This window comes from Phymastichus coffea, unplaced genomic scaffold, assembly GCF_024137745.1.
Source record: "Phymastichus coffea isolate CEN01 unplaced genomic scaffold, Cenicafe_Pcof_1.1 PCOF00115, whole genome shotgun sequence".
In the NCBI taxonomy this organism is placed as follows: Eukaryota; Metazoa; Arthropoda; class Insecta; order Hymenoptera; family Eulophidae; genus Phymastichus; species Phymastichus coffea.
In genome coordinates, this window is record NW_026706926.1 from 280,001 (window position 1) to 340,484 (window position 60,484).

At 52.8% G+C, this 60,484-nt stretch overlaps 3 protein-coding genes across 5 annotated transcripts in view; 1 reads left to right on the forward strand and 2 right to left on the reverse strand.

The window, feature by feature from the left end:
• Nucleotides 1-3,976, reverse strand: part of LOC131670780 (protein Wnt-10a) — a 9,460-nt gene extending 5,484 nt beyond the window's left edge. For all 3 annotated transcript variants that reach the window (XM_058946687.1, XM_058946686.1, XM_058946688.1), the window contains exons 1-2: nt 3,613-3,976; nt 1-140 (exon numbers count right to left, since the gene is read on the reverse strand). The exon at nt 1-140 is cut by the window's left edge and continues 114 nt beyond it. In XM_058946687.1, the coding sequence (XP_058802670.1) occupies nt 1-140; nt 3,613-3,749 (277 nt within the window). In that variant the 5' untranslated portion in view covers nt 3,750-3,976. The remainder of the gene's footprint in view (nt 141-3,612) is intronic.
• A 14,235-nt stretch (nt 3,977-18,211) lies between these two features.
• Nucleotides 18,212-32,782, forward strand: LOC131670763 (protein Wnt-6-like). Its single transcript, XM_058946658.1, has 5 exons — nt 18,212-18,569; nt 22,819-23,039; nt 30,473-30,592; nt 31,130-31,329; nt 31,403-32,782. The coding sequence occupies exons 1-5, from the start codon at nt 18,508-18,510 to the stop codon at nt 31,862-31,864; spliced, it is 1,065 nt and encodes a 354-aa protein (XP_058802641.1). The 5' UTR covers nt 18,212-18,507; the 3' UTR covers nt 31,865-32,782.
• A 10,367-nt stretch (nt 32,783-43,149) lies between these two features.
• On the reverse strand, nt 43,150-47,707 carry LOC131670781 (protein Wnt-1). The gene is made up of 4 exons (XM_058946689.1): nt 47,344-47,707; nt 46,525-46,790; nt 44,050-44,324; nt 43,150-43,964 (listed from the first exon to the last, which is right to left on the reverse strand). Exons 1-4 carry the CDS (start codon nt 47,469-47,471, stop codon nt 43,410-43,412), a joined length of 1,224 nt encoding a protein of 407 aa, XP_058802672.1. The 5' UTR covers nt 47,472-47,707; the 3' UTR covers nt 43,150-43,409.
• Between the last annotated feature and the right edge of the window lie 12,777 nt (nt 47,708-60,484).

The following is a 60,484-nucleotide window of genomic DNA, read 5'->3' on the forward strand; positions in this document are numbered from 1 at the left end:
CCTTGATCGCGGCGACCGTGACGTCGGGGCTGCGGTGGCACAGCTCCCTCTGCTCCTTCGTCAGACCGGGAATGCCGTTGCAGACGACCGCCGAGCCGCTCACCCAGTCCTCCACCGAGTTGCTCATCAGGCAGCTCACCCTGCGCAACACACTCGCGCAACCTTATCTCCGCCGTCCGATCTTCAATTTGGAAATGCCCGCGCCGATGCCCGACTTGAGCCTGATAAGGCGCTCTCGCTAGCAGCTCTCGACTGCTTGCCGAGCCGTTCAATTTTAGAAGACGCGCCGAGCGAGAGCGGGCTCGTAAAGCCGAGCGCGATAAGGCGCCGCTACGCTTCGCACCTTTTGACCTCGAGCGTATGTATATACGTCTTTTGAAGGAAAGCAGACGCTGCCAGTGTTTTGATAAGAGTGTGACTCTCTCCCCCTCTCTCTCTCTCTCTTACTCAGCTGTAAATGTTGATTGAAGGCGAGGCTCTAATTTTATTGGCGCTTTCGGGAAGAGCCGGCTGCGACTGCCTTTCTTGCCGCCTTCTTCCCCCTTTCGTTCCGCCTGCGCGCCTGGCCAGCTCGCGTGGAAAATCATGCCGCTGATTTATTCGTTTTCATTAGCGCCACGCGCGCGCGCGCGGCTTCCTCCGTTGTCGATAAATCAAACATTTCAGCGGCATTAATTATCCGGCCTCCTCGCGTACGCGCGTTCGCGTTCAATTATCTAAGTGTTCATAAATAACGGCGATAAGCGGACGGCCATTTGTTTCGACGATGCAACGATTTAATTTTGAAATTCCGCTGCTTATGCCGTACGCGCGCGCTCGCGCGATTGAGCAAGCGGCGCTCGCTGGAAAAACGCCGCGGGAATATGGTCGAGGCGCGCGCTATCCGCGGGAAACGCAGCCGCGGATTCCGAGCGCTCGCGGCTCTCGGCTCGCGGCAGCCGCGGGATTCCGCGCGGAATACCGTGCCGATTGGGAAAGCTCGCGGAGCGGCTTATCGGAGTTGTCCGGAAACGTGCGCGGGAGCGGGACGCGAGCGCGCAGCGAAAGGGCGAGGAGGTGGCGGCGGCGGCAGGGAGGGGGGGGGGGCGGCGGCGCGCGGACAGAAGAGGTAGCGAGTGCGAAAACGAAAACGAGAAAGGGCGACTCGTTCGCACGGGCGGCGCGGCAGCTCGTGAATCCTCTAGCTCGGCGGAGTTATCTGCGGTACAAATTAGCCGCGGAGTCGCCCTCTAAAGTAAAAGTTATGTCGCTCGCAGCCGTTCCTCGCTGCTTACGTGCCCGCGCGCCTTGTGGGAAACGGAGAGTTTGAGTCGGTTATTGAGAGCTCCCATTACCGCAACAAGCTGGGCTATCTTTCGCGCGATGTTGATGAGGTGCATCGTGCGCACGCACGCACACACACGCGCGCGCGCGCGCGCTGACATAGGAATGCCGCCAAGGATAAATCGCAACGCCGAGCCGATGACATCACCTGCCGCTGCTCCTGCTGCCGATCGTGCAATTGCGATTATCGCGGGCGCGTGTCGCGCATTTTTCGAGTGCTGAAATTCTTCGGTTAATGGGCAAAAGGCACCAACGGAGCGGCGGGCAGATAAGGGAAACGAGGGGACGCCCGATACGCATCGCGCGAGCATCGGCGCAAACTGCTCTCTGCCCGCGAGCTTTTAATTGAGCTGACTTTCCACGCAGACAAATCGCTCGGCTAACGTACGATGACGAGTGTTCGAATTAACGGGGCCCCGATTCGGAATATCCCCGAGCGAGAAGGCGCCCGCCGAAACGGCACCGAGCGCGCTGACGAGCCGCTTCCTTCGATCGGATTAGCTGAAAGCTCCGGTCCTCGATTTTTTTCTCTCCTCTTTGCGCGCAGTGCCAATTCCTTTCCCGCTTTTTCTTGCCCGAGCTAGAGCGTGCGGCTTTTTCGTTAAGTAGGCAAATTACCATTGTTAAATCATCGATAATCAGTTTCTTTTTCTCCACTGGGAAGATGATTAACGAGATTCGAGATGCGTCGTCGTATTTAACGAGAGTAATTTCGTATGCAAAGCAATAAAGCCATTCGTAGAAATCAAAGTCTCGTGGCTTTGGAATTATTCTAGGCAAACAATTTCAACTGATAGCGAGATAAATTCATTAAGCTTGCAAAGATCAGATAAAAAAGCAGTGCTCGTAATTAACGAGTCTCGAAAAAAGGCAGTCTGGAAATAAACGTTTCCTGCAGCAGCAGCTAAAGAGCGATAGGTATCATCGAGTCGATCGTCAAAAACGAGATTATTCATGTTTACAGTGGCGTGCCGTGGGCGAAACGAAAGAAGAGGAGGAAGAAAAAAAATAAGGAGAAGGATGCCGAAAGGCAATCACGAGGGTCGTCACGTTGAAAGTCGCGCGAAAATCGCAGGCATTAATTTTTTACGATGCCCTCGGAGCTACCTCGCCCAGGCAGGGGGGGGGGGAGAGAGAGGAGAGCGCGATTGCCGGCCAGCAGAAGCCCGACAGCTATACACATACAGCGTCTGGCGCAGTCAAAGGTGAAAAAAGGTCTATTTGGCCGCATCTCGTCTCCGGTGTGTTTTTCTTGGGCTGACGCGCGCGACCACCGCCGCGCGCGGCTCATTGATGGATTTCGACGGCGGAGGAGGAGGCGAAGAAGGCGCATGGGAAAGGAAGGAGCGGCGAGCCCGTAAATTTTTCCTCGCGCAAATTAGACACGGAGCGCGAGCGAGAGAACCATGCTCCTACTGACGTTTTGACATCTGTATTATGCACCTTTCGACGAATGAGCGGCCGGCGGGCGCGCTTTCAAGTGACTTTTCGTACATGTTTATGTCGGCGGCGGCGGGGTCGTTCCTCATTTTTAATTCAATTTGATGGGCCACCGCCAGCGCAAGTTAATATCCTCCCGAGCGCGCGTATTCGTTCAAGCGGCTCACGCTAATTGAATGGCGCCTGCTGATAATATTAATATTCATCGACGAGCGAGCGCTTCGATTTCGCGCAGCGTCCGACTCGTTTTCGCCCGCAGTTGGCGTTCGACGGTTCTGGGCGAGCGCTTGGCGCGTAGCGCCCTAGTCGAGTCCGCTGGCGAGAGCGTCGTTCGCGCCATAATTCTGCTTACGCCGATCGAGGCTGACGCGACGTTGCATCGATCGGAACGCGATATCCTGCCTTTCGCCGCCTCGGAAGAGGGAAGGCCGGGCCGGCGACGGAACTTTATTGCGCGCGCGTCAATATTTGAGCGCGCGCAAAGGCAATCGGGCGCAGAGATAAGACACTTCCTTTTTACCGAGAACGAGGTAGCATCGTCGTCGACAGGTTCACGAGCGTTAACCACACAGCCGTCAGTCAGTTCGTGAAAGTGCAGGCCAGACGAGAGGAGATGTTGCCCCGTGAAATCGCATAACAATAACACGATCGAAGGGAGTTTGCGTGCGTGGCGGATGGTATGGTGGGGGTTGGGAGGTGGGGGGCATGGAAATCGGATCTGGCACGGAAACTCGAGAGCGCGCATCGATTAATAATCTAGGCGACAAATGCGCTGTCGCATCGGGCGAGCGTTGGCGTGGTACGGCCGATTGGCTCACCGGCGGCGCGATCCATCGATCAAGTCCTTACCGTCGCTGATCGAGGAGGAGCGGCGCAAGCAGAAGAGCGAGCAGCAGCTGAGCGCCGAAGCTTCTGGTCAGTCCGGCGCTGGTGGCTGTCGGTGCAGGCGCGATGGCTCGTCGAGTTGTCGGCCTAGGCGACTGCATCCTTTCATCGCCTCTCGCCGACTTGCCAATCTGCCAGCGCTGCTAGCGGTCACTATCAGCGGCGCACCAAAAGCACAACAAGTGAGCGAACGTCCGCCTCCGCTCGTTCAAACACATGGTCGACGAGGTTCGCTGGAGAAAGCTCTCCGGGGCTCAGGCTTGCAAGCTCGCAGTGCCGGCGATGGAGGAACGGCGGCAGCGGCAGCAGCAGCGCCGCTTCCGCGGCGTCATCGTCCTGAGCGTTAACTGAGCCCGCGCTCGAGTAGTCAGCAGCAGCCGCCGTCGACGTCGTGCCCGCCTCCGCTGTTGCGGCTCTCTCTCTCTCTCTCTCTCTCACACACAGCTAGAGAGCAGGGTAGAGAGCAGAGCAGAGCACGGCGCGTAGCCACGTAGCGTAGGTGAAAGAGACAGACAGTGAGAGAGAATCCAGGCGCCAACTACCCCCACTATTTCGAGCTAACCAACGCCACGAAGAAACAGACAGAGAGGGGACATTCTCTCTCCCATGCCGGTATGCCGCCGCCGGGCCACGATTAATTAGGGGAGAGAGCTACCCTCGACCGAGAAAGAGAGAGAGAGAGAAAGAGTGAGAGAGTCTGAGGAGAAGAGGGCGTTGCCTGTGGGAGGAGCGTACCTTTCCCTCCCCGTGTGTATACCTACACGGACACTCACTCACTCACACACCCATCTAATTGAGCTTTATCATGCTCCTTTGCCCCTACTTTCTTTAAGGTTCTCCCCCTTCCCCTCCGACTCCTTCCTTCCTGCTGTTGCTGCTGCTGCTGCTGCCGCTGCTGCTGCCGCTGCTGCTGCCGCTGCTGCTGCTGCTGCTGCTGCTGCCTCTACTGCAGCTGCCTCGTCGACAACGCAGCTCGATCCTAGCGATAGATGTGCGACGACGTTACGGACGTGAGATCGATTCTAGATCCTTTGTCCCCTCGCCTCGTGGACTTTTACTCCGCGAGCTTTGCTCTCTCGCCGCGTGGAATTTGATGGGTTCGTGATAGCGACTCGAGACGCGACGACTGAAAGCGAGATCCACGCGATTTCGGCGAATCGCACAAAAAAATAACTGTGACCGTCGTTGGGAAAACGTAAAGTTTGATTTGATACACACTGGACTTGTCGTGACTTTGGCCTAAGCCAGATAGTACGCTAGCTCGTCCTCTTCGCAATTGGAAAATCGACGATTACGGAAAATAAGTAGTACGAGTCAACGGTATGATAAACGCGTCGTGTTTTGGCAGTCGCACGCTTTTGACACTGAGCAACGCGAAGAGCGACAACACATCTATTTGATGATAATCTCGACTTTGTCGAATGGAAATACAGACTCGACTCGGAGTGTCGACCGTTTGCGCGATCGATAATTCTGATGGAAAGCGAAAATTTTTTGTTAACTTGACTCGACAGATTGCGAGCAAAGTGCATCGACATATTTGGTGACAGTCGCGCAAGTTACCGAGCGATCGACGTATCTGCAGCCATCTATCCGTTAATTACACGATCGCTGCCAAATTGGCTTTCGGCGCGCGTAATAAGGCAGCGAACGTCGGAAATAAACAAAGGGCTTCTCGCTCATTGTAATAATAGCAGAGTCGTTCGATAACAATCGGGCGCGCACGATAGCGTATCGTGGGTAACGGGGTGTTCCATACGTGCGCGGCACAAGGGAGTAAAAGTTTCCAGTCGACAGAGCCGACGAGAGAGACTCGCGCGTCGCAATTAGCCCCTCGGCACCGGCTCACGCTCCAGCGGCAGCGACAGCGGCGGGCCACACGTGAAGAGCCACGCGCGGAGATCAAACGATTCGTACAAAGCCCACTTGCTCCTGAATATACATCATGCGCGCGACTCTGATAATCGAGAGCCTCTTCGCCTCTTAACCCCTCACATTTTTGCCTATGCTCGCGTGCTGGCTCCGTCTGTACCGTTGCAGCACTCGGCGTACCGACTTCTCTTATTCTTTCTTGCTTTCTTTTTTTTCTTGTTTTTCAACTACTTCATTTCTGCAGGTTTTCCATATTTACTCTTAACGAAAATACGTACGTATATTACACGCGAAAAATATTTGCAGCCGCCCGTTGCTGTTGACCGAAGAGGAAGGGTTTCATTAAATGTAATACTGCACCTTTAAGCAGCCTATGTGCGTTACATGCTAAGAAGGAAATGGTGAATGTAAACATGATCATCGAAGACTGCTGAAAAGGTTTTCAATCAATCTTAAAACTCGGCTCGCATAGTTAGTGCGATTAGCGATTATCCAATGATCATCGCAAATTAGAAATCTCACGAGGTATCGAAAATCACAGGCCTCGCATGAAATTAAACGCGAGACGAAGTTCAAAGCCACGGCCGAGCGAGTCTTACACATCCGTGTCTCTCCCCCGTGGAGAGCCGCTGTCGCTCGTATGGTCGTCGAGCGACATCAAAACCCGTTAGCCTGCCAGTATGCGCACACGCTCTCTGTCTCTCTCTCTCTCTCTCTCAAATTGCAGTCATATCATATTTATACATCTGATAGCGATTAAAGGAGAGGAAGAGAGCAAATCGGTCGGAATTCATATTCGTAAAGTAAACGTCTATTTCGGGGGGCTTCTGGCTGCTCTATGTGCACGAGCGTGTCCGTCTGTCATCGAGCGCGGCACGCGTCTCGCAGATAGCATCGCGCCCACTCGATCATCCTATCTGTTTAATTGCCCTCGAGAGCAGCAACCTTCTCTCCCTCTCACGTGCGCACGCGCCACTTTTATCAATTGTTTTAGGCATGCGACTCGCGATTGAATTATACCTCGGTCACGACGTCGTTTTCTCGTCGCTTTTTTTCCCTCCTTCGTCGTTGTTTTTGTTCTTTCGCTATCGTTTGCCGAGAGACAACCAAGCCACGCTATACCCTGCATACGTGTACCCTTGTCAAAGTAAATCGAGCTCGTGACAGATTCTTCTCTCTTTTTTTTCACTTTGCTTTTCCATTTCGATTGAACGATATCATTTTGTTGCGGCTAATCAAATTTATTCGTTTTGCCTTGCCGACGGCGCGGTCAGTTGCCACGAGAGTCTGCGCAAGTGATGAAGCTGAAATGCAATTTCGAAGGTGGAATAAGACCGAAAGCCAGCGAGCTAAAATATTGTAATTACACGCGGAGTTATTACGTTGCGAGCGCCGTTCCACTGAACATGGCTCGACGCCGCGGTAAGTACGTATAAACGTACTTGGCGGCGGCGGCGGCGGCGGCGGCGGCAGCGGCGGCAGCGGCGGCGGTGGTGGTGAGGTCAGCTCGAAAGAGATCGTGGGAGGCTGTGCAACTTTCGCGGGGCATACGAGCATCGTGGTACACGCTTGCTCTCGGAAGTTTACATTTTCTCAGAGACGTCGATGATTGCCCGAGTGTGTTTAGACGGACGTGCGCGAGCGCGCTTTCAATCTAATCCCAAGTCGCTGTTAAATATTTATCGGACTGACTATTCAGAGGTGCCAGACAAGTGTCGCTCAGGCGACAGCCTCGTCATCGATTTCGATGCTTACGAGAACGATGCCGGTCGATGATGTTTTTTCGAAAATTGATAAGCGGATTTTTGAAAAACGCGCGAGGAATGATTTGGCCAAGTCTGGCTTTCCGGGGAATCGCGCGTTGACAAGTGCACGCGAACGTATACGCGACGAAAGTAAAATCTCAGCGTGACCTCCGGTGTCGAGGATTAAGAGTCAAGAGGAACGAAAGAGCGGAATATCAGAGTATAAATTTCAATAATCGCCGGACGAAATATGGATTACTAATTGATCGACGAATTTAGGAGGACTGGGTCATTAAGAGAACCTGAAATTGGAAATATTTATGCTCAAACCCGTCGTTACATTACCGGCCGGCTATAAATATCCATAAACTAGTTGGCTTTTAAACGGCTGGCTCGCGGACAGAATTTTCCTTTTCCAGACGACGGTGCCGCTCGGCGGCGGCGGCGTATACGCGCGAGAGGTCCGCGAATCACGGCGCAATGCGAAACGTCGAGGGGATGCAATGCCGACGCGGGCGCGCAACGAGAGCCGAAAATTTCAATCAGGCGGCCGCAGCGCTGGCGCGGTCAGGTATATAACGGTGAATCTCGTTCATTCATCAGGAATGCATTTATTAAAACATTCCGCGCGTAGCCCGGACTCCCCGCGGGTACGGCCCACCGGCGATATCCTGTTTCTCTCTTCCCCGCGGAGAGAGAGAGAGAGAGAGAGAGAGAGAGAGAGAGAGAGAGAGAGAGAGAGCATCGCTGAGATTCTTAGGGAGCTTTCGACACGCGCACGCACACAGACGGCGAGCTTGCGCACGAAACTTCAATAAAGCTCGCCGTCGCTCTCCCAAATCCGAGTGTTGCGGAGTGCCCACCCACGACGCGAGGCTGCTGCGAAAACCAGTCTCCGCGTCCGAAAATTCCTAGTATAAACAGCCGAGGCGAGCGAGGCGCTCACACCGCAGGCGTTCGACGCTAAAAAGAAATAACGAGAAGGCAACGTGAAAAAAGTGGTCAGCGCAGTAATTTGCATGGGATGCCACCGCCGCCACCGCCGCTTCTTCTTCTTCTTCGTGGGAGGGGCGATCGTATGACCAATCGATTCGCGCGCGCCGACGCGAGAATGTGTTATTTGTCAGTCGCGCGAGATTTCGGGAGAGAGAGGCTATTCGCGAGATGACAGAGGTGCTCGCGCGCGATGACGCAAGCCCAGCGACATCTCGCCTCGCGCTTCGTTAGGCGTGTTTACCGTTCGCGCAAGAGAGACGTTACATCGCCGATCTATTAATAGCCACGTCCGATTATTTCTTGTTCGAGTAATTGGAAGACTCGGCGCGTCCTCGTCGCTCGTGCCATCTATTTGGTAGCGTTGACGTTACCTCGGAATCGCGAGAAACGCATGAACGACGACGGCGGTAGGTGACTTTCGAACAAAGATGCGGAATAATGCCGCGCGATGCGAGCTATTGGGGTACAAAAGAATCGACACAATGTGGACTAAGACCGAAAGAGCGGGACGAGCCTCGGTAGCGGCGCTTCGGCATCTCGCGCGAAAGCACAAAAAGAAAAACAAATAAGTTAGAGTAAAAGGGCCGTTGGTCCGCTATATGGGCGAATGAAAAACGAGCATACACAAGGAAACGGGGATTTCCGTAACGGTCAGCAGGTAGCTCGTCGTGTCGAGGAGGAGTAATGAGAGCAGGACGTGAGAGACGCCTAATCACCACGCCCCGCGCGCTCCGCTACGAGCTACGCGATGCACTAACCCTATCATTAGCCATTATGCAGCCGAAAACACAGACGTCACGGGAACGCCTTCCGCTCCTTTTCATGCGACCTGCTTCAACGTGTACGTCTCTCCGCCGAGGAAACCGCTCGCTCGTCTCACCAGCGAGGAAGTTTATTCAATTATCCGATTGATCGAGACTTGTTTTGTCTTCCTCTTCAGACGCTGCTCTCGGCGAGCACAATGATGACTTTGCTCGGAGCCGAGCACGCTGCCGCGCCGCTGTCCGCGATACGTCTTCCTTTGCACTGCGCTCTTTGTGAAAATACGCTCTATTCTTCGTGTCCAACCACCGCGCTGCACGCTACGCTCGTTGCTCCATTCTGCTCGCTGTTGCGCAAGGCTGCAAGGCATATTTCGAATACTCAACGGCAACGTTAGCAAGCTTCGCTGCAGAGGCGCCCGACCGCCGCTCCGTCCGGATTAATAGAGATGTGACGACACGATCGTTGATCTCGCGCGATAAAATTCACATCGACCGAAGTCAGTTCAAATCTACCGTCATTTTTACGATCGACGCCTTGTCGCTTTGTAAACACTTCGTGACAGATCCACGTGCCAATATAACGCAAATGTTTTAATAAAGCAGCACGCGAAACGAAAGACGTGGAGCAATACGCGTCGAGCCAAATGAACCGAAAGGTAAGCGAGTGCGTTGAAAATGCCGATTACTCGGAATCGCTATGTGCTGGAACATGATAAATCGATCACAAGCATCTATAGCCAAGCCAACAAAATCTCGTATTACAAGCGTGTAATTTCACGTCTTTCGCGTCGTATCTATTTGTCAAATCCACTTTGTTGAATGGCCGTAGAAGATCGGATGGTTGATCCGCTGAGAAAAGACTGGAGAACTCGGCGCGCGTATCCGTATCATCATCACAATTATAAGCGATCAGAGTCGATACGATTCAGCGTCAAAACAGATGAAAAAGCAACGTCGCCGGAGCACGTCGCGATGAGAAAAGGGCATCGCGCGAGCCGAGATTATGCTTGCGCCTCAAAAGGAAAACTGCTACTGCTGCTGCTGCTGCTGCTGCTGCTGCTGCGAAGGAAGCAGGCAAAAGATCAGAAGAGAAAAAGATCTCGGTTGCACAATAGGTGCCATATCGTTAAACGGCTGTCGATCGACGTAACGGATACGCCCGTCGGAGTGCGTCCGAGCGGCTAATCTGCTTTCGGGGATCTTGCGCCAGGGCGCGCATAAGAGGATCTACGACGGATCTTTTCGACCGACCGTGATTTCCCCAATTACGCGGAGCACGCGCAACCCTCTCCGCGGCTCTCTCGCTGGGCCGTCGATTCAGGGGAAATCGCGTGGGTGGGTGTGTCGATATCGAGGGCGGAGCTCCTCATTGCCACCTCTCTGCCTGTCTGTCTGTCTGTCTCTCTCTCTTCCTCGCTCCTACGTTGTCGCGACGCGTAGGTAAATTTTTGCGCAAGATCCAGCGGAGAGAACCTCTGTGGGAACCAATTTCCGCTCTCAAAGGATTTCGTGAATGAAAGTTTCTTTTTTTCCTCTCTCTCTCTCTTCCTTTCTTCCGCCAGAACAGAAGACGCCCCCTTCCGCTTTCGCACTCGAAAGGGTCGAGCTATCGCACTTCACCGATTGAGCACTCTATTATTTGCTGCTGCTACGCCTGCTTACTTATACACTTCTTTCTCCTTTTCCCGCGCCGCCGAGAAGGAGAGCGAGCGAGAGAGAAATCGATATGTTTGCTCGGAGAGCTGCTCGAACGAGACAGAGTGAGAGTTTGCCAACGCTCGATCTTATCTCGCGAGCTCATAGAGATAGTTTTTTTCTCCTCGATTCTTCCGCGTGGAATAACTTGCACTCTCTCTCTCTCTCTCTCTCTCTCTCTCTCTCTCTCTCTGTGGACACGCTCCGCGCGCTGTTTTCTTTACGATCTTCTATCTTCTCGGCCATGTTAATGGCCTACCTGCTGGACAAACAAATCTCGCGGCATTTTTAGTATCCAACGGAAATCGAATGTGGACAATGGGCGTGTACAGGCTTAAGTGGTCACAATTGATAGTGCAAATGGACATGCAACGGCGGCAGTATGTCGAGTGCTCAGCCGATAGCTACAATACTCGCTCGTTGTTTTGAAATTGAGCAGCAAACGTCACGAGATATTTCCTTTGGATTTCGTAATGCCATTAATCGAAAAATTCGAAACCCGACGAGCGCGCGCACGGGATACGCATGCTTCCTCGACAATGCTCATTAGGCGTCGTATTAGCGGTAACCGCAAGCACTCGCATTAGCAAAAAAAAAGAAAACAAAATAACTCGCCTACCAAAAGAAAAGAGGGGAATGGAAGAGAGAGAGAGAGAGAGAAAAAGTCCAATTGTTCTAAATGCAGCGCGGCAACAGGGCGAAAATTCTCGGAAGCCCAACAGCTATTTCTGCGGTCTGCACATCGATGGTTTTACGAGTGGCCTATCTTTACGGCCCTCGCTCCGTAGCGAAGAAAGTGTGCGCGCGCGCTCGGACACAGGTGGAGATAAGCGCGCAAACAGCGACGATTGCCTGTTTGTCGAGGGATTAACCGCGCTGCGCTCGCGTGCGAGCGAGAGAGCAGCAGCCCGCTGCTGCAGCACAAAGATGAATTATTATTTGAGAAAATTTGCCGTTTCGACAAAAACAACCAGAGAGAGGGGGGGGGGGGGGGAAGGAGGCGCATTGTTGTTGAGGTTACCGTGTGGGAAAAATCCTGCCGAGGAAGACGTAAAATTTGTTTGATGGCCTGTGATAAAGGTGAAGGATCGAGGATAAATATGTACAGGTGTCGTAAATTATCATTGGAGATTTTTTTTTCTTTCTTTCAAGATTTCGAATGGGTCTGGTTGCGAAGGAATGTATTTATGTATTTTGTATCGTTATTCAAATTATAACTAACTGCGCGATTCTACGTTAAAATTTATCACGTAATTGAAAGCTGTTTCGTGCGTCAACCAAAGACACATTTGAGACAGTTCGAGTTGAAATCTTAATAACAGACAGCGTGTGCATACCACGACAAAAGGGCCGAGTAAATATCCAACGTCAATAAAAGGTAATAAAGAGTAAAATGAGGTCGTCGAGAGGACGTGTCTAACTCGGGCGAGTATAAACACGTCGGACAGGCGGACGGAAAGATATCTATCGAGATTCATATAAAGGTTAGTAGGTGTCGGAGGCACGCGCGCGGGCGTAAATAAAAAGTGAAAAGCAGTCAAATCATTGGGCTCGTAAAGCGCGCTGCAGCCTCCGCCTCCTCTGGCCGCGCCGGCGTCCAATGGAGAAGGTAGCAGGGCAACGACGACGACGACGACGGCGCACGAGAACGGCGCGTCCGAAAATTTGGGGAAGCTGCGAGGCGCGTAGGACGAGACCACCACCGGGCCGCCGCGCGTTGTAATTAACAATCCATTTTGTACATCGGGGCCGTTCTGTCTCTCTCTCTCTCTCTCTCTCTCTCTCTCTCTTTCTCTCTCTTTGGTTGTCGACGTGTGCGGTCGTGACGTCATAATTCGGGGCTCTGGCGCGCGAGTTGTGCCCGCCCCCTTAATACGGGCCCCGACACCTCGCACGCGAGATTATAACGCGAGGTGAGAGAGACTCGACTCGGCTCTGCGCCCGGAGAGCTGGTGTGTATACCTCGCAGGCAGGTGAACATAATGGAGCGCGCGAGCGAGCTTGGACTTCACACGATGCCGCGAGAGAGGGAGAGAGAGAGGAGCGAGCGAGGGAGACCTCCGAGCGAGCTTAAGCAGCGATTTTTATTGCGAGGCCTGATTATCCCGCATTAATTTGTTGGCGAAAAAATGAAAATCCAGCGCTGTCTCGCGAGCCGCGCGCACAATGGCCCTATCCGAGGTCCGCTCTCGCAGCTACATTTCAAAGCCGTGCCGAATCGGACAGCCGACGATCGCTCTAATAATCCTCCCGAAGCCCTTTCGCTACGGATTAGCTCAAAGCCGCATTCCCGTTTATTTTGAAACAATTGATCAAACCACTGTCAAGAGCTTCGGCCACACGCTCCTCCGTCGCCCCTCTTCCTTTAATTGTGATGGATTCCCGCCATCAATTTCATGCTGCTCTTTTATTTATTCATCGGCCGTTCACGCTCCCCCTTTGTTCGATCGCGCACTGGCCTCGATTGGCCGCCGCCGCCGCCGCCGCCGCCGCGCGGCGCAGCATCAATCTGGAGTGCGTCTTGCGCGGAGCCGTGCACGCACAATTAGAATCGGAACTTTATGGCCGTGGCTATTTCACATCACTTTGGGAATTGAACGAATTTACATGGCCATTGTCCCCCGGCGATTCATTCCCAAAGCCGCGGGCCGAAGCTCGCGTCGGCTCGCTCGAGCGGACTTGCGACTAGGAAGGAAGGAAGGAAGGAAGGAAGGAAGGATCGATTTAAAGAAATTAGACGTCGTCGCCAAGCGGCCAACGCCAGGCCCCATCAATCGGCTAATCTAACGCGCGAGCGTTACCGGCACGTCTTTTGTAGTCGTATAATTAACTAATTAAATCTATAATTTAGTGTTGGCGTATCGTTTGGCTGCACTCAGACAAATAAATTAGCCGCGCGCGCGAGTCGCCGCCCACGCCGTGAAAACCACACAATGCGCGCGGCCGGAGCCCGATTCTCCTCGGTCGGCCGTGGAAAATTTCACAACGGCTCTCCCCCGAGTGTGTGCGCCCGTGTATTTTTCTGCGCGCGCCAGAGTGGCAGAGAGAGAGAGAGAGAGAGAGAGAGAGAGAGAGAGAGAGAGAGAGAGAGAGAGAGAGAGAGAGAGAGAGAGAGAGAGAGAGAGAGAGAGAGAGAGAGAGAGAGAATAAAACTGGCCGGAAAAGCCGGCCTGCAGCGCGGCAATAAATAAACAGAGAGCCGATCGGTCGTTCCGCGGGCGAAGCTCGGGATCGGGCGCGCGTTGCGCAATGCCGGTCGCGCGTGATTAGCGTTTAGCTCGCGTGCTGTCGGCGGATGGCGGCGCGGCGCGCGGCCGTAATAACAGGCTCGCGCCGAGGCCGATGACTTCATTGAACTCGCGCCTTCCTGGCGGAGAGCTCCAGGTAGGACCTCCCTGAAACCGCCTCAAATTATGATCGAGCCCCCGAGGCACACCGGCAACGTAGACGCGCGCGCAGCGCCGAGAGAGCGAGAGAGAAACCGGCCGGGATTACCAGCAAGCGCGCCGAGCCTGAAAGGGTGTGAGAAGAGCGCGCTCTCCTTCGCGCTCTCCTCCATACCCGCTTAACAACATTGTTTCGTATCGATTCGAGATTATCAACTTTTGCCCCGGCTAATTTAATTAAGTTTTTTTTCTCTCTCTTCTTGTTGCCCTTGCAAGTTGCGGTGTGCAAGGCTTCAAACTAAATAGAATGAGAGTTTAATGGTTGTTCGGGGGGCGCAGTCGAGAGGAGGTCTCTTATAAATTTGATAAGCATCGCAGCGAGGATTTTCAATTTTTTAGCCCTCTCAATGGTTATTCGCAGAAGGGGCTTACGTTGCCACGTCGCGCTCGCCGAACAATCCGACGAGATTCGCCCGACAAAGTGCATTTACAGCTGGCCGCGCGTCTATGGCGATTGTACGCTAATGGAGCAATAATCGCGCGGCCAATTTCGCAGCGCCACCGAGGATCACCTCGATCCTCTTAAAGGCAGGATTATCCTCGAGCTGCTCTTACTTTTGCGCGGCTCGTGAAAATTCCTCCGTCCTGCGGTCGAAAACGCGGCGCTCTCGCTCGCACAATGAGAGTCGAGCGCGCATTCACGAAGGTTGCGCCTGACCAAGCAGAAGTACCATTTCAATCATTTCGAAAATTTAAATAGCAAGAGCAAGATGCTCGCGTGCTCGCGCTCTCACGGCTCATCGCGTACATACTCCCCTTTACACGCGTACATATTCCTGTCTTCCTCTCTTTGGGCAAAAAAAGAGAAAAGAAAAAAGCCAGAGCGCGCGAGCGCAATCCCGCGCGTTTAGAGGCTCTCGTGATCGTGTACGGAGCAGAAGAAGGAGAGGATAAAAAAATCAAAGAGACGAGAGAAGGAAAGAAACTCGCGACAGACTGCTCGCGCGTATATAAATATAAATCGTGATTCTCCGACTTTGTGAGTGTATGTTCCTCTCTCTCTCTCTCTCTCTTTCTCTCTTTGTCGAGGGTCATGCGTGTAATATCCTCGCGAGGCTCGTGCTCGTAATCTCTCTATTGGGCCTCTCTGTCTACACTCGCGTTTGCGCGCGCGCGCGGCTCGCCGATCCAGAACTGAATAACCGCAGTTACGCGTTTTGCCATCTGCGGCTGATGGCCGCGGAGAGCAATTCGCGCACGTGCTGCATACGTACGCCGAAAAATTTACGATCACCTAGGCTAATTATACCATTGTGAGCGCACAGGCGCGCGCGCACTCGCAGGCCGATATGGTCAATAAGTGGCGCGTAATTGCCTGGCGTTACGGCATCGATTTACCTACTTTGGCTTTGGTTGCGCGCAAGCAGATTCTTGCCAGAGCTCTCTCTCTCTCTCTCTCTCTCTCTGCGTTGAATTATTGCTCGCGTAGATTTAGGACGTGAGTAAGTGGATATATCGAGGCGAGTTATGTCGGCAGATAAGCCGAGAGAGCTCTTTCACGAATGTGTAATTGCCAGCGCACGACGTATGTATATGTTTGTTAATTTTATGCGCGCTGCCAGCCCCGTCGACGTTGCACAATCTCGCCTATCGTATCGCCGCGCGTAATTCCAATTTAAATACCGATATGATTTTCGATAGGCAAGATACATTAATGATTATTGTCAATCGCGTCTCTAATCGATACGCGACTGTCTGTTAATGCCGCGATTAGTTTGTTTATTAGAACGAGCGCGCCATTAACGATAAACATGATTTACTGCCAATACTAATTGCTCGTCAATTAGTTCATTATCCTACTCGCTACTTTATACATTATCTAATGCGGTATCAATTGCAGGAACACGCAATAACATTATGTTTATGGTCAATTTATTGCGCGCTCGTTTCGGTAAGTGATCTGATAGAGGAAGACGAGCCCGTGTACGGCATGGCTAAACTACACGAGAAGGCCAAAAAAAATTCAGGTTGGAACAAGTCCGCAACAAAGTAGCGGCCGAACGGAGAAAAAACGCCTCTCGCTCTGATTTTTTTTCCCGTTCCATCGAAATCTCGCCGCGATAGCCTTGACCCTGTCTCCTAGGCGGCTCGCTCGCGTCCATCGTCCGCCACTTTTTGCCTGTCGCTCGGGAGGAGAGCAGTCGCGGCAGACGCACGAAAAACATACGAGTTCCCCTCTTCTTCTTCTTCAGCTCCCCGACGATCGAGAGAGAGAGAGAGAGAGAGAGAGAGAGAGAGACAGAGCGAGAGAGACAAAGAAAGAGGAGGTAGCTGCGAGCGATCGGTCGCATTGTTTTTGCGCGTTGCATTGGCGTTGGGTCGCCCGAATAACGAGGCAGCGACGGGCGCCCACCGAAAAATACCAGTTTTTCGCTGCGCTGACGCGAGGAGAGAGAGAGAAAGCGTTTGAGTGCAACACGGAGATCCGCGACAAAAAACCATCGTCGTCCACTTATTAGAGATCCGCGAGTTTATACCCAAAAACGTCGTCGAGTCATTCGCGAGAATGACAATAAACTTGCGAATCGAGAGAGATTTTAATGAATTGCTGGCTTTTGTGTGCTGTTTTAATCTGCCGTGCTGCTGTCTTTCGGCGGCGCTGACAAAAACTCCCGTACCCCATACGAGCGAATGACAAAGTTGTATCGTTTTGGTCCATAATCTTAAACATTGTGTACACGGGAATCGACTGAATTCCAGATTGACGAGCTTTGTTAGAGACGAAGAGAATCTCCCGCGAGCGCAACGTGTTTTATTTGATTATCGAGCTCGGCAATAAAACAAAAGTGGGCAGAGGGGAAGAGGCCGTGCGCGCGTGTTTTCCAGAGCGTAGGCGCCCCGAAAGTTTCCGTCTAACAAGATTACGAGGCACTCGAGGCGGGATGAATAGCGCGAAGAGTGGCGGAGCAGCGGCAAGAGGAGAGAGAGAGAGAGAGACAGGAGCGCATTTTCACACCTCGGCGATCCCCCGGCAGGATAGTGTCGTCGCTCGCTCACGCAAAGGCGCGTCAGGTGAAAACTGTCCAATAAAAGGCTGCCTCGGCTTCTGCGCTCGAGGCGGCCGCGCGCGCACGCAGAAGCAAGTTCTCAGGAATTCACAATCGACTGCGCGCGTGTCCCGAGGATACGTCGCCTCCTCGACCGAGCGGCAGCAGTCCCGAAGCGAGTGGCGAGGTATAATGGCATTCGAGAAAGGGAGCGAGCGAGAGAGGCGGCGGCCCTCGAAATTGAAGGTTAGCCTAATGTCGAAATGACCGTTGACGCATTGTTTCTATAGCGCCTCGTGGGAACACAAATCTCGAATGCGTAATTACCCCGCTGGCGCACGCATCACGCGAAGCGCACGCCGAACACACCTGTTGCTCGCGCGCGCAAGCGTCAGCTTACACCTGCGCTCCTCCGGCTTTTCAAAGCTTTTCACCTGGCTCGCTGACCCGCCGACGCCCGCGAGATCTGCCCGGCGATAGTGCGCCGCCGCGCCTCGCCAAAAATAAAAGGCTCGCTCGAATTAGGCAGCGGATTAATGACTGGCGAGCGCATCGGAGAAGCAGAGAGAGGGAGAGAGTATAAATTCCAGCGGTAATTAGCCGCTCGCACGTGTGCGTGCATGCAGCGCCGAGGGAAGATAGCCAGCTTTATGGCATTAATCTCGTCTATTTTTGTCGCGCGCATCGCCGCGCGCAAGATTACACACCGTCGGCCAAAGTGCCCCGCGCTGGAAATAAGACGGATGCCGTCGTCGGCCGCCTCCGCGCCGCTCGGCTTCGCTGCGGCCGATCGACTCCGCGGGAGTTTTCCGCGGGCCGACGAGAAATTCGGGGGGGCGCGCAACGCGCGATGGGTGCCGCGAGCGGCAGGGCTCCGGCGAGCGAGCGGCCGTGCGTGTGCGAGCGTGTGCGCGCGCGCGTGTGTGCGAGCGGCGGCGGCGTTTGCGGCCGCGGCGGCAGTGCCTTGATGCGTGAGAGTGGGAGAGTAGTCGGTCGGGTGGCTCTGACGGTCGCGGTGGCGGGTGGGGGTAGAGCTCGGCTCAAAGCGCGCGGCGACTTTGCGCCGGTAGGAAGGAAAGGCTTGCACTGTCTCTGTCTTTCTCTCGGCTTTTTTCTGACTGTCGCCGCTGGAGTTTCTCGTGCCCGACAGCAAGAGAGCGCGCGAGCGAGAGAGAGAGAGAGAGAGAGAGAGAGAGTGCGCGAGAGGGCGAGAGAGAGAAAAGAGTTAAGAGCGTGCAACGAGATGAGGCGACGAGTACTAGAGCACCACCACCTTGGAAGCAGTAGCCGCCGCGAGTGGTGGCGGCCGTGCTGCCAACGTTGCTGCTAGCGGGCAAGGTGGGGACGACAAGATATGCGGCCCGTGCTACTCGCCCTCTGCCTCATACTCGTCACCCCCGTCACCTCCTCGTTCTGGTAAGTCGCATCTCAACCACACACTGCTCGCGCGCACAGCGTCTCGCACCGCCTCGCTTTCCGTCGCACGCTCGCGGCCGCTGATAACAGCTAATTGAACGTGTCGCTCGAGTCCGCTTATCTTGAGAAGCTGTAAATTAGTCAGTAGCGCCCGCGAAAACACTGGCTGCTGTTGCGACTGCATGCCACGCTGCTTAGCATGTCACTGTTTGCCGCGCGCCGCCAGCAAAGAGTCCCTGATACGGTCCTTATCGCCGCGCGCTCTCTCGCGCCATTCGCTCCTCACTAGGCCACTATGCTCTACTATCTCTCTCCCTCTTTCTCCTACGTCTATACTCCGTACGTATCTTCTGCGCTGATACTCCGGTAAATAGGAGAGTCGATGAACAAAATTGTTCACCGGTGATGTGCGACGTAACGAAGCGCTGCTCCCAGTGTATTCAACGTGTGTCGACCGAACTCCAATCCCCATTGCTCGCCCGAGCTAATGAAACTTTCCTATGGGCAGGGCGCTTGTCGGAAATTCGAATTGCGCGTGCGCTCGCGCGGATGTTTGTTCGAGAAAGATTAGACGCCAAGGCCCATTTGCGTGCCGGTCGATTTTCTCTGTCCTTTAAATACCTGCCGGCGGAGCCGCTTTCCTCTCCACACCGGCATATGGACGAGATGGTATGTATTCATGAATGGGCTTCGAGCGCGTCTACAAACACACACACATACGCACGTACGCGCACACACGACGCGCGAGAGGCTGCTGCGTGTATCCGTATAAAAATGGTGTTTTCACAAGTGACAGCCGGCGAAAGGCGGAGAGGAAGAGATGACACGCTCTCGGCAACAATCGTACTCTCTCTCTCTCTCTCTCTCTCTGTCTGTCTCTCTCTCTCTCTCTCTCTCTCTCTCTCTCTCTCTCGTTCCTCGCGCAAATGTTTGCCCAACCGATTTAAAAAGGACTGCGCACACATCTTGACCGACGAGAGGAGCGCGCGCCGCGACGACCGCGAGCACTCTCGCCGGACTGCGCTGTTTGATAAACATATTAGTGGCAGCCGCGGGGTGGGGGCTACGGGGGGCAACGGGAGGAGGGAGGGGGGCGCAGGGAACATCCGCCTTTGTTTGGCATGATAAACGCTCACTTATCGCGACGACGCAAAATTTTCGCCAATTAGCGCGCCACGCTCCCTTTCGCGGATCTGTAACAGTAAGCGATCGCGCGGATTTTTCGACGCCACCCGTGCCTGCCTTGCCGCGCGCTGCACTTGCAGCCGCGGCAGGCTCACGTTATAATGCCATTCTCTCTCTCTCTCTCTCTCTCTCTCTCTCTGACAAAATGGCGGGCGTTGATCGTAAACGCCTATGCAGATTTACGATCGCCGACCGGGTAGAAAACGTCTCTGTCTCGCGAAATTTTAGCGTCGCGGCATAAATTTCTGCCGGGGCGTACAAATCGATTTTGCAAGCGCGCTCGCAACTGGAATCCAGCTCTCTCTCGCGCGCGCTCTCTCACTCGCAGCTTAATGCGCGCGCAGCTTTTTTGAATAATTCTTTCGAGCCCCGCTGCTGCTCACCGCGGCGAGAGAGAGAGAGAGAGTGCATTGAGGAATGTGCGCACGCACGAAGCTCGCGCTGAGAGCTGGAACGAGAGAGAGAGAGAGAGAGAGAGAGAGGGAGACATTCCAAAGGTCTGCCCGTTCGCACGGTGACCCTTGCACCGCTAATTTGTACGCGGCATTCTTTGCTCGTGTTGCTCTCGATAACCCGCGCGCTCGCGCCCGCGAGCTTTTTTTCCTTCCTCCTCTCTCTCTCTCTCTCTCTCTCTCTCTCTCTCTCTCTCTCTCTCTCTCTTTTATTTTTTCCCTTTGCTGCCTCGCTGTTCGAAGCTCCATTCAACTGCTTCTGCTGCTGCTGCGCTTCTGGGCTGCATTGAATGGGAAGCGGGAGGGAGCAGGGGACGCGAAAGATGGATCTGCAAGCAACTTACAATGAAGATCAATTAGATGAACATTCGTCTTATCTTTAATGCTTTTAAGCTGCATGAGACGCGCTACATGTGCGTCGATTTGTTCCCTCCGCTCGCTGCGCCGGAGCCCAGCGCTGAGTGAGAGAGCCGGCGAGTGATTTATCGCCCAGGATTGATAATGGAAAGTATCGGTTTTTAAATGAGCTGAGAATTACCGTGGATTAGATTGAAATGTCCTCTAATTAAAATCCATAACCATTACTTTCATCGAGGCAACCAACAGCGCGCGTTTTTTTTTAAAAGCCTCGTTCTATGTGCTCAAATCGATTCCGCTATCTAAACGTTTTCTAATGATTCGCGATAGCAGCTAAGAGAAACGAGCGAACGTCGACTCGTACATGATAGCGGCGCGCGCGCACCGCAGCAAAAACGATCGTGTTGGGCTTGTCAGTTTGTCGGACGGTTGCGGCGGCAGGTCGAGCGTAAAAATTTCGAGTACATCATCATCACACCGAATGAACCCATAAGCGCGCGCGCGGCTGGACACAGCGGCAAAAGAAGAAAAAACGAGAGAAAAGAGAAAAAAGAAAGAAGAGCGCGCGCGAAGCTATCGCGTATGGAATAATAAGCGCATAACTGGCTGGAAAAAGCGCGCCGCGGCCTTCTTGTGTCCTTGTCTCGCGACCGCAGATATCCGTGGAATTCGGGGCTGCAGCGCCGAGCCTTGGTGCGTGAGTGCTTGCGCTCGTTTTTTCTCATTGCCCCCCCCCCCCCTCCCCACCTCTATCCTCGCAAGGCTCTCGCTCTCGTCACTGTCTATCGCGAGCAGACAGCGTGGAGCGCGTCTAATGAGGCAATAAATAAGTCCAACTCCGCACGACAATGTGTCCGTCTCTCTTTCTCTCCTCGAATCCTTATAATGCCCCCATTCTTCTCTCGCAGCTCTGGCTCTCTCTCTCTCTCTCTCTCTCTCTCTCTCTCTCTCTCTCTCTCTCTCTCGGCTCCTCCTTCAGGCCTTTATCTCGAATCCTCCAACTGTGATTGACGCGGACGTTGCTCACTGCTCGCTGTACTGCTCTCGTGGGAATTTAAGTAGGCCAGTGCCACCGAACCGACACATTTTTCGGCAATTACACGTCGCCTGGATCATTATTCTTGAATGATGCCGAGCGCCGATCAACGCACGACCCGCGGTCCAATCGCCAAAATTAAACTGAATTAGCCAGTATTTTCCATCATCCAAGAAATCGAAATTAGTTTATGCTAATTAGAGCTTCTTTGCATTCTGTGCTTCGAATGTTTAGTGTAATTGTGCGATTCTCGCGGATCTAGACTGAATTATTGTTAGCCCGCTCGCACCTGTATTTTTCTTACGCTGCTTCTCCTCCCGTCCGGACCCCGATGAAATTCCGTTAAAGAGTGAATCGGGCAGTTTTGCAGTGGCGACTCACATGAGCTCGTAAATCAATTTGCTTTCTCGTCGAGTTGTGCCTTTTACCTTTGCCGTTCCGAACGATCGAAAAAAAAATAAATAAATAAATAAAATGAAAAATAAAATAACCGAGTTTCACGTCGGTTAACGGCGAAAAGCCGAACGGAGAGGACGCGGTCGCGCGCATTCTCTCTGTCGCTCGCCGCTAATCGATCTTAATTAAAGTTTTCACCGCGAGGACTGCCGTCCGCGACAGGCTTTTAGAATTTTTCGCCGCCGCGGGCGCGCTACACGTGCAATTCCCCCCTCCCCCACCCCCATTATATCGACGTAAGTGCTTTGCGGCGTAAATTAAGCGGAATGCGAGGTTGGAATTTCCTTTTGACTTATACGCGCGGCTGCTGGAATGGAAAGCACTCCGTTGTTTTTCCGCGCGACTCCTCGATTCGTCGCGAAGCGGATCGCGCACGAGGACCAAAATAAGCCGGGCCGAGGCGCAGGGCGCGAGGAAGGGGAGGCGCTGACGAGCTGCCAAGTGAAATATAAATTTGGAATCAAAATCGCCCGATATAAATTCGCGGCGACGCGCGGCGCAACCGCACGACGAGCCTCGAGACACAACACGCGGCTAATCTGCCTACTTGAATCGTAATTCGCGGGCGCCCAGCGGGCAGCTATGCGGCCCGCGAGCTTAGCCGCATTATTTATGGGCTGCCTAAATTACGCGCCGTAATCGTTCTGTCGACGCACGCGCATCCGGGGGGTGAGGGGGGGAGGGGGGGAAAGCTCGCCGAGGCGCGCAAGCTGCGGCAGCAAACCGGCCGACTCACCGGAGTGGCACGCTGATTTGTTCGCAGGACGGTCGGCAGTCAGCTGGTGATGGACCCGGTGCATGTGTGCAAGAAGACTCGTCGGCTGCGCGGCAAGTTGGCGGACATTTGCCGCAAGGAGCCGGCGCTGCTGAAGCAGATCACGAGGGGCATGCAGGTGGGCACGCGCGAGTGCCAGTTTCAGTTCCGCAACCGTCGCTGGAACTGCACCACCTTCCGTCGCTCCCTCAAGAAGATCGTCCTCCGCGGTGAGTTCCCATGAGCTCGAAGGCTTTTCGCTCCAAGCTGCTTTCTCGCTCTCTCTTTCTCTTGGCCGCTGAGCTCTATTTCTCGCGGGAGGGGGGCCCCGCGGTCGTCGTCGCTTTTTTGCCCTCCACTCTCTCTCTCCCGCTTCGTCTTCTTCGCTTCTTCGAGCGCTCACGCCGCGGGGCCACTCTCGCACACTCTCTCAACACAATGCCAGCCGAGATTACAGGGCAACCAAGGCGGCGCGCCATTCATTACTACCGTATGATCGCTTCATTTGTCCCGGCTTCTCTCTCTCTCCTTCTCTCTCTCTCTCTCTCTCTCTCTCTCTCTCTCTCTCTCTCATTTGCTCCACTCGCGAGCCCGAATTTTCGCTTAGATGAGTTTATTAACGCGCACGGGCTCGTCGCCGAGGTGGCGTTGGCCCCTAATAAACTTTTTGACAAACGCTTGTTCGTTGGCTAATCAATGAGCGCGCAGCTCGTAAAAATCCAATTTCTAGCTGTTGCCGCGCCGGGAGGAAGGGAAAAACAACCTTATCGCGAGAGGTACTTAAGAATCGCATCGTAAATAAGAATTAGTCGAGCAAAAAGAGACGAGATCTAGAGAAGGCGAAGGTAGCGACAGAGAGAGAGAGAGAGAGAGAGATAGAGGAGAAAGAAGTCATCAATAGGTCTCTCTCTCTCTCTCTCGGCGATTCTCGAAAATTAGCGAGATAAGCCTTTCTTTTAATGCTGTGCGCCTACAAGTATATTAAATTTAAATCGAGCGCGTTCCGATTGCCACCCACGTGCGCGCATCTCTCTCTCTCGCTTACGTTTATCTCTCGCAAGAATGAAGATGCATAACTCAGGATTAAAAAAAAGAGAAAAAAGAAAGAGAGAGATATCGGGGGCGCGATCGGGTTCGGTAACCGTTGGACTCGTCGTTGCTCGATCGCTCGCTGGAAGAAGGTAGCGGGAATAAATTTTAATGTGCTCGAAAATTCTCTCGGCGCCTCTCGTCCCGCAGTATTAATTCCAGCCGATCGAGCGCGACAACTAAATCGTTCCCTCTCCCTTCTTCTTTCGGGCTCTTGGTAGCCTGACAGATTGACACTGTATTAGCGGCGATATGTTCTCTTAATTCCTCCGCCTCGGCCGCTCGGGAGAAGGATCCGATGGCTATCTCGCTTTGGCGAGTTCCCGTGAGAGAGAGAGAGAGAGAGAGAGAGAGAGAGAGAGAGAGACCCGGCTCATCTGGGCACCTCTGGCTCCCTGCAAATTGCGACAAAGCCACCTGTCAGCACCGGAAAAACTGCCCGCGGCGAGAGCTCCTTTTCAGCTTGTCGCACGCGCCCGAGCGCCTTTGTCACGATGACTTACCGGATTTTCCAAGGACGACGCCAGCGGCGGCAGCAGCAGCCCAGGTGACAGTGATAAAGATCAAGCGTTGTGTAGATAAAGCAGCTCCTCGTCGCTTCGTGTCGTTACGTAAAGCATTTATACCTGCTGCTCGCTCGGCAGAAGAGACAAGCGCGCCCGAATACTTCCTCACGTAATAACGACAATATACGGCCAATAACTGCGCTCACCGTATGTAAATGCCTCTAATGGGAAATGAAATAAAAAAGAAAGAGGAGGAGGGGAGAGGCAGTCGGGGCTACATAAATACTGGAGAGGCCGCGTGAGGATCGATGACAGCTCGCGCGCCGTGGGAAGTCCGGCCACCCGGTCGGCTACTGGAAAGCTCGCGCACTTCCGGGGCTGGGCGCTTTTCGACGTTGCTAGGCGTTGTTCAACGGCCAACTTGCCAATATCACCGGCCGCCGGCTTCTTCATTAGCGCGACTCCGCGGAATGCCAGCGTGCTTTATGATTGACGAAAAGCGTGTTAATTAGTGCTCGCGCGCAACATTGTATTTTATAGGCCTCGAAAAAATGTTAATTTCATTAACAGATTTCTTCGGCTGTCGCGCGTTTTCTCTCTCTCTCGAGCAAGAGAGAGAGAGAGAGAGAGAGAAGAAGCTGAAAATTAGTCAAGGAATTACGGGAGAGAGCGAGAGTGGAGAGACGATAAGCTCCGAGGCTTAATGGATTCGTCGCTGGCGCGTGTATCCGTGACTTGATTAGGCTGTTTCCTCTCAGCACCTGTTGCCTCGCTCTCGCTCTCGGAATAAAGTCAACGGTTTACGCGTAATAAAAAAAGGAGGCCTCTCTCCCCCCCTCCCCGCCTCTCGCACTCTCTCTCTCTTGTGTGGTCCCTCTCGAGAGCACGCGTCATTGGGAATAGACTCGGCTACTAAATCGGAGCTAATTATTCGGCAGTAAACCGCCAAGGCGGCGAACTCGTCGGCTCGTAAACTCCGCGCGCGGATCTATATAATAAAGCCGATAAGTTATTGGGAATCTGAGAAAACCCGTTCAGTCACGTGGTGCCTCGCTCGCTGCAGCGCGGTGCATGATACGCGTCACGAGCACACACGGCGATCGCCACGCCGTGCGACGTCTTATCCGCCTTTTTTCCTCCTCTTTCCTTCGACTCGAATTAATACAGATATACATCGCGAAAAATCAACACGCGATCGCTTTACGACACGGCCATAAAGATTAAATTGGCAATAACAGAAAAAAAAGCAGAGGGAGAGAGAGAGAGAGAGAGTGCGCGCGATGTGTCATAATTTACGAGGCCTGAGTGTCGTCGCGTGCAGGCGATGATGGACTCGTGAGTGACACCTGCGGGGAAAAATCATGATCGCGCCCTGCGGGACGCTCTGTCTTTCTCTCTCTCTCCCTCGCTCGTCAATAAATCATGCAAATGCCGCGACCTGGGCTGCATCGCAGGCACCCGGGACACACAATATTTTGCGCAAGGCCCACCCGCCGCGCTACCTGTCAGTCGGCTCGTCCAACCCCCCCGTGGCCTTTTTTTCTTGCTCGCCACGCAGAGCCGGTAGCGTGCGCGCGCGCGCGCGTGCACGCACACGAAAACGCCTGGGTGCTTTCTGTTGGCAACATTAACGACCGGGGCGCGTTTTGTTCGGGGTGGCACGAGAGTGATGCGATTTTCGACTCGAGCAACCACTGAGACGTCAAGCTCGCAGCGCCTCGTCGGCTCCCGCACCTACGCTTCGCTCAGCTCTGATAGAGTTAGCCATTGTCCGGCGCTTTTCCCTGGTTTCTCGACAAGTCGTGCGCCGCGATCGCTCATCGCATTCCAGCGCTCGACGTTGACAACGAATACGCGCGCGTCCATTTGGCTTGAGCTATGGCCGGCGAAATCGGCCCTCGTTCGCGAGCTCGGCGTAAAAGGATTTCGAGATAATCGCTAATTGCCGCGATACATATTGATCGCGGCAGTACGAGCCGCAGCATTCGGCTGAGAAAAGAGCCAGAGAGGAGCAGTGGAATGTCGCTAGAACGAGAAAAATCGCGAGCAGCTCGCAATAAATTTTTGCGCGCGAACGATTGACAGTAGCAAACAGTTTAGTGTCCCGTGCGTTTATTGTAGCCTGGAACAGCAGCAGCAGCAAGCAGATCTGTTACTTTGTTAGACTCGCGAGCTGACGTCTGAATGCTCCGACGGGGAAATACTTGCTTCCTTTTTTCCCTCTCTCCCTCTCTCTCTCTCTCTCTCGCTCTCTCTCTCTCTCTCTCTCTCTCTCTCTCTCTCTCTCTTTCAAGGGCTCCAGACTTCAGACTGTTGCGCTTTTTTTTCTCAAGAATTATCCTCAGCTTGAGTATTTCAGAATTGTCTTTTCAGCGCTCTAGAATGCTTTGGCAGCACGAAAAAAGCGTGCTTTTTGTTTCCTTTTTGACTTCCGTAACATTCCTGAAGTCGTTCGGAGCGTAACGCATTATTCGTAGGTTTTTTTTTGTTTCTCGCTTCCTTTCCAGGCCTTCCCGCCCTAAAAACTCCATCACGATTAGAAACGAAATTCTGTCGAGTTTCTGTTTTTGTATTTTTTTTTTAAGATCGGAGAGCGATGACAGCGCGCGCACGGCTCGAAAGCTCGCGCATGTACTTTTAATTGACAATAGATAATCTGCGTGTGCAACCGCGCGGACGGAAATCGCGATATCGGCGTGTCTTATTTACGAGCTCGTCGTAATTAAATCTCGCCTCGCTCTCTCGCCGAGAAATATTCAAAAGTACGCGGAATGCTCTCTCTCTCTCTCTCTCTCTCTCTCTCGGGAGAGACCGAGAAGCAGTAGGCCAGCGAGAGAGATAAAGTGCCTCTATATCGGGGCGCATTCATGCGTCCGCGGTATTTATTGGAAACGCGGTATTTATTGGGAGCGCGCGAGAGCGAGAGAGAGAGAGAGAGAGAGAGAGAGCTCATTGAATATTCCTTACGCGCGGTGCTTATTTACGGGCCCTTGTCTCGATTTATATCGAAGTGTTTCTCTCTCTCTCTCTCTCTCTCTCTCTCTTTCTGTCATTACTTGGCATTGTCCAATTTCGACTGCGGAGAAAGATCTGCTCGGGGTTGCTCATTTCAATTCAAAGGCTCCATTCAACGATCTCTCTCGCTCCTTTAAGGACAAATACGAAAATTTGCGTAGCACCAGCTTTCCCACGTGCGCAAATTCTCTCGCGGGTGCGACTCCTTCGCTCGGCGGCAACCTCAGCTCCCGCGCTATAATAAGCGTAAACGTAAGCGACGACACGCGACAACGTTTCAATTCTGCCGGCTCTCTATGAGCCGAGTCACGTCGTCACTCGAGCTGCTCGCGCAGTGCTTGTACGTGACAAATAATAACCCGAGCTGCGACATACTCTCGGTGCAATTGCCGCGCGAGTACGTGAGCGCGCGCGAGCCACCCGAACACGCTGTCGCATCAACTTGGACGAGCGCCGGATATAATTCAATTAGTAAACAAACAAAAAAGCTGTCGAGCAAACGGGATAAGGAACGAGAAACTCTCTCTCTCTCTCTCTCTCTCTCTCTCTCTCTCTCTTTCTGGTGCAAGCTTCCGTCATGCGTATAAAACGTGTATCGTATCGTTTAAATACGCACTGAAAGGTGAGGCGATGCATCAGAAGATACACACGGAGCACGAGCAAGCAAGCGAGCAAGCAAGCGAGCGAACGACGACGAGCAAGCAAGGGAGAGAGAGGGAGAAGCTGCTCTCGGGCCGTCGATCCGCGCTGAAGATATAGCCGCCAGTGGAATCCATGGGAACCTTTGGCGCTCTCTCTCTCTCTCTCTCTCTCTCTCTCTCTCTTGCCGCGAGAGAGGGATATACGCTATAACGCATAACCCCTTCTTTTTCTTCACTCGACTCTCCGCGCGTACGGCACACACGGTCCGCACGCAGTCAGCCTCGAAGGACCTCCACTCACACACGATCAATCGGCTGCCCCTGTCTCCGCGCTCGCCTGTGTGCTCCTTGGCTCTTAATGCGCGCAACCGGACAGAGAGAAACACCGAGAGAATGAGAGGGAGAAAGAGATCGCTACTGTCAGATCCGACTATTGCCTATGGTGTCTAAGCGCTCGCAAGCCATCGCCAACGCACACACGCGAGATATCGCCACTGCCTCTCAATTAGGAGGCCCTGTAGGCCCAAAGCTTCTTCTTTCCTGCTTCTTTCTTCCTCCTCGCTGTGCTCTTTTGCGTTTTATTGCCGCAAGCGACGTTCCAGCGACTAACTGTGTCTAAGCTTATCGCGAGCTTTTCAGTTCTGCCAAAGATTCCATCTCGCACATCCACGGCTGCTTTAACGAATATCGATGCTATCCCACTTCTGTCACCAGCTTATCTCGGCAGCCTCGCTTATGCAGTGCACGCGAAAATTACGGTAAAACATGATAAATGTCCCAAGCATTATGTGTAGTTACTGTTACATGCGGTATCAGGTGGTAATCGTCATCTAACGCCCATTCAATGCTCGTAAAGCGTGAACATTTCCATTTCCATAAGACTGGAGGGGGGGGGGGGGGGGCGAGCAAGCGAGTCCATTGAAGTTCTGCTGTGCGGCGGTGGCGTTGAAAAAGCATAAAGAGCCGAGTGTACATTTGTAAATCGAAGAATAGTCCGCTCGAGCGAGTGCGTAATCATTCTGTTACGATTCTCAAGGTCCGGACCATAAATCAGTCGGTGCACTTGACATTTCCACTCAGCATAATTGCCCTGAAATCGTTATAGCAGCTCTCTCAGTATCCTTTCTCTCTTTCTCTCTCTCTCTCTCGTTCTTCTCGCGACTTTCGGCCTAACAACAATCTCACTGCTGCTGCTGCTGCTGCTGCTGCTGCTGCTGCTGCTGCTGCTGCTGCTGCTGCTGTTGCGACTGCGATCCGATCGGGTAACGCAGGAATGACGGATCTCTCGAAAAAGAAGAGAATTCTCGACTTGTCTCGCTTGAGAGAGAAAGAGATAACACCTTGGTCTCTCCGTAATTGGAGTGGCATTCCAGGTTATGAGTTAATTTCTGACGAGTCGCGATCTGATTTCGGAAAAACGCTGCACAAGAGAGAGGCTTTCGCGCGACAAAGAGAAAGAAGTGCATTTTAGCCGCAGTGCATGTGTGCGCGTGCGTTTGTATATACGTTGTGGGAGCGAGCTAATGATGGAGTGGATGCGTGACAGGTGAAACCCAATACACTGGCGCAAGTTGGTTCGCCCGGTGGGACCCACTGAACGATCACTGCTCCCAAGACCTTCTCTTTTCACGCTGCTGCTGCGGCTGAGGCTGTGGCTGCTGCTCCTGCTGCTGCTGCAGCCGAGAGACTCTCGACACCACCCACTGGCCTTTCAATATTCATAAGGGCGGGACGCGTGCCAACGCGCGCAATGGCCGGCCGAGGCTCCTTTGCGCCTCTCTATATTCGGCTCTCTTCTTGCCTCTCTCGCCCCCCGATTTTTTCTTGTTTTGTCTCATATGTTTGGAGGAAAGCGGAAGTACGCCCACTTGCGCGCGCAATCCCCTTCTTTTTATTGTCTTCGCCATTATTATACTTTTATTTTCGTGTGATGCATTATATGATTTTTGCCTGGCAGCGGGCCACAAGATGATATTCCATTCACAGAATAGAACGTGAATGAAGTCCACTTCGTCCCGGAACACACTTTCACAATGCTCGTGCTGTCAAACGTTTTTGCTCTTTGCTTTTCACATGCAAATCCTTTTTCTATTTCCTTGAACGGGATTTCACGTTTGACGTTTTAATGCTATCTTCGTTGTATCGCGATATTCTGCCGCTTACGCGCGGCGCACTAATTATTTGGGAATGCGAATCGAGAGATCCATCGGCGGGGAAACCGGATCATCGCACAATGCACAGATAAGCCGCTATTGGCGACGAGGATAGCTTTTACGGGCGCTTTGAGATGGCGCGTAGCAAGCGCGATTGCGAGAGCCAAGTATTCCAAATGGACGAAAGATTAGGCAGAAGATGGGACTGCAGGCCAATTATGGAATTGAAAATTTGGTTGGTTGTTGTTGCTGTTCGCAGATACGAGGGAGACCGGCTTCGTCAATGCTATCACCGCCGCCGGCGTGACTTACGCGGTGACGCGAGCCTGCACCATGGGCGAGCTCGTGGAGTGCTCCTGCGAGAAAATGAACCCCAAGAGTAAGTATTTGAGCAACGCTGACCTCGATACAATCCTTATCTATTGAATGGAGCGTGGGCAATTAGAGCCGCTCATAGCGCGGAAGAGCGAGGGACGGTCGGCGCGGACGCGCTCCTTTTGCGTGCAACAGCAACGGCGGCGGCGGCAGCGCGCCGACGTACGTAATTATCTGCTTTGCGCGCGTCAATTACACCTGCAATTTGCTTGCGCAACCGAGCGGCCCGGCCGTGCGCGACGTGCGTCCGCGGCGAGCAGACGCACATCGACAGCGTGCGCCCGCGGAAAAACATTAAAGGGCCTTTCGCCTGACAAGAGGCTGTCCGAGGAATGACAGCTTATCGGATCGCGCGCGGCTTTAATGCGCGTGCAGATTATCAATTAGGCCGTGCGCGCAGAGCCACTCGTGCCGCTGCTGCGGGGGACTTGCCCATGTTTTTCCCTCGGCGGCTCTCCGCAGAAGAGCACGCCGATCGCGAGCCCCTTCGATTAGCCAATTTCTCGCAGGCCGCTCGCGTAATTGCTCGGCTCGTCCGCAGGTAGTCGCTTCGCCAAACTCGGCAGACTGGCTAGCAAGAGCAGGCACTTGCCGATGGACGGCGACTGGGAGTGGGGTGGCTGCGGCGACAACGTCAACTTCGGATTCAAAAAGTCCCGGGAGTTCATGGACGCACCCTTCAGGAAGCGCAGCGACATCAAGACGCTGCTCAAGCGGCACAACAACGACGCCGGCCGACTGGTGAGCCTGTCCGCGAGCTTCCGTCGATTCTCTCGCACAGCTGATGCGTTGGCTTTGTTTGGCGTCGACGCAGGCGGTGCGGAACTTCATGCGTACCGAGTGCAAGTGCCACGGGCTGTCGGGCTCGTGCACGGTGCGCACCTGCTGGCGCAAGATGCCACCGTTCCGCGAGGTGGGTAACCGTCTCAAGGAGTCGTTCGACGGCGCGGCCAAGGTCATCCCGGGCAACGACGGACACAGCTTCATTACCGAGGGCCTGACCATCAAACCGCCGGGCCGCTTCGACCTCATTTACAGCGAGGACTCGCCGGACTTTTGCCGAGCCAATCGGAAAACCGGAGCACTGGGCACCCAGGGCAGAGAGTGCAATGCCACCTCTCAGGGGGTCGACGGCTGTGAGTTACTGTGCTGCGGCCGTGGATACGATACCAAGATCATCAAGGAGAAGGTCAATTGCGAGTGCAGGTTCAGGTGGTGTTGCGAGGTCACCTGCAACACCTGCCTTGTCAAGAAGACCCTCAATACCTGTCGTTAATATCACTTCATTCACACGTTTACACCTTTTTATATTTACAACAAGTTCTTTGCAAACTGTTGACTGACTCGCTCTCCTTTTTCACACGCCTTAGCTCTGCCGAGCTTGGAATCACTTCCTTTTCAGCTGTTTTTATTATACTTGATGCCGCGAGACGCAAGGCAAGTGATTCGAGTAAGAACATAATATACGATTTCCTTTCGCTCTCAGCAGTTGATAAATAAATAAATAAATCGCAAAACTAAAATGTATCTGTGATGAATTCTCTATATTGAATTTAAAATTTTTTTGGAATATCTGCAATGTCGAAATCTATGTAATTTATATCGCGAGATCGCCTCTCTCTCGCTCTTTTTTTATAGCTTGTAATAAATATTATTGATTGCTATCAAGCGTCGTAAAGCTTTTATGATCTCGAAAGTGGTGATTTATTTTCAAAGAATATCTCGTTATGGCGATTGTGCGGCCTCTAAATCCAGATTTTAAGCATCGAGAAGAAATTAAATTATTTTAAATGCTAGTATACGAGCGATTAATCCGCACTCAAACTGTAGCGTACTTTCTTTTCTCTCTCCCTCCCTCGTTATTGCCTAAGCGTATACGCAAGTATTTTCCTTCCGGTTTCGACAAATCTCTACCGACAGTCACATAATTCAAGCTTCCTCGATAGCTTTTACGAGATTGCTGGCTGTGTATTTTTCCAACATCTTGCATAACAGACTCGCGAGCTGCGGTAATTTTAGACAAATTGCGGCAGCCTCTCTAACGATAGCGTTATTAAGTTTTTAACGATTAAGTAAACGTCGATACTTATGTAGAGTTCAGCTTCCCCTATCCCCATACGCTTCATCTTTCATATCTTTTCACATTGGACATGCAGTGCCTTCATCCAGTACCTCGTGCCATCTCGTACGTCGATTGCGACGTAAGCTCTGTACTACTTGTATAAAACACATGTTATTTCAATTGAATTGAGATGATAATAAATTTTTTTTATTAAACAAAAGAGGCAGAGTGTTTCGATTACCTTGTGCATCCAACGGCCGTCGAGCGAACGGTACGACTTGCGCGCGCACGGCTAAATAAAAGTGTAATCCATTAAATAAAACATCTTCATTGGGCGCGAAAAATGCACGAGGGGCATAAAGAAACATGGTCGGTCGTCAGGCAAGAATGGGCTTTGGTAAGTACAAATAAAACGTCGAAAATTAGAGGTTTATGGGGCGTGTAGAACACAGCTTTTAGCTGTAATTTAAGTTTATACGTACGAGGACGCGCGAGCGCCCCCAAGTGCGCAATAAAACGAATGAAGAGTCAAGGAATCGGACGAGGAAAGAGCGCGCGCAGAAAAAAAAACGAAAAAAATGACGGAAGGACGAAGGGGCTGCGCTCGCGCGCGTATTCCTATAAAATAGTTTTACTGGCGAGCTTGGAATTTCGCATGCCTATAAAACGCTGAGCGCTGGGACACGCATGCGCCTTATAATGCACGAATTTGATTGAAACTATACAAGGTAGAAAATGTAGCGCGAGAAAATTTATCGCGCCACTTAGTGCGCCGCTCGTCCGCGAATAAAAAGCCTCGCTATCGCGAGCGAAACAATTATCATTATAAAATCGTGATTTTTATACGCACTTGCCGAGGTATATTAATAAAGGGCAGCGCGGGCGAGACGAATAGGGGGCTCGTAAAGTTCGCGAAGCAGCCTTTATAGGCCGAATTAGCCTGATTGCACGCGCCACGAGTTTCGCGTACGCGCCCTTCGCCGGACGCAAGCAGCTTTCGGAAGTGAAATATTTTAGCGATTAGCAAAAATTACGACTGTCCGTGAACGCGGACAGAGGGCGGCAGGGTGAAAGCAAACGAAAGAGTGAGAGAGAGAGAGAGAGAGAGAGAGAGAGAGAGAGAGAGCGCGCGCGTAAAAGGGGCCGCCCCCTAATAGAGCGATCTCCTTCGCGCGCACCTCAATTAGCTCGCAGCCCCGGCGAGAGCTTTCGTACGTTTGGGTGGTCCCGTTTTCGGCAATTTCGGAAGGAGGAACCGAGAATTGTGCGCGGCGCGCGCTCCTCCCCCTCCCCCCTCCCACCGAAGCCGTCGCCGCCGTGGCCTGACGCCTCGCGCGCTTGCCGGCTCGCGAAAAGCCGCGCGCGAGCGGCGCGGAAACCGGTACGGGAATACCGAGGTGGTCGATATTAATCGACGCTCGGCGCGTTAAGACGTCCCGATTTTAATTAGGTAGGTGTTTACAGGCCGGATAATTATGCTCGTCGGGGCTATCTGCGAGCGAGCACCGCCATAAAGATAGCCGACCGCTCGCTCGCTCTCGGCACTGCTTAATAGTATCAGTTCGCGGAAATCGCAGGGCGCGGTATTTTTTCTTTTCTCGTGGTTTATTTATTTATTTATTTTTTCATTTCGGTCGGCTCGTTCGCGCGCATGCCTTCTTGCAAAACAACAATTATCCCATCAGCGGCTCGGGCGCGAGCCACGAAAAAGTCGGCGGGGAAGGAGCGGCGCGCGGCTTTAACGACGTTTATCGCGCGCGCTTTTTCTCGCGCGTTCGCCGGCGGCAATTGAAACTCTCGTTAGCCAGGTATTTAGAGACACTTAGTGCGCGCGCGCGGCGCGGGGCTCTGACCTTCCGCGTTCCGCGAGTGCTGCTGCGAGTCTCTACTCATATTTGCAAGACAGCCGCGTGAGCAACGTTTAAGCCTCTAATATTTACGCGGACGAGAGAGCATATATGCGCGCAACAGAACAATCTCGCGTCGCGCGACGTGATATACGGCTGACAGTTAGGCTTGCAGATTATAATTGATCGCTTTCCCTCTCTCGCTTCTTCTCTCGAGTCGAGCGTAACATAAACTCTTTAAAGATGGTTAATTCAGCGCGATCAAGTCTGCTCGCATGGCGGATAGCAAAACAAGCAACGGCGCAGCGGACAATCAAGCGCAGATCAAAATGAAAAGAAGAAAACAAGATCGGGAGAAGGGAGAAAAAAAGCATGAGTCGTGATAGGCCGAAGCGAGAGAGAGATATTAAAATAATCTGCGAAATTCCCTCAAAGATCCTATCATTTAGCGCTAATTTAGTGAAAAATCCTCGGCCGGGGTGCACACGCGCGCGCGCGCACACACATATACCTCGATAAAATAAATTGCGCATCTAAATAATAAGCCGGCTCGGTCTGGCGCGAGTGGTGTCGACGAGTGTGGGCTTCTCGCTCGCCTCACGGCAGCTTGTGAGCGCGTGAATTCCGGTATAATTTGCTCGCTCTCCTTCTCTCCCTCCTAATTTCCGAATCTCTCGCTCTAGCTGGCTCCTCTCTCTCTCTCTCTCTCTCTCTCTCTCTCTCTCTCTTTCTCCCTCATAATTTGCGGTTGCGTGAGAATGACATTCCACGGACCGCGGATCCTTCGCGGGCGTGCAAAGTCGTCAATTAGCAAATTGCACTTGCTTTTTTCCCCTTGATTTTTCAATGGCGATACGTGTATTTATAGCCATTACAGAGGGAGACGCTTGCACTCCCCCCCCCCCCCCCCCGTCCCGCTCTCTCTCGGGCGTAACAACTTCATCGGCGGGGCGCCTGATTTATCCTTATTAATAAAAGTGCGCCGAGTCCGAGAGAGAGAAAAAGAGGGAGAGCGATAGGGATATTACACGCGAGAGGTGGTCGCGCATCCTTTTTTAGCTTTCTTCTCGCAGCTTGTAAATGCGCCCGCTGACACGGTATTACTGGCTTGTAAATTCAGAGCTGAGTTATGGCGCTGCGTGCGATTGTCCCACATGAGATTAAATAAGCGAGGAGCGCATTGTCCGACGTAAATACGTGTAATTGATCGAAGGCTGAATAAGAGAGCCGAGAGAGAAAGAGAGAGAAGGCGCTGATTCATGAAGCTGCACTAATAGAGAGAGGGAGATGGCACAAGGTGAGCGGGGGAAAAAAAAGATACGGAGCAACGAAAGAGATACAGTGTGGAGAGAGAGAGAGAGAGAGAGAGAGAGAGAGGGAATACGACCTACCACGAGCCCAGCGGGGCGTCGCCAGATATCAGGCATTATTAAAACTACATAAACACAGCCGCGCGCGCCCAGCCAAGTTATGGTTCTCTCTCTCTCTCTCTCTCTCTCTCTCTCTCTCTCGATATCTCTATATAGCCGCGATATTTCTCCGCGTTGGGTGCACGGCGCGGAGTATGCGCGTCTCAATTTTATGTACGCCGCAGCGTAAAACGCGATCAGCGATCTATCCGCCAGATAAAACTCGCGCGTCTTTTCATAAATAGCCGGGCTTATCTACGAGGATTCCTAACGGTTTGTGTGAGCGAGCAGAAGCACAAGAACAATTAACGAAGCATCCAGCGCTAAGTGAGCCGTTAGTCAGCTCTGGCAATTAGCATCCAGCTCGCGCGGCTTCTGCTGCTGCTACCGCTGCTACTGCCGCTAGGATGCACTTGTCGGCGAAAAAAAAAACGAAAAAAAAAAAAACAAAATAAACGCAAGAATTATGAATATTGAGAAACCGGATGACGAGAGTTCGGATGGAATTAGCACCTGAAACGAGACCTGAAACTTTGTGTATCCATTTGAATTTTATAGCGCAACATTCTTTTTTACACCATTCGAAGTAAACTCGCCGATTTACGCGTCCGAAAGCGCTTTTGGCCTTGCGTTCGTCATGAATCATTGGGTTTTTTTGTCTGGCCGCGCGTCGTGCGCGCCTCTCGATATTACGCTTTCGCGTGCTTTCGGCGACGGTATAAAAGCAAAAAGGAAAAGAAAAAACAAAGGCGATGACGCTTTTACGCGCGCGAGCTTTTTCTCGTCCCCCCGCGTGCAAAATTTATGCCTCGAGAGCGAAAGAGAGAGAGGGAACTGCATGAATTTCAATCGGGAGACGGACAAAAGGCTCGCAGAAGTATTTGAAAGTGAAAAAAGGAGAGAGAGAGAGCGAGAGAGAGAGAGAGAGAGAGAGAGATAGAGAGATAAGTTGCGTCATTGATCGCAATCTTTAAAAGCTATAATTTGAAGCTTCACTTTCGAAATATTTAAGAAATCCGCAGCGAGGTAGCGAGAAGGAGGAAGAGAAGGAGAAGAAGACGGCCGATATTTTGAGTTTGCTTAATGAAGGGCCTGCGAGCGGATCATTTTCGTGATTCATAGGCGTTTCCTGGGTCCATATGAAATATCAATTTCGATAATGGCTGCTTGGCGCGCGATTTTTGACGCCTCGAGTAATTACCTTGGCGTGCAGGCAGCCGCTCCGCGCCGCGCATACACACACGTACGCCTAAGCTCCACTCTCTCTCTCTTTGTCAGCGATTCTGGCGCACTCTCGCGCGAGCTTTTTCATGCGCCCGGGCCAATTAGACTTTAGGGACAAAAGGGGATTTGTCGGGGGACTGATTAACGAGTGAGTCTTCGCGATTCCCACGATTGGCTGTCTGTTTTGTGCATTAATTAGCAGAAAGCGAGAGAGCGAGCGAGCAATCTGCGTCTGCGCCAGTTCGAGCGATATGGGTGTTCCGGCCGTTATAATCGACGGCCAATTAGAGTGGCTGTAGGATATATACGTGCGCGCGTATGCGCACCCGCGCGGTGTAAAGAGAGAAAAGTGTGTCAGCGCATCCGACAATTAGCGAGCACGTGCGTGCGCTTCAAGCTCGTCTCTCTCTCTCTCCGCGTGTCTGTCCGCTCCCCCCCCCCCCCCTTTGTTCGTGTATGCTAAATCGCTGTTCCGCGACGCCGACAGCAGAATGAAACGAGGGCCCAGGTGGTCCAGCGCGTTTCGCCGCTTTTCGCTATTAATTCTCCCTGGAACTCGCGAGCGCTGCCCGCTTTTTCCCCGCGTGTCTGTCGCCCCCACGCATCGTCCGCCACCACCCTCCCTCTTTTGTGCCGAGCACGGAGCGTTTTGTCCCGACGTCGCGCGCGACTCGCGGCTCTTCATTCCGAAAAATGAAACCTCTCGACTTTTCCAAAAGCCCCTCTCTCGCTTTGTTTATAAATCGAGGATGGAGCGTGGACCGAGCGGAAGTGTCCGTTCTGTTTGAACGGTAAAAGCCGCGATTCAGTTTTCAATAAACCGGGCCTCCGTAGGAAAAGAAGAAGCGGCGCAAAGGAGACGAAGAATAAGAGCTCGGAGGTCCGCGGGTGTCTTCTATCTCGAATGCCCATCCGTATGGGAGTTATTAAGCGAGAAACACACTCGATGACTATATTATACATCAGCCGATGATTAATGTTGCGCGTGTGGCATTTTCATGCAAATCGTGTCAGCGTTTAATGTACTCGTCGGCTTTCTGTCTCCGTCGACCTTCGTATATTGAATTCTAAGATCCTGCTACGGCGCTCGGAGCCGAGAGTCGCCTGTTCGCTGGGCTACCGCGGCGCGCGCATGACACGTTTTTCGGGGCTCGACCTCCCGCGGCTCGTGATGTATGGCGATTGACTCGTCGCCAGTTTTTACGCCGCTCGCCGCCAGCAGCCGTGGAGCGCGCATAGAGCAAAAGAGTCATTGGCACGTCGTCGAGCTCGTATAAAGCCGCTCGCCGCGGCATTAATTACCGCTCCGAGCGTGGTTTTTCGACTTCGGTGGGCCGAGCGCCCGCGTGTGACGCAACACTCGTACCGAGCGGCACGCAGTCTGCCAGTCGACGTCTCTTCCCCTCCCCCCCCTCCCCCGGGCATTTACATATTAACGATCGGCGCATGCTAATTGCGTCCAATGCGCGACGACGTCTCTCTTTCGAGCAAATAGCCGGTGAGTTATCGAGCGCCGCCGCGAGGATTACCCCGGTCTCGAGCGCCGCGGCCAACGCGCCCAGGACAATCGAACGGGAGGAGCGATAACGATCGCGCAACGCTCGCATTGTCCGCGTGGCCCAGTTCTGTGGCGCACGGCCAGACCTCGGATTAGGCTAATCCCGCGCACGACGCCTAATCCCCTTTCCTCTGCTTTTCTGCGCCGCTGCTAACCCCTTTTCTGAGTCACGCCCATTTTTTTTCTTTTCTCTTACGTTCCTCGCTATTATTCAGGTCGTCGGTTACGCAACGCTCGCACAGCAATGATCTCGATTTCCGAGCAGATTACAGCCTCTTTTCGAAGACAGCTAGCTCGGCAATTTGCATACACCTCTCGCTCCCGAGACTGGCATTTTCCATTGAAAATCAACGTATATTGCCGATCTCGCATTGCGAGCGAGATCAAAGTTTGTTCAAGCTATCAGTTATATCGTCAGGAAATTCTTTGCCTCGCATAGCTTATCCTCGGCTAATCTCTCGCTCGCTGGCACTTTGCTGTACAATAATTTCGCCGAGGCGCTTTCCTGTTGTAAAAGCTCCTGATACGCGCGGTTATAAATAGCGCTCATAAAATGCCATCGAACTCGCGGAAACGCTGCGGCACGTAACGGAGATGTAAGGTTCGCGCGCGCGAACAAAAAGCAAAAATTCATCTCTCGAATTCTTTGCCGTGCGCGGTTCTAATTGAGTTATAAATAATGGTGGCAGAGAGACAGAGAGAGAGAGAGAGAGAGAGAGAGAGAGAGAGAGAGAGAGAGAGAGAGAGAGAGAGAGAGAGAGAGTGCGTTTGCGTGGGATCGTAGGATTCGCGCAAAAAGCCTACTGGGTTCCCACAGCGAATTCCTGGGTCAGGGCGTTTTACAGCGGCAAAACAGCGATAATTCGACGGTGTGGTCCGCAGCGCGACTCGGCGGCGGCGAATATCGGTGTGCGTCTGCTGACGCTGTCCTCCACGGCGGCTTCGCATCCCCCACCAGTGGCTGTTCCCACGGCGAGAAATCGACAAGGGATCCGCGGGCCTCTGCCTCGGGGATTCCTGTCATTCCAAACGATCGCTCGACTTTTCGGCCTCGAGCCAGCCATAAAAACGATGAATTAATTGATTTACGGCGGCGACACTGGCTACTGCTGCTGCATTTCGCGCAAGCTTCCACTCGATCCTCCTCCCTTTGCTCGCTTTTTTAGTCTCCTCGGCGGCGCGAGAGAGATCCCCAGAGAATTCGCTCCCAAAGCGGCTCGGGCCCTCGAACACGAGCGCGCGCAGTATCGTCGACATTTTTCGACGGACGCAAGGGCCGCTGATTGTCTGTCCGCGAGCGCGAGGCACCGAGAAAAGCTATGAATTATGAAACGTCTAATCGACTTTGTAATAAAGCTTTCTCGGTTTATCATTTAATGATCGCACGACTTCTCGATTGTCCTCTCTCTCTCTCTCTCTCTCTCTCTCTCTCTCTCTCTCTCCAAATGAATGCTCTCGTGGGCCAGGAGAACAGGTAATGAGTCAAGGGAAAAAAAAGAAAAACAAAAAAAAAGTTTTTTTCCTTCGAGGAATGCCATTCCGCGGGCTCTCTAGAAAAAAGCACGAGCTTAAGGAATTCTGGCTCCTCGTTATTATGAGCGTAAAATTGGCTGGATTTTTTCTTGGTTTTCTTTCGGCCGCGACGCGGACACGCCGAGCATGCGTTCAGGTGTAACGTACATTTATAATCCCGCGGTCGGTGGCCAAGAGCTCGGCCAACTGGCGAACTCGAGCCGAACGGGCGTCCGCGGGGACGCGCATAGAGCACGCGTCGGGGGCCTGAAAAACAATCCGTCGCGGCTCGGTCGCGCGGGCAAACTGTTATTGCGCCTGCGAGAGGACGTGCAAGTCGCGGCGCGAAGTGTGTCCCTGGACTTGTCCACGGTCGCTCTCGCGGCGGGGCAAAAAAGAGTGGCGAGCATAAAGGAGGCGCGTAATCTGATAGAGGCGACGAAAACATTTGGAGAGAGATCATGAGGCTGCCGCCGACGCTGCCGCGCCGATAGAAATCAGCGCGCGAGCCGCGTCGATCGCACGCGCCCGGCATCTCGGATGACGAGAGAAAGAGTAGGCGCCCCTTAGATCTGCGCCTCGTCTCAACTCTTCTTTACTTCTGTGTTCTTCTTATTCGTTTTGCTTTGTCAAGCCAACCTGCCAGAGAGCTGCTTTAATTTTGTCAAGGAATTCTTTTTGCTCGACCCGTTTACGCGCATTTTTATCTCGGGAACATTCGTAGCTTCGAAGCTCGGAATTATGGAGATATTCCGACAGAATTTTATTAAGATTCTCGGTTCGAAGTTAGAGAGAGCGTTGAAGTGGCTGAGAGACCGGAAGGATTTCGATAATTTTCCTATTACAAGCCAATGGTCTCACTCGGGATCGTCTGCTTATCTCTTTATCACGCTCCTTTTCCCGAAAGCGAGCTAATCGAATATCTATAAAACGCCAATTGCCAGGAAAAACTGCGCGGCAAGCGAGGTAGTAGACCGAATATCAGAGATAACAACCCCGCTGTTGAGTATTCACGTAGCATTTGGCGCAATGAGGCGTAGATGATCTCTGCGCGGCAGCGGTGAGTCCTTTTGATCCCAACTTTCGCCACCCCCGATTTTAACTATTATTGCGCGCGTGCCGTCACGAGTGGAAAAAAGTGCCAAGCACCGATTCGTATCTTCTCGTCTCGTTCTTTTTTCTTCTTTTATCTGGCTTTTTTTGTTCTTTGGTTTTTTTCTTGCTTTTCAACCGCGCGCAAGCTGCTTCTCGTCGCTATGCCGCGCAGCTTAGCTATTAGAGATTTAAAAATGGTCTCGAGTTAATTAGCTTATAGGAGCACGTAGGTGGTCCCCGAAGCGCATGGGTGTTGCCACGCAAGCCATTAGCGGAATTCCGCGCGTGCGGCGTTATCTAGCGCGTTGCGGGCGTTAATGGCCGAGAAATGTTAATCGATTTGTACGATTTCGAAGCGGCCAATTATTTTTCCTTTTCGCGAGTGAGAGATAATTGGACGAGGAATTGATGAGACGCAAAGGACCGGGAGGAGCAGGAAATTTTTATATGTAAATATCTGTGCGTGAGAAAGTAAAGATATACACGTGTTTTTTCATGTTTGCAATCTCCAGGCCAACTTCTCACAGGCCTTGTTCCTTTATTTATATATTTATAATTTTTTTGCTGCAATAACGTTATACATATACCGCACTTCAATATGCACGAGGTTATTGGTCAGTCACTGGTAATAGGCTTAGACTCTTGCTTTTGCGCTCGGCAGTTTTGGACAATGTCGAAAACGATTACAATTACACGGATAGTACAACAATTCGGCGGACACATCGAAACGATTTAAAGAGAAAAAAATAGCACAATGCAGTGTCAAGTGACGTGATCGGACTTGGCAGCTTGGAAAAAAATTCAATAGGTGAATACCTAACATTGGAAAAAGTCGTATGTACAAAGCTATCGGCCATCGTCGAGGCATGCCGATTGTCGACTTGACCTCCGTTGGCGCGGCGCACTTCAATTAAATACTACTAGCCAAAAAATAAAATATATATTTATATATTTACGTCATTGTATGTATATATGTACAAAAGGCGTCGACAAGGAGGAGGAGCAATGAGAGAACAAATAAATTACTCGTTTATCGCAGGAGAGTCGGATGATTTCAATGTATACTTCGGACTCGTGGCAGACACACGCATGCACGCACGTACAAACATTCGCTCTCGTAGCATTCTTATTAGTTAAGTTCAATAAGATAGATCGCTTATAAAAAAAGCGTGGCATATCAGACACGGATAACCACTAGCACGGGTTAGGATAGGACACAGTGACGTACACTTATCATTTATTTACATGGCGCGCTTTCGCTTTTCTTCTTCGTCTTCTTACGCAACTAGCCGCCGATGTAGCATCCTAAAAATACAACGCAAAAATCGCTTCAGTCTTTAATAGGTACGGGTCGGAACGTCCGAGTGGATCTCATTTTTTTTTCTTCGTCCGCCATCATTTTGCGTGGCTCTGCATTTATGTCTTGATCGTTGCGTGTCTCTCTATTTGTTCGTTGCGCTGGCTAATACTGAGCATACATATATATATATATATATAGTAGAGATAGAGAGAGAGAGAGAGAGAGAGAGAGAGAGAGAGGGAGAGAGAGAATGGGAGAAGAGAGATAAAACTTGCCTTCGAGTGAAATGCTGGTATACAGCCGAGCACCGCGGAGCCTCTTCGCCAGGAAGAGGCGGGTACTCATCTCGCTACTGCTACGGCGCGGATCTCAATATATCCCTATATCGTACGTATATCTTTTTCACGAAGATTGGCTTTTTTTGGTCCTCGTTGCTTTGCTATTACTCACTCGCGCGCGCGCGCGCGTGCGTGCGGCGGTGGCGACGCGGCCGGTGGTCCACACAAAAAAGCCCCCCCCCTTTTTTTGTTCTTCCTCCCCGTCTAATACTGAGCTGCCGCTGAATAACTTGCGAATAAATAAAGTGCGAGCGAAAGATATGTACAGTGAAGCTATACGCGAGACATATAAATAAGTTAAGAATTTCGTAGATCGCCTACTTTCTAAGCTCTCCGAGGATTTTTGGGCAGACTCGGCGGCGGCGGCGGCGGCGTCGCGCGCAGCGCGCAGTGAAAGCGAGAACGAAGCAAAGAAAAAAGAAAGTGACTCGTTAAGCGCGCGCGCGCGCACACGGCGGAGCGTGGAGAGGCGGGATTCACAGGCACGTGTGTATGGTCTTCTTGGTGTGACACAATTGGCACTTGACCTCGCAGCACCAGTGGAAGGTGCAGTTGCAGCGCTCGACGACGACGATCTCCTGGGTGCGATAGCCCCGGCCGCAGCACATGAGGTCGCAGCCGTCGACGCCGATGCTGGTGTCGTTGCACTGCCTGCCGTGGGTGCCGAGGATGCCGAGCTTGGGGTTCTTCTCGCAGAAGGGCGGCGACGGCTCCAGGTAGACCAGGTCCTTGACGCCGGGCGGCTTGTGCTCCGGGTTGTAGGGCTTCAGCTGGAAGTTGTAGCGGTGCTTGCGCGACAGCCCCTCGCGCTTGGCGTGCACCGAGTTGCTGGCCGAGTTGCTCGTGATGGCGTTGTTGACGCGCGCGCGGTCCGAGTTGCTGACCATGACCCGCGAGGCGCCGTCGAAGCGGTCCTTGAGGCTGTCGCCCACCTGGCGGAAGGTGGGCAGCCGCATCCAGCAGGTCTTGACCGTGCAGGAGCCCGACATGCCGTGGCACTTGCACTCCTGGCGCATCTCCGAGGAGACTTGCTGCAACAGCAAAGCAGAGGGCGCCGGTCGCCGGTGAGTGGCGACTCGGCTGGGCGCGCTCGGGCGGCGCCGGGCCGCAGCTCACCGTTCTGCCGGCCTCGTTGTTGTGCAGGTTCATCTTCTCGCGCAGGTTGCGGCCCTTCTCGCCGGTGTCGACGAACTCGCGCGAGAACCTGAAGCCGTAGCCGATGTTGTCGCTGCAGCCGCCCCACTCCCAGTCGCGCACGCCCGACGGGCCGCGGGCCTGGTGGGTGTAGTCGCAGGAGCAGGACTGCACGCTGCCCTCGCTGCAGGCCCGCGCGATGCTGTGCGTCACCGCCGCGCTGGTTATCGCGTAGATGAAGGCCGTCTCCCGGCAACCTGCAACAGGCAGACCGGGCCGCCGTGCTCGTTACACGCATTTGTATGCGCGGCTGGCTCTGGCTCGGGCTCGCGTCCCCGCGTCCTCGCGTCGCGGCTGTGACGCGCACGCGCCAAACGGGTTTGCCCGGCCGGTCGCGCTCGGCTCTCGCTCCCCGGAGCCGGGCCTTCGTCGCGTGCGGCCGCCGCGCTCTCTCCGCCTCCCGACAAAGGTGCGCCGCTAGACACCTGCACGCGCTTTATGCAGATAAGCGGCTGCGGCGGCTGCGGCGGCTGCGGCCGCAGGTAGACGCGATTGAGACGTCGTCGCGCTCCCGCGCCGGCCGAGCCCACGTCCCGGGGACCACCGTGAAGCTTTTGTCCGCGACGCCGCGCGCGTCGCTCCGATTAATTCCTTCCCCCGCCCTCGGCCCTCCCCCCGATTTTCCTCTCGGCCGGTCATTAGGCGACGGCGGATGCGCGCGCAATTGTGCGATTCGTGCCGAAAAGCGATGAAGACGTCAGGCTGGCTCGCTCGCGCGATGATCGAGCGTGCCGAATGGGATTCGTCACGGGCGCGCGGCGGTGGCCCGAGCGCTGTATAGGTAGGTCGCTCTCCGTTCACGGCTCCGCTCGAGAAAAAGGAAAGAACAAGAGGCGAGCCGAGGCAACAGCGGCGGCCTGCCTGCCTGCACCGCAGCCTCGCGCACGCTCGTTTTTCCCTCTAATCCCCTTGAATGAGTGGACGACGGACGGGCAGAGAGCCAGAGCCAAAGAGGAAGACAAGTCAAAAGCCACTGCGCGTCGAGATTTACGCCGTTCCGCCGGGTTATCTCGCTCGCGCGCGCATCCACGGGGGGTGGGATGAATCGCGCGCAGGATGCACTGGTCGGCCGATCGAAGGCGCGCGTGCGCGGGGGCCGCGGCGACGAGCGGCGACGAGCAGCGCCGCGCGACTTTTACGACGCGAGCGCCCAGCGAGGCTGCCGCCGAGAGATAGAGCGGGCTCAACAGGTGTATTTGGCCCCGGCAGAGGTCGTCAAACGAAACGATAAGATCGGCCGGCAAGCGCGCGGATTATTTGCTACCAAAACGTGCCTTCCGATTCGGGCAGAGCTGCGAGAGCTGCAGGCCAGCGCCTGCCAGCCGGCTCTCGCTCTTTAAGCTCGCGGCTCACGTTCGTCCCGACACATGTAGCCCATCATAGCGCTGGATTTATGTGCAGCTCGCCACCGCGGCGCACGGGCAAAAACTCAACGCCGCCGCCGCAGCCGTCGCCGCGAGAGCTGGCTCTTTACGTGTATGCCTCTCGCAGCCTCCCCATATAAAGACCAGAGCGAGCCACGCGGCCTTTATATACATACCTATTTCTAGAACGCGTTCAAAAGCCGCGCGAGTGCGCTGATTGGATTTGCGCTGTAAACGGGCCGATTATGTCGCGGATACCAGCGTGCGCTGTTCATTTGCGCTGCTCATTTTCGCAGCTCGTTTTCGCCACTCGTTTTCGCTGCTCGTTTTCGCCGCTGACGCGCACCGACGTCCAATTAATTCGGTCATCGGTGGAAAGTTCGCTTTCCTCCTCTTTCCCAGCCGAGTCCGTCGCGTGCCCCGATCTCCGCCGGAATTTTCGAATTAAAACCGAATTTGCATAATGGTTTCCGTTAAATCCTTTATTTCGACGCTTGCTTTGAATAGTCGAGCGACTCCGTTATTCCTCTGGCCGAACCTCGAGGCATATCGCGGCCCGTGACCGGAATCCCGAAGACGTAGCTGGCTCCCGCGCGCGTCAACTCGGCTCGGGGATTATTGATTTTGAACGACGTAGAGCCGCGACGAGTCGACAACTTGTTGCGCCGAGGCAAATTTCATGGGTTTGCGGCGTGCAAATACGCTTGGACGAAAATCGCCGGAGGAAACAAAAGTGGAAGAGCACGCGCTGGCTCGAGAGGAGACAAAGAGAGAGAGAGAGAGAGAGAGAGAAGGTGTATCGGTTGGTAAGTAATAGAGCTCGCGTACCCGTGCACGTATACGCGCGGGAGAAGAAGAGAAATAAGAAAAGGGGGAGGGAATCGCCGGTTTACGGTCGATGCATTTTGCGCGCGGCGGCGGAGGTGTCTGCGACGCGGTAGGCGGCGGCGTTCGCGGCATGATTACAGAGCTCGTCGGTGCCCGCGCGCTCGCGGTTAACGTCGCCGGCGCACGGCGGCGATCGCGCACTCACCTCGATCGACGATCTTGCCGAAGAGATTTTTGCCGCGCAGGTAGTTGGTCTTGGTCGAGCAGTTCCACCTGCGGTTGCGGAACTGGTGCTGGCACTCGCTGATAGCCATGTTGGCGCCCCTCGCCACGGCCATCAGCACGCCTGGGTTCTCGCGCGCCAGGCGCCGTTGCTTGCGACGCAGCGTCCCGTACACCGACTGACCCATTTGCAACGAGGCTGGGGACATTGGCAGAAGGTTGTTCGGCTCGCCCGCCTTTGCGATGCCCCTGCAATCATCACAGTTGTTTTTGCTCGCTGCCTTTTCACTGCAGTCGCGCGAGAGGTACGAGAAGGGTCGCACAGCCCACGATCCCGCTAATCTCTGTCGCGCATCTGTCGCGCGCGCCGGCCGCCTGCACGCTTGCAAGTGGGCGCTCCCAGCGCGCACGATTCGCCGACTGCTTTTTCATTTGCATCGCTCGAGCGCACCGCACGCTCCGCTAATTGTTCCTTCTCCCGCTATTGCTCTGCGCTCGGTCGTCCTCCGCGGCGACAACGGCGGCTGACGGAGAGACAAAGGCGCCAGCCGCAGCCGCTCGGCAACGTCGGAGGCCCGCGGGGGCGTCGAGAACGTTCGCGCGCGTCCCGCGGCCGGCGGCAAGTACGAGTGGTCGGCGGGAAAAACGGGAAAAGGGAAACGCCGCGCGCTCCGGCGAGAAATGGCGAACTACATCCATAAATAAACCGGCGAGACCGGTCGCTATAATTCATCGTCCGGTCTCGTTCGTCTCTCGCGCTCGAGACTCCTGCCTGTCGGGACAAGTATTCGGACGCACTCACCACCACATCGATCCGCGGCCTCGGTTCTTGTTGTTCCTGACCTCGGTGGGCAGCGCCGGCACAGCGAGCACCGCCAGGGCACCGACGATCAACCACAAGCACCTCATGATCGACGTTCGATCGCGCATTCGGCAGCGCGCTCGGGTAAACCGGCAGCAGGAGGAGAGCGGAGGAGCGCGCGCACTGATAACGCAGCAGGCACACAGCACTTGTCAACGCAGTTTTCACGTAAGTCCGAGTCTGGGCAGCAACATGGTAGCACTGTTAGCAGTAGGTTCGCAGCACGTTAAGCGGCCCGATCCCATCCATCCGATAGTCCGGTGGCCCGCTCACTGAAAGCCGCCACCCTCGCAGCCGAGTTGGGGGTGTCGCCCTCTCTCTCGCTCACCGCGGCAGTCCGCTGGTAAGCGCCGGTGGTGGGAGAGAAAGTCGAAAGAAAGCGGCGGCCGCCGTCTCGGCTCTCCTCGTCGTCGATGGGCCAAAAGCGTAGCGTAGCCGACGTCCAGCTGCTGAATGAACCGAGAGTTGCGGTGCGTGCGGGGGCCCCTCGTCCCCCCTCTCCACTCTCAGCCGGCGCAACAGAGACGGAGCGAGACAGAGAGCCGTGCGAGTGCTCACGGCGCTTTGGACCCCCCCTCGCCTCGAGGACGATGATTTCATCTCGCTATGCCCCGCCTCGAGGCTACCGCGGCCAGCGCCGCGAGAAGCAGCCGCAGAAAAACCATCACGCGCCGCACTCGCATCGATGATGCATCCGACGATGGAGGCGAGCCGGTGCGCGCTTATATTCCCCCCCCCCCCCCTCACTCTCTCTCTCTATCTCCTTGCGACCATCGAGGAATGCTCGAGTTTTTACGCGCGACCTGTAGTTTTGTTTGCAAGCACGACGCACGATTGACGCATTCCGCACGAATCCACGGCGGATCAATATTTATTAGCTCCGATTTATGGCCCGCGGCGTCCCCTGGCCGCCAAATTTCTGGGTTCTTCGAAAAAAATAACGAAAAAATAAATAAATAAAATAAATTTCATTTTCAAGACGCCACGCATTTTTCAAGAACAATGGGCCCACTTGGTCGGGCGATGGACAAAAAACTATTCGAATATTGATTGCGTAGAACTGATAACGAAGCCGAGTCTTTAGCAAAAAGAGAGTGACGACGCGTCGGACCGGTGCGGACCAATTTCCGAATTTCGTATAATAACCTTAAGCGGGGGCGAGCGATTGATTTTTGAACAGCCCTCATTCCTATCGATCGGTATTGTTGGTTTTCGCGCGCTGTCGGCAAACAACGTACCGCAAAGTCAGGCCGTCGACTCGATTCCATGACGAGGATAATTTCGCTAAAATGATTGGCATTATTCTCATGAAAATTACAAGTTGGAAAGCAATAACTGCGCCAATTCAGCGCCAATGGCAGTAAACGAGAGAAGGAGTCGCTCAAAGCAGTCGGAGAAAAAGGCACTTATCGCCTCAAAAGCAGCAGATAAAAGGGCTCTTCAATCCATTTGAATAGCGTGAACGCGTCGCGCCATATTGCTCCGGCACCTGTGTGCATCGAGATGCGTGCACGCGCTATTGATACAGGTAACGAGCCAGGCTCTTTGGAGAAATGCAGAGAGAGAGAGAGAGAGAGAGTGTGTCTTTGGTGGCAAGCACATAACGAGAGTCGATCGATCATCTTGGCTCCGCGCGGCGCACGTTCGCTCTCGCTCGCACGTGGTTCGCGCGAAGAGAGCGAGAGAGAGAAAGAGAGAGAGAGACAGCAGTTCCCTGAAGAGGGAGAGAACTGCGTGGGAGGATCCTCGAGGAAGCCACGCCTATCGCCGCCTTCTCCCCACTCGCGATTCGAAGCCTCCTTTTTTTCTCGTCTCACCTTCGCACGCGCTCTCTCTCTCGCTCTTTCTCGCAGCAACAGCAGCAGCAGCAGCAGCAGCAATAAGAAGAGCGAGAAAGAATGTGTGGGAACGCGAGTCGTCGCAGGCACGCAGCAGCAGCTTTTTCCGCGGCCGAGAGAGCGAGAGAACTGCAGCTTGCGAAAACGCGACGGTTCTTCAGCCGAGTTGCGTCAGAGATTCAATAATTCACGCACGAGGGCACGGGGAAAAAATTGGCCGCGCGCGCGCGCGCTCGAAAGAACGCCAACGATCGCGCACCGCGACAGAATGCGTTATTTATTCCTTCTAGGTGTGCATGCCTGTGTGTACGTGTGTGTGTGTGTTCTTTTTGTCGTCGTCGACTATCACACTTGCCATCTCGGCCAGTTGACGCTTCTTGGTTTTTTCCGGAGCCTCAGTCGACTTTTTTCCGCGGCTAATTGTTTTCTCGGAAACGTCAGCGGCGCGCATTCGCGCAGTTATTATATCGACGCCCAATTCATCAGGGACATAATGGCCGTGCACGTTAGCGTGGGCATGATTGATAAGATCGGCCGATGGAGTAATCGCTGCCTGGAAAGAAACGAGCGCGCGGATTGATTTGCGTAATGGCATGTACAATCAACGCGTAATTCAACCGCAAAGCAGACTCGGCCGTTAGCGCAATCGGGCAGCAACGCGCCAGGCGGAACAATGGTCCATCGGGTGGGCGTCGGCGGCGCGCTGCGCTTTGATTTTCGCGTGTATTTATAAGTGAGGTCGCGCGCGCTCTCGCGGCGGTCCTATCGAGGCGATGAAACAATATCGAGAGCTCGCTCCGGCGCGTGGCGCATCTGGCCCAGCAGCTGCTTCCGTTTGGCTTCCCAGAACGCGTCGTCGCTGCGACGATCGCCGCGGCTAAAAGCCCAATAACCCGCGGATAGCGCGCGCCGCCAGAGGAAAGCCCGCTCGCCCCTGCCCCTCCTGCGCCGAGCGCGTATTTACGATCGTCAATTTGCCGACGTACGCGCGTCCGGCAGAAATCGAAACTCTTTCAGGCGGCCTTTTATCGCCGGCAGACAAGATAAACGGATGTACTTTCGTGAGTTAACGCGAGTGCTCTTGTTGTTGGCCTGCGCGCGCCGAGCGCTACGGGTTTGTTTTGCCCGCGCGCGCACAGCGAGCTGGGAACCCGATGCCTCCTTCTCCACTCTGCGCCGAGGTTTTTTTCCGTTTCGTTGTTTCGCCGCGGAAAAATGAGCCTGCACACCGAGCGCGAGGCTTTTACGCGCGCGGCTATAAAAACACGATGATCGACTTTGATGGACAAGGGAAAAATTCAGCTTTTCTTTTTCTTTCTTGCGACAGAGGGTCTTTCTCGAAAGCTATTGCTCGAGCAGTCGTACGCTTAAAATTCATTGTTATTCGTATCCTCGAAATTGAAATGTTAGCCAGTATGTTGAATTTATGAAGGAATTTATTATTTCCTAAGATTAACGAATCCAAAGTGTTTTGGTGGTTAGTCATGAATTCCTTCCCTATTGACTGTCATAAAAAAAGAAGAAGAAAGCTCGTGGCAATAATTTTGAATAAACTCGCCATTGATTCTCGTGTATTCGTCGAATTCCATCTCTAATTTTTCGTCCGAACCAGTGAAGATAGCTATCGAAAAAATCCAGCCTCCTAAAAAAATAAGATCGGGAAAAAGTGAAGTTGCCAAGCGGCCAGGAAGGAACGCGTAAAATTGAGCTTATCTCGGCCGCAAGAATCCGACTATGGTCGTAAAGAATGGAGAAAAACGGGAGGCGGCGACAGCCAGCGAGCGAGCGAGTGTTCGGGGGGAAAAGTCGATAAATAACCGGAGTGACGAAAACCTCCCATGCAAGGGAGAAACTCCAAGGTGGCGAGGCGCGGGCCGATTGTTGGAAAACAGTGGCGATACGGGGAGCCCTGGGGATAGCGTGGCGAATCGCGCGAACGCCCGACCACCTTGATGACAGCAGCAGCCATCCTTCCACGTAATCCCCCATCCACAGCTGCGCCAGCCAGCAGCCCCTCGACCCGATACCAAAATGGCGACTTCCCACGCACGCTCGCCGATGCCGTCGAGCTCGCCGCGCTGTATCGCGTCGCCATCGCTACGCTGCGGACGGCCGCGCGAGTGCGTCGCGCGCGAACGGACCACCTTCGAGGCGCCGCGCGCGGACGATATTGGAAAAGCAAGATGAGAAATAAATAAACAAACGGCAGCAACGACAACGACGATCGCGGCATCCACTTGATTATCGGCGCGGCCGCGTCGGGTGCGCGTGTGTGGCATAGGCGCCAAAAATCTCCGCCTCGTTTGCTTTTTTTACGCGAGTTCCGAGAAGGATTACGCTCATCCCAACCCCCCCTACCCCGCGCGCGCGCGCGCGCGTACGCTCGCGCGTGCGTGTTGTTGGCTCTCGGCGAGCCCGCACAAAGAGTTGAGCCGGACAATGAGGGCATTATGCCGAAATTATGAGCATGAGCCAGATTTTACGGGGATTTGCTCGGCAGCAGCGGCGCGCCGATGCTTTTGCATAATGCTACCGGCCCGGCCAACTACTTCTCTCCTCTTCCGTCGCTTCTCTTTCTCGTCGTCTCCTTCTGCGCCGTTGTTGACAGTCTCGAGAGCTGTCAAGCGACACGAGCTTATTTTCATTTTGTCATGTGATACAAAGCTCCCCGAGGATTATTTAATAGATGCCCCGCTCGCGCTAAGACCATTTTCCACGGAGAATGTGTCCTCGCGTATAAACCCTTATAATACAAATCTGAATACCACTCGGTAGTTCCTTTTTTTTTGGCCCGTTTCTTCGCTAAGCGCTGCAGAGAGGGAGATTTTTCATTCGAGTTTTCTCCAGCGTGCATCGGACAAATTACTTTTTCATTATGTAAAACAGATTTTCCCTTCTTCGTCTCGTGAACAGTTTCCAGTGACGAGCACAAAATCGTACACGGACACTCGAGCACAAACGATGGGCAAATGGCAGTGTATAAAAGTCTGCTCGGGCGTGCTTTCCACGAACGTGCGCTCAATGGAGAAATGGAGAGAGAGAGAGAGAGAGAGGGAGAGAAATGACACGATCATTAACGGTTGAGAATGCATTTCCCCATTGGCGACGACAATAATATCAAGAAAGTAAAACTCGGCGCGTGAAAGAAATCGATAAATCTTGGCGCGAGAAAGGAGGAAACCACACGCACAAAACCCTCCCTTTCTTCGAGCCTCGCGCTCGAGAATTAAGCGGAGAGAAAGAGCGAGGAGGAAGAAGAAGAAGAAAAAAAAAGAGTGTCTGCGCGCCACAAATCAACTTTTTCGTCGGCTCGCGCCGTGAAATCAAGAGGAGCTCGCTCGCGCGTCCCTTTCTCTCGCCCCCACCTTAGCAGCAAAGTTTTTCCTCCGGGCTCGGAACACCGACGTCGGTTGCGCGAGAGGGGCGGCGCGATCATTGTTTCCTTCGCCCTCGCTGGCGCCTGCTCGCGCGGGGATTAGTCGCAGGTAACACTTCAACGCCCCGGCGCGTCTCCCGGGCAGGCTGCACGCAGATTTGCATAGCCGAGCATTACCCAAGGCCGATTTCACGTAACAGGATCGAGGGCGAAAGAAAGCGGGCGCATTCCTGGGACGAGGGAAGCGTCGCGTCGGCGAGAACAAGCACGGCGGACCTGCGGATCGAACGTCAAAGCTTGATTGACAGATGTATTATGGAAATTGCGCGGTTGATACGCCCGACGAGATAAGGACCGGTCGAGGCGTACCAGGCGGCCGGCGTCGAATCATTCACGCGCGGCGCCATTATGCAAAGCGACTTCCGTTTTTAGAAAGAAACCTGCCGTTGCGTGTATTGCGAGTGAAAAGTGCTTGATATGTTTTCATTAGGCCGGCGACGAGCAAGACGAATGGCGTTGAGCTCGGGGACCGATTAATAACTCGTGCCCACGTGTGTTACTAATATTAATTGATACAGCGGCGCAGCCGCGCGTATGCCTATATATAAGCTTGACGAGTCGAGTCCCGAGCGACACCTGTTCGCCCATTAATAACGCGCGCTCTCTTTCTCGGCCTCTGCTGCTAATGCGAATTTAATAATCTGCGGCTTTATATACACATCGAGCATCTGCTGTACGCGCGTCTTTTGTGTTGCGAGCAGCGTCGGAATTCCCGGTGCAGCGCGCAAATTGATTAATCGAGAGAGGGAGAGCGCTCGTTAGCCTCGAAAAATCAGGCGGCGGAGCGACGAATCAATTCCAGCTAATTAGGAGTCAGCGAGATGCGGCGCGGGCAAAACGAACAAGGCCACCTCGGATAGAGGCTTAGATATTAATAAATCGCGGCAGCGCGGGCTCCAGGCGAGCGTACGTCATCCCCTTCCGCGCGCTCCCCATTATAAAGCGCCCCGCGCGCGCGTAATTGCCCCGATTAATTAGCGCGCGCGTCCGACTAATGGGCCCATACGTTTCTCGCGTTGGGCTTTAATAATGCGCCCCACCTTTATCGATCACGATCACCTCTCTCTCTCTCTCTCTCTCTCTCTCTCTCTCTCTCTCTCTCTCTCTCTCTCTCTCCCTGTGCCCGTCTCCCGTGAGTTACGTCTTCATCCTTCCTTCGCCTCTCGCGTTTTAATTATTGGCCGTGCGCCTACGGACACCTAACGAGTATGTTAAACCGACGAATCCTTCGTGGCTTTTTACGCTCGTGCATACATATCTCTCTGTCTCTCTTTAGTTTTATTTACACCGCGCTATATAGATGTGTAATAGAAAGGAGAGAATGACTGGGCGATTAGCACCTGGACGCAACGCCAGCGACCATTGATACTCGAAGAATTTTGATTATACTCGCAGGCTTCCCTCTCCTTCTTCCTCTTTTTTTATTTTATCTCCTACGCGCAATTTATCATCCGTCACTCTGGCCGAGAGAGCGTTAAATCGGCCACAACCGGTTACGGCATACATCCGTAATTACACGCTCGCAGAAACAACGCCAGCGGAGAACGGCGAGCGAGACAGACGGGCAAAAAACGGCTCACCTGCCAAAAAACCAGAGAATGAATCAATTCCCGTGCCTCGCCTCGTAAAGCACATATTTGACGGGTCTCGAGCCGTTCGTGTTTCCGGCTGTCATTCCCACGCGCGACCAATAGGAAAGCCAGCCACAGTCAGACCTGACTCATCGCTCGTGCCTCGCGATTTTCGCGTCGGGCCGCGAGCAGCGTCGCGAACAGCGTCGCGAGCAGCGTCGCGAGCAGCGTCGCGAGGTGCGCACCTCGCGCTTGTCACGTCCACTCGAGGGAGACTGAGCGCCAGAGCCGTTCGCGTGCTCGCGAGTACTTTCCTTCGGCTACCGTATCGGCTCGCAGGAAACAAGTAATCGCTGTCTCGGAATCATGTCGACTCGACGACAGCGATGGAGAGCAAGGCACACGGGATGCTGCATAACGAGAGTCAGTCGGAAGCGTGCTGCGGCTAATTGGCGCGCACAAACTCGGCTGGCCGGTCGGCGGGGTGCTGCCGCATCGCACACGAAAATTCCTAGAGACGCAGAGCGAGCGAGGCGCACAAAGTACGAGACTTTACGCGTTGTTCTCTCGTTACGAGCGCCCGTGGCGATATTGATGGTGGCGCATCCCCACTGCGCGCTAATGAATCGATCGTGGGTGGCATGCGCGCTCGCGGAGATAAACACGAAATAACGAATAAAAAAGGGGGGAGAGGAGGACGATAGGCTCCCGCCCTCTCTCGCTCCCTCGGAGATTCGATTTGGATCGCGGGACGTACGCGCGCAAGACACAATTAACACGCACGTGAAAGTTTCATTCCGCGGCTTCGGTATGTAACGGCAATCGCGCGACGTTTATTGTCTTTTAATAAGTCTCGGGAGGGATAAGTTTCCAGGTAATTGCGAGAGATCTCTCGTAACTCATCTTTTTATTCGCGAGCCGAGCGACTTTTAATGCGAGGCGATTAACATTTATTTGGTAGCGCGAGTTTCGCCTGCGCGCGCAGCCCGGGGATGTGTCATTTTCGGTGCAATATACCGTCAAATTAAAAGCATTCTTCACTTCTCGTTACAAGTAAATTGCGAAGCGTGCAGAATTTCCTTTCGCCTCGAGCCCAAGTCAACTTTCGCCCGACGTCATAAAGCTTTATTGCACCTCGATTTGTCCGCATCTTTATTCGAGATTCTGATCATCCGTTATTGCGGTTCGATGCGCGAGCGAACAAAGGCGAAGAGAGCGAGACCGAGAGAGAGAGAGAGAGAGAGAGAGAGAGAGAGAGAGAGAGAGAGAGAGAGAGAGAGAGAGACATAGCCTGGTGGTGTGGTCGAATGATTTCTCAAGCTGTCATGATTTGGCAGGAAAAAGATCAGCGCTGGCTAGCCAGGCTGGGCCAATATCTGAGAGAGCGGAAGATGAGTAGTCGTAAAGTCGATCGCACGAACAGAGAAGCGAAAAGGTCTGTTTCTGTGAAGTCCGTGGTTTGCTGCAGGCTTCGCCAAAAAGCCAAGTTATAGTTGGCATGGCATCTGGCCAGCTCGTATTAAAAGGGCCGTGAAAAATCAGAAATGGCCCGTAGGTGTAAGCGCGCTCGCCGCGGCCACCCGCGAGAGGCGCGCGTATATCTGTATAATGCGTAAATCATCGCCGGCAGCTCGCAATCATCGTTAAATGCGCGGACCATCATTCGTCTCGTTGCTCGTCTTGTGCCCCCCGAACCTGCGTGCCCCCGGAAAAGCTCGCGCGCACGCGCGCGCCAAAAATTTATTGGACATTCCGCGTGGCTGCCGCTGTGGCCGCCCGTCCTCGCCCTCCGGGGAGAACAAAAAAAGAGACAAAGATCTTCTGGCTGTCTGCAACTGCGCGAGACTATAACCACCCGCGGCGACGACGACAAGTCTCCAAAAGTCTCGCAGTCAGCGATAATTGACCTGGTCGCCTGCATGCGCGCTATAATGCCTAGGTGTGCCCCACCACTCCATTTACCTACCACCGAGACGACGACTTTTTCAGCCGGACGTCGACTTTCGACACGGATGGTTATTGATCTTCCGGCGCAGGCCTAATGCTTATTACGGCTTACTTTGCCACCCGGTGTCAAAAGTTGAAAAGCCTATTTTTCCAGGGGATTTACTCACTCCAAACTTTCCAGAATATTGTCAATCATTTCACGATTTTTACTGGATATAGTATTTCAAGCGAAAGTCATACACGTCTTTGCTCACAGAGACCATCTCCAAGGTTCGAATCCTTCAATTTCTTTGGATATTGTTGAAATTCTGCATTAACATCAATCAGTTCGACATCTTCATTGCAGCTCCTTTCCTCCATTTTTATGTTATATTTTTTTATATTTACGAGCTGGTCAAAAGTTATAAGCATTCGAAAAAAGATTTTTAATACAAGAAATAACTCATTAATCGCTTCCTGTATTGAACGTAGCTATATCCTTGAAAGCTGTCAATATTAAACATACCAAACTAATCGAGTAAACTTGATGATTTGGATATTGAGCAACATTCAATTGGTTTACTCTATAAAAGGTGTATGGTAAAGTATCTATAATAAAAGAAGAAAAAGATGTGTTCAATACTAAAGACTTGAGTTGTATTTTATTAATCACTGTTCATCACTGTTTAGTTTGCAATTCGAAATAAATATCAACACGGCAGTAATCGCGAATGGATTAGCCTCAAGTATTTGGGTCTACTCGAGTTCTGATTCCTTTCCATTCTTCCGGTAAAAGTTTCAGTCATGACCAACGAATGTAGTTTTATGGCTTTTCGAAGCGTCGAACCGAGCCTACATTTTCTATTTGACGGTTATCGCGACGCTGGTTGACACGTGTTATCGGAATTTTCTCCCACGTTTCATTTTTGAAACAAAAGATTAGTTTTTACGCGGAGAGCACTGACGAAGTGCTACTGAACATATATATATATATATATATATATATATATATATATATATATATATATATATATATATATATATATATGAATTAAAATATAGTAGAGAAAGCCCGGGTAAAACGTATCGGATAAGAAAAATTGATTTAAACATAATTACACGTCATAATTTATTTATATATTATGGCCTTTGTTCTACATAATGCAATAGTTAACTTCGAAAAAAACAATAACAGTTGTTATTGGGTTATTGAATGAATTAATAAAAAAGTGACCCTCTTTGCCCGGGCCAAAAAAAGGCAGGAACGGATCATCTTTTCTTACCCAATTCATTTTACCTAGAAGAAAGAGTACCTTCAACTCAATTTATCAATTAAATGATCGATGAATATCCAAACATAATGTTGATTCTAATAATACCACAGAACTTGAAGTATAAAATTTGTTTACGCATTCACTATTGAGTCTAAAAATAGAACGACATGTCTGACAAAAATCAAAACATCACAGTTTACGTCCATCGACAATCGCTGCTCACAATACACTGAGAGAAGTAAATAAAATAAATAAATAAATAAATAAATAAAATAAATAAATAAATAAATAAATAAAATAAATAAATAAATAAAATAAACAAGTACGGCATATAGTAGATATTTTTACCTTACATTACTGTAAACTACGCTCAGCATTCTATCTATAATAATGTTCGAGATATCGGATTGGTTCGCTGTACCCGTATGGTGCTCTTTGACTGGGTTCACCGTAGAGTAATTTAAAAGGAGTACGCGACGATCTTTGCAAGTGCAATCAAGATTACACCAATCAAAATGCACAATTTTCAAAGCTTTTTGAAACTTCTCATCGAAGATCGTGAGAAGTCTGGCGCGTTCTTTTCATTCAGCTCCACAGCTCAAAATAATCAATATCTGTTTTACTAACAACAAACGCTAATTCCTCGTTTAGAAAAATGCGGCACAAAAGCTTGCCTCTAAAACGACTTGAAAGGAGACTCGTGTAAAAAATGGCAGCAAGCACGCACAGCACAAAGGATTATCCACAGTTAATCCATCAAGAGTGCGTGCAAAAAGAAAAAAAAAAGAAAAAAGAAAGGAGGACAAACACAACATATAAATGCTTGGTGTCGCAGCTCTTCGCAACGTTAACGAGCCGCGAGCGTGTCCCCGGAAATCTTACACGCGCACAAGCTGACTCGCTTACTTTCCTTCGAAAATCAATCTATTTTGCGCTAGAGGCGCATTGAATAGGAGCAGACCCGAGGCGGAAAAAGAGAGTCACAGTGCCGCGGAGCCTCCGGAAAAGCCTACCGTAAGAAAAACGTGGTTGGCTAGCGCGAGCCCCAAACATTTTCAAATTGGTCATAGACCAGGTGAGGATGTACGGTCGGTTAAAATTCGAGTCTCTTTCCGGGAAGCTGCTGCTCCTGCTGCTTCTGCCGGTGATTCGCGTGCGCGCTTTTTCACGCTCGATCGCCAGCGACATGTATATCGAGAGCGAGATTCCACCGAAGCATGTGGGTGTGTTGGGCCGACGAGGCTACAGCTCAAACCTTTTAGCGCGCTGTTTGAACGAATCGTCGCACGGCCTATTTGTACAAGCGCTTAAGCACACTCGAGGGCCAGTTTTCGGGACCTGGCGAGCCGAGTGCACGAGGCGCGCACAGCTGCGCGCACGTCGAGCTGCAGCGCGAGATCCGAGTGCTCGAGACGACATGATACGGCCAATGCGCGAGCTGGCCAGATTACGATCGGCTTTTCCGTCATCCCGTAATTGGATGACGAGGCATCGACGCCGGGCCAGCAGCCTGCCAATCTCAAGCTGAGTGGGACCCATTGTTCCGCGTCCGTAGCGCCGGGCCCACCCACTCCACCGTCCGAGCTCGCAAGCGCGGCCGCGTTCCGAGAGAGGGATTCGGCTGGGCCGCGGCGCGCCGATCATCGAGATTATTGAAACGTTCCTCCCCGCGCTGCTGCCCGTCGCTCGTCGTCTCATCGCGCGCGACTCTCGTTGAGTCCATTAGCGAAACTCGAATCGCTACCAAAGAGAGGTCGGATTAGCCGAGCTGAAACCTCGCTCGCCGCGCCGCAGAATGTTCCCGCGATGCGGATTATGCGCTCCGGTGCGCGGTCCGCTCGCGTTAGCCCTTCCTCTGTTGTGACACAGGAATTTTTTGCGCCGCGCTCTCGCTCGCTCTTCCATTATAGAATCGCGTGCGCGGCGCCCCCCTCCCCTCCCAACCCCCCAAAAACCAAACCATCTCGCTCTCCCTCTCGCTGTGATACTTGATATCTCACTCTTTCTCGATCATGCCAAATTCGCTTGACGCCAAGACCAACTCGCTGATCGGTTCATTTGCAACGCACTACCCACTTCGCCCCCTAAAAAAAACAAACTCATGCCGCACAGATTATTCTTTTTTGTTTGTTTTTCTTTCCATTGGCTGATGTTCTCATGGGAATTTTGCTTATACAGCTTTCGAGTTCAAATGGTTTGTTGTCTCTTGTACCAAATTAAATTTTTTATTTGAAGAAAGCGTGAAAAAGATGGGCTTTCAACTCAGATAATATACGTCAATTTGCCAGGGATTAGAAGTCAGCTGGCAATGCGAATCAAGTCAGCCCATAATTGTTAGGATCTAAACAAACCCAAACATTTTCATTCGAAATACAGGTGACTAGAGTCATTAACATATTTTACTCAGGCGCCCTCCTTAAAAAAATTAATTAGAGGTCATTTAAAGTACGAGGTATAAGACGTCAGTTATTCCAAGACACAAAAGGAGACAAAGAGCTGAGAAGTATTTTTTAACTATTTCTGGGCAAGTTTTTAGAAATTCCTGGCAATTACACGCTAATCCGGATCGGATAACTTGGACAGCCTCCACTTTATTTTAGAGAATCATCCAGCGATTATCCCGACACTTACAATAGGCTCTGGGTATTAGTTTTAATCGAGGAATCGATAAAGATTATTTGGCGCTGGCCGCGAAACACGAAATGAAAGAGATTGAAGATAACTCTGAAACAATTTGGCCGATCCACATAAACATTTCAACAATAGGTAATCTGGTAACACAGGGCAAACACGAGAGGGCCGAATCTAAATGAAAAAGTAAACACTTGTCGAAGCACGTTCACAAACAGCGCGCAACAGCAATATAAGAGCAGAGCGAAAGAGAGGGCAGGCGTTGTGTTCTATCAGCAGCTCTCTCCCTCTCTCCCTCTCTCGTTCATCTTTTATTCATCTGCCTGGTTGGAGTGATGCTGCCACCTTTTCTTCCGCGCTCGGAAATTAGCGTTTAATAGCCGGCCGAACGCGCATTAGCATCGC

What these genes read in the sequence shown, in the direction of transcription:
- LOC131670763 (XM_058946658.1), top strand. Translation starts at nt 18,508, where the DNA reads ATGCGGCCCGTGCTACTCGCCCTCTGCCTCATACTCGTCACCCCCGTC. An exon ending in CGAGAAAATGAACCCCAAGA is followed by an intron (nt 30,593 to 31,129) that starts GTAAGTATTTGA and finishes GCTCGTCCGCAG; the next exon opens with GTAGTCGCTTCGCCAAACTC. An exon ending in ACAACGACGCCGGCCGACTG is followed by an intron (nt 31,330 to 31,402) that starts GTGAGCCTGTCC and finishes GCGTCGACGCAG; the next exon opens with GCGGTGCGGAACTTCATGCG.
- LOC131670781 (XM_058946689.1), bottom strand. Translation starts at nt 47,471, where the DNA reads ATGCGCGATCGAACGTCGATCATGAGGTGCTTGTGGTTGATCGTCGGT. An exon ending in GGCCGCGGATCGATGTGGTG is followed by an intron (nt 46,791 to 47,343) that starts GTGAGTGCGTCC and finishes TGATGATTGCAG; the next exon opens with GGGCATCGCAAAGGCGGGCG. An exon ending in ACAACGAGGCCGGCAGAACG is followed by an intron (nt 43,965 to 44,049) that starts GTGAGCTGCGGC and finishes TTGCTGTTGCAG; the next exon opens with CAAGTCTCCTCGGAGATGCG.